The sequence below is a fragment of the Onychomys torridus genome, chromosome 2 (genome assembly GCF_903995425.1).
Source record: "Onychomys torridus chromosome 2, mOncTor1.1, whole genome shotgun sequence".
Taxonomy (NCBI): Eukaryota; Metazoa; Chordata; class Mammalia; order Rodentia; family Cricetidae; genus Onychomys; species Onychomys torridus.
Window position 1 is genome coordinate 142,180,517 of NC_050444.1, and position 71,218 is coordinate 142,251,734.

The following is a 71,218-nucleotide window of genomic DNA, read 5'->3' on the forward strand; positions in this document are numbered from 1 at the left end:
CCTGCCACCATGCTTCTCCCACCACCATGAACCGTATGCCTTCAAACTGTAAGCCAAAAGAAACCCTTCCCCATGAAGTTGCTCCTGTAGGGTAGTTGGTCACAACAAAAAGAAAAATAACCAATCCAGTGCCCTTGAACTAAGAAATCATAAGCAATCAGGGCCACTGAGTCCCTCCCTCCACTAGAGTCACCCCTTATGGCTGGGCTAGATCTGTACACTTCCATTACCATGGACAGAATAGAGCATCCATAAATCTTCCTAGTTTCCAAAAGAGTAAGACAGTTAGTGAGATGTGCCATGAGTAAAGGCACTTCTTGCTCAAACCTGACAACCTGAGTCTGACCCCTGGAGTCCAGTCCATGTGGAAAAGCCAGACTCAGCATGCTTCTGTGATCCCAGCCCTCCTACAGCAAGATGGGAGAAGGAACAGGAGACTCGCCTGGCATCTCAAAGGCCAGCTGATCTGGAGTGCACGGGACAGTAGCGACCACAAAGAAGACACCTCCTCAAGAGGGTGGAAAGAGAGAACTGACTCCAGAAAGCTGTCCTCTGCCCTCTACACCTGTGCACGGCATGGACACATGCACACTTGAACACACACGTGCAATCAATAATAATGCAGAAAATGGTAGTGCAGCATAGCAACTAATCAAAATACTCCTCTAGAAACATATAAGGGGAGAATGTGTTTTGGAATCATCTTAACATTCATTCACTAAAATTAAGTACAAATATTCAAATACAGTACAGGGGCTTAGAGAGCCACTCAGCAGTGAAGAGCATTGACTGCCTTTGCACAGAACCCCAGTTCAGTTCCCAGCACCCACATGCCTGCTCACACCATATGTAACGCCGGTCCCTGGGGATCCAGTGTCTCTTCTGGCTGCTGACACTGTATGCACATGGCACACAGACACACAGGCAGACAAAACACACACACGGGAAATAATTCTTTTAATGCAGCACAAGTCGGAAATTCAAAAATTCTGATTAGAAATAGACCTAGACTTTAAAGGGACAGACATAGCTCAAAAATGAAAAGCACACTAATGAGGGATGATAGATACAGGACAAAAGGTCGCATGGGAGGAATCAGAACATCCACAAACAGAAAGCAGTAAAAATAGGAAGAGAGTGAGAGAAAACAGCAAGCTAATGCATGTGAGATGGGAGTCCTGAAAGGAGAAACCTAAATAAATCAAGCAGAATTAATATTTAAAGTTACATTAAAAAATGCTAGAACTAGAACAATTGACCTATATGTTAAGAGAGTCACCAAGTTTCTGAGAAAAATTCATCCAGCATGCTCAGCTCTGAGTCATCCCAGGGATGACTGTGGGGTTTTAAACAAAAAGAAAACATTCAGGCTGGGAGTGTGGTTTGTTTTTTAGAGTGCTTGCCCATGGTGTGCAAGGTCCTGGACTGCATCTCCAGCACTGCAAAGAGAAAAGGAATACACTCTGAGTCTCATTTAAAAATAAGGCCGCTGGAAAGGGAGAGGCGGTTTGTAGAGATGGGTGCTGGGAAGCCGCAGGAACCCTGCTCCTGTAAGGAACAAATGCGAAGAGCAGAACAGAACAGTGGAGCCACAGAAGCAGTTATGAGGTGGAGATGTGCTGTGAGAACAAGGAAGGCGGTCAGTGCAGAGACACCTGCACACGGGTACCAGATCTCAGTATAAGTGTGGAAATCTCTACCAGAACCAAGCCTCGTGGGTACAGTGCATATGAACAAGTTCTTACTTGTCACTCATCCTTTAAGAGACATGCACAACGAAGCAATAGAATTGTCCTCCTCTGAGAAGGATGCAAAGAAACATGGGAATCTACACTGTGGATGGTATGGGCTATGTTTAAGATCCAAATAAAGAGGGGGGAAGAGGAGAAAGGGGAAGAAGGGAAAGGGAGGAGGAAGAGGAGGAGATAACAGCTAATGCTAAGAGAGATTTTTTTCCTTATAGAAATTTCTAGTTAGTAAATGAAGAATAGAATTCTAGAGTTGCCATTTGTAAACCTCATTAAAATAACTCCTGGCCAAGAGCCAGAGTGACAGCCAGCGCCGCTCCTCAGAAGGAAAGGCATAACCTGGTACAGTGAATCCAGCCAGGCCACAGAGGTGAACCTACAACTATTAGTCTGCTAAACAGACCTAGTGTCAAGCTGCCCTCTAAATCCACATGCCCCTACCTGGATACTGGTGCAGTCCTCAGACCTCATCAGAGGAGTTTGCACAGTGGATGGTTAATGAAGAAACTCACAACTGGTCGAGAATGTCAGTGGAGTGTTTAGCCACCAAGGGGACATCTGTATCACATACTCCCTCCAAGGCTCAGGGACCGTTGCAGAAGAGGGGGCAGAAAGAGGGTGAGAGCCAGAGGCTGGAGAGGACCAGAGTGAAGCCGTATCCTGTGCACTCATGAACTCACTGCAGGTGTGCTTGCCTGCGCAAGGCTAACCCAGTCAACATCCTAGTATAGAGCAGGGGAGAGGTTCATGAGCCTCCACTTTGTCCTGTGGCCATGTCCCTGGGGCATTGTCATTACTGTTGATTGATGTGGGGTAGCCAGCCCACTGTGGGCTATGCTACCCTTGGACAGGTGGTCCTGGGATCTTGAGTGTAAGCCAGAAGGAGCAAGACTGTAAGCAACCTTCCTTCATGGTCTCTGCTCCAGTTCCTGTCCCTAGGTCCTGCCTTGAGTTCCTGCCCTGACTTCCTCTAGTGGTAGACTGTTACCTGGAAGTATAAGCTGAAACAAGTTCTTTTTCTTTACCCATGGTATTTATCATAGCAACAGAGAGCAAACTTCCCTAACTGAGATGTGTTGATGGTTTCTGGAGAGAGGAATGTGTTTAAGGGTGTGGTCCTTGGTAGGTCAACAGGCCCAAATGGACAGACAGACACACAGACAGACAGACAGACACACACACACACACACACACACACAGAGGAATATATGGATAGCACAAATTGGACTCGGTGGGTTATTTTTTTTTTAAACAGAGGACACAATGTTGGGGGATTGAAGAGGTGGGGGAATTGATCTGGAAGGACATAGGGAAAGGAGACAGAGTGAATATGATCAAAATACATTGCATGAAATTTTGAAATAATTAATAAATATATTACATTTTTTAAAACATGTGATTTTAAATTTGAGTTATAAATATTTAAATTCACTATATATATATATATATATATATATATATATATATATATATATATATATATATCCTATTTCTATCCATGGGAAGGTTCCAGAAATGATATGTCTCAGTAGCAATGGGCACAGCTGGCCTCCATCTCTTGATGTTTGCTGGCTTGCTTGTTTGTTTGCTTGTTTGTTTGTTTTCATGGTGCACTTGTGGAGGTCAGAGGACAACTTGCTGGACTCAGCTCTCTTCTTCCACCATATGAGTCCTGGGGATGGAACTCGGGGAAGCAAGCACCTTTACCTCTGAGCCTTCTCACCAGGCCCCCGACTCTTGGTTTCTTGAGACCATCCACTTAAAGAATGGGAAAATGGCTGATTCCTCAGGCAGCGCTGGGTACAGCTTGTGACAGGAATCAAGGGAACAAAGGCAAAGACTGTGTATTCAAGGTCATCATCATCCTCCCAAATGAACAGTTTGGACCTAAAATGAAGAGTTGGGTGGAGAAATCAAGCCTGCAATACTGTTTGCTTGTTTGTTTGTTTATTTTGTTTTTCAAAACAGGGTTTCTCTGTGTTTCCCTGGCTGTCCTGAAACTCACTCTGTAGACCAGGCTAACCTTGAATTCTCAGAGACCCACCTGCCTCTGCCTGCCTAGTGCTGGGATTAAAGGTGTGTGCCACCACCAGCTGGCTGCCTCCAATATTTTTTAAAATATGCTTGAGGGTATTTAATTTGGATGTGAGCACTAGAATTCTACTTTTCCAGCAATTCCTTCTTTATTTATTTCTGGTGAGTGGATAACACTTGCATTTACTTCCAGAGTACACAATAAACTCAGAGGAACATATACTCTCTGCAGAGTGGCTGTGCTGAGCCAGGCGTGTGCATTACCTTATACACTTAGTTGTGGGAGAACACAAAGCCTCCTCAGCCATGCTCAAGCACACGAAGAATGTGTTTTAACTGAGATCTTCTCAACTGCCTCCTCCATCTAACTGAAACTTTGTGCCCTCTGATTGGCATCTCCCCATGCACCCCATTCTCTGGCCTCTGGTGAGCATCACTCTGTGTCCCCCCTACACAACTTTTTAAAATTCCACATGTAAATTGTCTCTGCCTGACTTCACTTACCAGGAATTACAAGATCTTCCTATTTTTTGAAGGCTGAGTAATATTCCATTTTCTATATGTACCACATTGTCTTTAGCCCTTCACCTGTGGATGGACAGGTGATTGTCTACTGGCTATTTTGAGTAATGCTATAATAAACATGCTAATGCAGTTGTTTCTGTGACACTTGAATTTTCTTTCCTTTGGAAATAACAGCCTGTAGTCAGGTGGCCAGGTCTTATGGTAGTTGTATTTGTAATGTTTTGAGGAACCTCCATACTGATTTCCATAATGGCTATACTCCTTTATGTATAACTGTGTGGAGGTCTCTCTTTTCTCCACATCCTAATCAGTCACTCCCGTCTTCTCTGTAGCAGATGTCCTGACAGATGTGAGGGTAGAAACCTCACTGTGGTTTAACATAAGTCTGCTCCTCATGATTAGAGGGCTTTCACATGTACACATCAGGGTTAAACTACTTATAGAGCAATTTCTACAAAGAATATAGGGTCCATCCCCCATATAAATCATTTTAGGGGTGGAAGGAAAGAAAATTCCCCACAAATATGAAACAATAAACCAACCCCCAAGATTACACACAAGCATAACAAGTGAACCTAACACGATACATAATTTGTAACTAATATCCCGAATCAATTCTTCTCACACAATACCCAGTCCATGCACTTCTGCTGGAGTGTACTGTAAGAACAGAAAGAGAGGCTGTGAAATTTAGAACCCTGAGAAATTTCCAACCCTTGCATTCATTCTATAAAGAAATAAATAACCTCACTTTAGAGAAGATTAATTTTGGCCATTACATTTTAAAAAATAATCTCAAAAGAATAAATATCTGTAACTCTGAGATAATCACATTAGCTTTGTGTTATAAATCCAGCATGTGATCATGCCACATGCACATTTAAGTTACACTTCTTGGCTAACTATTTATTGTGGATTATTTATTTCATAAGTATTTACTTTATATGGTTGTTTTTACATTCAGTCACGTTAATACATCTTATTTCCACATTTTAAGTGGCTACTTATTTCCCATGCCTGCCGGTGCTGTAATTTGTATCCAAGCCTCTCTTATTGAACATTTCCATGATAAAAGTTTGCCATCATATTATTGCCATAAACAACCTCGTGGGGTGATTGCTGGGCATTGTTTAGGACCTAATTGGCTGTGAATGTATTTTGGTGACAATCTTTCTGATTGTGCTTTTTTTTCTCTCCAGCCTCAATCAATAGCATGAATATGGGCAACAGAGAGCTTGCGATTTGGGGATCCTTTATGATAGACTGTGCCAGGCACCCATGACAACATGGAAGAATGTGAGGTTTTGTTCTGCTGGTAGCAAGCTCTGAATTACGATGCCTGAGCTAGAGACAGAGTGAAGGAGAGGAGAGAGAGGCCCTGATGCATGCTTCTTTCTACAGCAAAGAAGAGAAAATTCAACTCAGACTAATCTGAGGAGACAGTGTACTGGCTTAGGAAAGCCAGACGCCACCTTTGTTTTTTGTCTGTTTGTTTTTTATATTTGTGTTTTAATTTTACATATCAGCCATGGGTTCCCCTGTCCTCCCCCCTCCTGCCCCCACCCCCACTTTCCCCCCAGCCCCTCCCTTCCATTCCCATCTCCTTCAGGACCAAGACTCCCCTGGGGATTCACCTCAACCTGATGGATTCAGTACAGGCAGGTCCAGTCCCCTCCTTCCAGGCTGAGCAAAGTGTCCCTGTGTAAGCCCAAGGTTCCAAACAGCCAGCTCATGCACTAAGGACAGGTCCGGGGCCCAATGCCTGGGTGCCTCCCAAACAGTTCAAGCTATTCAATTGTCTCACTTATCCAGGGGGCCTGCTCCAGCTGGGGCTCCACAGCTTTTGGTTCATAATTATGTGTTTCCATTAGTTTGGCTATTTGTCCCTGTGCTTTTCCAATCTTGGTCTCAACAATTCACACTCTTACAGTTCCTCCTCTTTCTCAACAATTGGACTAATATACCCAGCAAAACTTTCAATCATCATAGATGGAGTGAACAAGACATTCCAAGACAAAGCCAGATTTAAACAATACTTATCCACAAACCCAGCCCTACAGATGCCACCTTTGATTGAGATCAGCCCAGCTAGGACCTCCAACTTTGTCTCTCTGCTATGTTGTGTGTGACACCAGCTCTGAGAGAGGAGCAGGTCCCCTAAACAAATCCACCGTGTTCTCAGAGAGACCAGTCTGGTCCAGTACAGGCACTAAGAAACACACGTGTGCTGACATACTATAATGAGCCTTACAAGGAGAGCAATGGGGGGGGGGTGACCCAAGTTGGGATGGGAGTTAGGGCCTGACTTTCTGTGACTTAAACTGAGACCTGGAAGGCCAGTGGGAGATAGCCAGATGATTTGCTTACCTAGGGTCCTGAGACGCCCAGGTTAATGACTTGCTTTAGGTAATAGCCAGCTGCTTTAACCAGGAAAGAACATTCCAGTAGCAGGAATGACAGACAGGTAGAAAGCCTGGCAAGGGCCCAGACAGTTGGAGGAACTGAAAGAGACCAACACAGACAAAGCACGATGAAGTAGGGAGAAGAGTGTGTGACAGAAGGCAAAGGCAAAATCATACATCCAGGACAGGAAGTGAGTGGCAGTGCCTTGCTTTACAAAGTCAGAGAATGTAGAAGGCAGCTTTTGGAGCCTGAGTTGAAGAGAACCCAGAATGTATCAATTCAGCAACTGGGTATGGGTGGAAAGGCAATGGGTATGGATGGGGAGGCAATGGGTATGGATGGGGAGGCAATGGGTATGGGTGGGGAGGCAATGGGTATGGGTGGGGAGGCAATGGGTATGGGTGGGAGGCAACTGGGTTTGCTTCGGGATAGGTAAACACAGCTAGGGTAGGAGCAGTAGTGGTGAGAACAGAGATGGACAAAGTGGAGATAACTTGGGGAAATTGATCTCACAGTACACACAGACTGGATGTAGAGACAATGGGAGAGGAGACTCAAACATGACTGCCAGATGTCTGACTGGGATGTCTGGCTGGATGATATTCTTCATTGAATAAAACCAAGAAGAGTGGAGGATTAGAAAGCAGGCTTAAATCCACATGGACATGCTGAGACCCAGGGGAGATGCCGAATAGCCAGCTGAGAAAATCTGGAGCTGGAGAGAGGCAAGAGTCCAGATCACACTAATGGTAAATGTTGAAGGTAGAGGGTTTGAGACCCAGGCTGTGAGTGAGCAGCTGTGATGTCAGAGATAGCAGTCCCAGCTGACCTCCTGTGAGTGTGAGTCATCCAAGGTGACAGCAAGAATCAGATGCTGAGGAGGACCACCAGCCAGGGGAGGTCCTGGTGGGCTGCAGGAGAATGCTCAGCTGGTGGGAGCTGACCACAGGGGAAGGATACTGGGAGATGAGGTCTTCCAAGGGAAGAGGCAGAGTGCTGGTTAAGAGTGTAGCCCCAGAGCCAAAATCTTGCATCTGACTTGTGTTTTAGGCTTTCCTGCATAGCAGCTGGCTGTTACCTAACCTGGGCCTCTTAGGGCCCCTTGGAAAGTGGAGCAGTAACACCACCTCACTGGGGCTGAACTTACAGTCTTGCACATCGGTCGTCCTTTGCAGGTAAGCACTCTGGATGACTGGCCAAATGAATGGGAAAGAAAAGAAGTCAGTGTGGAGCAGTGAACGGAGAACGGCAGACCTGTGTCCCTGCCAAGAGGCAGCTGGGCTCTGAGCAACTGAGCAGCTTCCATTCGAAACGGCTTCCAGAGAGGCAGGATCTCTCAGAAATCTGCTTCCAAAAGACCAGCTATGATGGTCAACCTCAACTGTCAACTTGCTGAGATCTAGTATTACTTGGGAGATGATCCTCTGGTCATTCTTGTGGGGAACTGTCTTGATTAGGTTGAGAGGTGGAAAGATTCACACACTGTGGGTAGCACCATCCTCTAGGAAGAGATCCTAGATTGTGTGCTGAGAGCTGCTGGCAGCAATGGCTTCACAAAGGCCATAGGATATACAGCAGGTGACAACTAGTGTTCTGCAGGTTGGTCCACTGAGTGAATGATTCCCTGATGGGGGGCCCCACCTGGCAAAGACTGTGGGGTCACTGACTATAAATGACCAGTTGCTTCTATCTGTAATTGCTCTCATGTACCACTAAATTTCTTCCCTAGTAACAGCTGTGGATAGTCTCCCCACTGCTTGTGTGTTTATCTCATGAAAATATTCCATCTTTGGGCATACATATGGATATGGATAGTCAGGAAGATGATTTCTGCTTAATCTGTATAATTCTGATGAATAGAAATAATACTAGAAAAGTTTTCATAACTGACACAGGAAAGTAACAATATCCTCAGTCACAAAGACAGTTAATTTTAGACTTTAGAACAAATTCAAAACAGAGCAGTTTCCCCTGCAGAGAATACACAAAGACAAATTCTCAGATGTTTATTGCTAAATCAAGGTCAGACTTGAAGCAACTTTGGTAGACATAATCCTCTGCAGTAATGGACTTTCTTCATATACTCCCAGACTCAGTTTATGTTACAGGGCTCAGCCAACTAATTGTTATTGTTAAATCCTGAATTTCAATGTCACGTTCTGTCTGGGAAAGAGCTACGTGCATGGCCAAGTTTTACTCACAGTGTGACCTACTTTGCCTGAGAAAAACTGTGTGATTTATTATACGTTATGAGAATGGGGTCAGACCCTGAAAATGTAACATATAATTGTCCATAGTTTGGCTGTTGAGGTGTATGTGTACGTATGCTGAAAGGGAGATGTAGCTGCGAGCAGAAGAGAGGTATATGTGGAGAATATATGGAGAATGTGTGGAGAATATGCGATATTTGTAACTATATGGAGACAGGAAGATGAAGCTGTACAGAAAACAGGTATGTATGTAGGGCAGAAATATATAGAGAAGAGAATGAATGAATGAATGAATGAATGAATGAATGAATGAATGAATGAATGAGGGAAAGAGAGAAAAAAATGAATATGAGAAATGTAAATGGGATATGGAAGTTATGAATGAAGAAATGTAGCAGTGTAGAGAGAAGAAATGTGCAGAGAAGAGAGTTATGGAGCCGTATAAAGAAGAGATGTAACTGTATACAGAAATATACAGCTGTGCAGGAGAGATGGAGGTGTGTAAAGAGAGATATACAGCTGTATGAATAGAATTTAGCTATATGGAGACAGAGAGGTTGTCAGAGAGGGGGTTTTTTAGGATGAAGTAAAAGAGAAAGTTACCACACGAAAGCCTGTGTGTTTCCTTATTTTTCCCCTCAGATAGAAAAGTCTATCCCTCAGATAGATAAGAATTTTTCCTTAACCCTCGCCACATTCAAGGATTTTTTTTTTTTTTTTTTTTTTTTTTTTTTTTTTTTTTTTTACTACCCAGGTGCTGACTGGAGGCTGGCCCTCCCATTAGCAACAATTGTATGAAAAGAAAATGAGGTGAACACAAGTAAGTACTCATCACTCTCTGCCTCCTGACTGCATATGCCACAGGCTCGGTTCTGTGACATCCCTGACATGAGATGGCTGTACCTTCAAACTGTGAGCCAAAAGAAACCCTCTGGGTCAGCTTCAGCTGTCAGCTTGACATGCCTGGGAAGAGGGAACCTCAACTGAGGAATTGCCTCCATTGGATTGACTAGTGGGTGTGGTGGTGTTGTGTTCCCCAATACACTGTGCACTCTAGTGAATTTATCTGGGGTCAGAGAACAGACAGCCACTAGATACAGAAGCTAGAATATGGTGGCACTCACGCCTTTAATCCTAGCATTCCAGAGACAGAAATCCCTCTGGATCTCTGTGAGATCAAGGCCACATTGGAAACAGCCAGGCATGGAGCACACACCTTTAATCCCAAGAAGTGAGCCTTTAATCCCAGGGACTGATGGCAAAAACAGAAAGATATATAAGGTGTGAAGACCAGAAACTAGAAGCATTCGGCTGGTTAAGCTTTCAGGCTTTGAGCAGCACAGTTCAGCTGAGATTCATTCTGGATGAGGACTGAGAGGCTTCCAGTCTGAGGAAACAGGATCAGCTGAGAAACTGGCAAGGTGAGGAAGCTGTGGCTTGTTCTGTCTCTCTGATCTTCCAGCGTTCACCCCAATTACTGGTCAAGGGTTTGATTTTATTAACAAGTACCGTTAAGATTCATGCTACATGTGGGCATGTCTGTGGGGACATTTTCTTAGTTGCTAATTAATGTAGAAAGGCCCAGGCTACTGCAGATGGTGCTGCTCCTGGACAGGTGGGCCTGGGCCGGATAAGAAAGGCAACTGAGTCAGTGGGAGGCAGCTAGGGAGCGGCATTCCTCCACGGTGGTCTCTGCCGTAGTTCCTACCCTGACTTCCCTCAGTGATGGGCTGGGAAGTGGAAGTGGAAGCCAAATAAACGCTCTCCTCCCCTGTTGGTTTTGGCCTGTGTTTCATCACAGCAACAGAGAAGCATGCTAATGCAAACCTTCCCTCCCTTAATTTGTATGTTAAGGCATTTTATCACAGCAACAGGAAAAACGTACCAGGCAAAATGAAGTGAGGATGGTCACTAGGGACGGAGACATCAAAAAGGCCAGGTTTGTGGCAGACAATGGGCATCTGAGAAAGCTAGTTCCAGGCAGAAACAGCAGTCCAGGACATTAGGAGACCAATAAAATCAGCCACATGAGGATGGGCTGGGAGTCGGCTATACCGGGCACCAGGCACGTTTCCCTCACAGAACTCATCTGCAGGTGCATCTTTGTGAAGATCAAGGAGACAAACAGGAGGGGGCTGTGGAGCAGGCCCTGCAGAAGCACACCAGCACTGGGCCAGGGAAAGAGGAGTTGTGTATACGAGGGTTGGTCCCAAGACTAATGAAAACAGCTATCCCCGGCAAACCTCTGTATCCTATCAAGAGTGTGTTACTATGACTACTCCAGACAAGAGTCCGACCATTAGTTCGGTTTTTCTCAAGGTAGTAAAAAGAGGGGGATTGTGAAGATGTAAAAAAATGTGCTGTCTATTCTATCAAAGGGCTAAATAAGACAAATTTCCATTTTCGGAAAACATGAAGAAGCCAATTGGCAGAAATTCAAATTCCTGCACAGCCAGCCCTTGAAGTGACACTTAAGTTACATTCCTCCCTGTTCGCTCTAGGTCAGCCAATGGTGTGAGACTGTGAAGCTGAGCTCCACCCACTCAGAGGGAGTCTCAAAACCCCTTGAGATAGGCATAAACCCCAGCAGGACCTGGCTGGATATGTTCCATTGATTCAGCAAGGCTACACACCCTCCTTAAAAAAATCCAAGTTTTGACCTTGCCAAACAAAATACTTTGGCTTGTATGGCCATTTTCTTGAGACCCCTGATTCTTATCTTTTTGAAGAGCTAGTATTTTTTAATCATGTGTCTGTGTGTGGGAATGTGCACTGAGTGTAGGGGCCTGGAGCATCCAGAGGCATCAGATCCCCCGGAGCTAGGAGTTACCAGCAGTCGTGAGCTGCCTGGTGTGGCGCACAGGTCATCTGGAAAAGTAGAGTCATCCCTCTAGCTGCCAGGTCTAGTTCTTACCACTGAAAACAGTTTAATCACCCAGAATCCCACCTATAGCAGCATGGATGACAGCCTCCCAAAAGCTCCCCCTTCAGTGGAGAAGGGGTGCGTAGGAGGAGTGCACAGTTAGTTTCAGGTAAAGGTCTAATGGCCCTCCCCAAAGCCCCTCCTATCAGGGAAGGCCAATAGGCCAGAACTGGTTGGGGTCTCCTGTGGGTAACTGTGCTGATTTTATCATCTTGACACAAGCTGAGTCACCTAAGAGGAAGCCTCAACTGAAGAACTGCCTCCATCGATTGTCCCGTGAGCGTGTCTGTGGGGCATTTTCTTCATTAACGATTGATTAATTATTAGGAGGACCCAGCCCACTCTAGGCACTACCATCCCTAGGCAGGTGGACCTGGGTCATATAAAAAAGTAAGCTGCGTGAACCATGAAGAGTAAGCTAGGAAGCACGTCTGAAAAACACGGAGAACAGGAGATGGAGTTGCCCCCCTCCCTGCCCCAAAAAGGGCCTAAAGATCTGAGCTCCGTCTCACTGAAGGCAGCACTGTGCCCTGCCTGTCCCCTTCGATCTTTACCATTTTTGTGTGTCAAAGAAGATGCTAGACACATCTGTTAGGTTGGAGACTCCAGGTCGCCCCTGCACGATCTGAAAAGCCCCACCCCTGCCTCAAACCCCACCTGCTCAGAGAGTCTCCAAACAAAGGAAAGGTGCCCAAAAGCCCAGTTCCACATTCTTGGCAGCCACACAGCTTCCTCCCCTGAAGTTTCCGGCCTAAGCACTCAGCTTTTGACCATACTTGGGCACAAACCCAGCTTGTGGTGGACACATCATCACCCCTGGCCTACAACCTATAAAATCTATCTGCTTTAGTTGGAGGGGGAAGGGATGCAACTTCTCTAGCTTCGATCTTAGGGTCCAGAGAATCCACCCAAGAGTTTCTCTCAATAAAGCTGTTGTTACACTTCAGTTTGGCTTATCTGGCTTACTGCATCAGCAAAGAAAGTTGGGGGGGGGGGCAGAGAAAAACCTATTAGACTCCAAATCTCTCTCCCCCCCCCACTTGGTAATTGTTTAATTTACTCACCGGGCCACCTCCCCCTAAAATTAGAGTTTTCCTAGAATAGAAAAGGAAGAGTCAAATATGAGAAAGCAAGATAAAGCCAGAATAATAAAATAAAATAAAGCCAGGTAACTTAACACAAACTGAAGGGCCTGTTTGCAGAGTCTCTTGCAGGCTAAGATTCAACCAATTCTAATTTCAGTAACCACAACAGAACCAAAAGTCAATCACAAATGTCTACTTTTCTAAAGAAACTAGCCTATCAGAAATCCCTGCAGACTGCACCTGCTCTGTGTCCCCAGAATGCACAGACAGGTTTGGCAGGGCTCCTGCCTGCCTAATCTCACTTCTTCCATCTACTTCTTAGGAACTTCAGGAACGGGCTTCTTAGATGTGCTCAGCCGCCATCCACAGAGATGCCCTCTCCTGCTCTGGTCCCATGCGTTTGAGAAAGCGTCTCACCACTGCCTCCAGGGGGCGCCTGTCTTTTGAGGCTGTAGAAACTTCCTATGGTCTATTAGTTCCCCTGAGGCCCTGAGGCCAAACCCAGGTTCTGTATTGAAAGAGAAGCCCCCTCCTTTCCTGAGTCACCAAGTGCCACCAAAGTAGGGCTTCCTAAGCCCCCAGGAACTCTTGAGACTTTTGTGACAATGGCTGTCAGTAGGAGCTGCAGCCCCTCTTCCACTGGGCCTCAGCTGAGTGCCTGAAGCTGCCCTCAGAGACTTGGTGCTTTGTTCTTTACCTCCCCTCCTGTGACCCTTGCCTTCTAGGTGGCATGATGATGGGGTTTCTTCCTGCAACACAAACGTTTAAAAAAAATGTGACTCGGAGTAAGCACTGAAGGACAGCAAACATGAATCTGCATGAAGAGAATTGCTAAGGACGTCCTAAGGAGACAGCCAATGGTCACATGAATTCCCAGGCCACATGTTCGGTGCCTTTGGAAAATAAATGAGTAAAAGGGATTCTGCTCCCCACTGACCTGAGGTTCCTGCCTTAACTAAGTGTTCAAACGAAGACACCATTAGCACTGAGAGGACATGGCCCCTCACTGAGAACTAGGCAGTCTAACACCCTCTGTTTCCTCCTCCACAGACAAGAACAGGGACTTGGTGGAAGGTGGGGCAGAGGCCAAGCAGGAACTATTAACTGGCTGAGATTAGTGATGGGGAAGGAGGGGGGAGGGGGTAGGGGAAGGGATAATGGGAAGGACACACTAGTTGTGGTGCAGGTGTTGGGAGTGGCAAGAGAGCCAGCAGAGAGGCCAAGCCAAATCGTCACTCCTTCCCAGTTGCAGGCTAGGTCTCCTTCAAATCCTGCCCTACCCTACCCTGTAGGCTGCATGGACCCCTTGGAGTGGACTGAGGCAGGGTATAAGAATGGTGTTTGCTCCAAACTGGAGGTAAGGGGCACCCAAAGCAAGGGAGAGTTCAAACCGAGGTAGAAAAGGCATTTTGTGTAATTCATTTTAACTTTGGGAACTTCCTATCCCAGCATCTGGGAAACCCAACCCAATCTGAAACACTCAGGGAGAAATCATGCATGTCTGAGGGACTGAGTCTAAAGCCAGGCTGGGCGTGCACATATATCAGTGCACAGTCGAAGAGCCTGAAGATGGTGCAGGTGGACAGGGCTTTGCCAGCCCAGGAGTCACGTGAGCAGGGCTGGATGGCAGGCAGCTGACTCCCAAGAGGCCTGGGAAGGATACCGCCAAATCATCAGCACCCACACAGTAGAAGAGAAAGGAAAATGGGAGTCGTCTGGGACAGTAGACTGACAGCACCCTGGAGCACCAAGGACACCTGCCATACCAATTCCCACTCCAACCACCACTGCAGCCACTGCTTCAAAAGCTCTGGCTCCTGGGCCGGGGAAATGACTCAGCAGGTAAAGGTACTTGCCACCAAGCCCCTGTCCCAAGTTGGAGCCTTGAAATCCATATGGTGGAGGGAGAGAACAGATTCTTGTGGCTGTGTGGATATTTCTGTCTCTCGCTCCCTCACCCCACGCCCCACCCCCAATCAAGGTAAATTGTGTTTAGACTTGCTCCCTGACCTCAGAGTCAGCGCACACCAGCTCGCTCTCTGCAGCCTCTACAGAGCTAGTCCCACTGGGGCAGGCCTCATCGGCTTCCCTCTGCTTTGGAAAGGGGTTAGAAAAGGCAGTCGTGAGTTCAGTGCTGGACTAGACCTCAGAGAAACTGCTTCAGGCTTCAAAGCAGCCCTACACACATTTCCCCTCCCTTCCCTTTGGACCTATGCTGAGTCTGTGGAAGCGGGGGATGGTTTAGAACCCACAATCCTACCTTCAGCAGCCAAATACAGAAGTCCTCCTGGTGCGACAAGCCCCGTTGTGGTTTTCCAGTCAGGGCTGAGGAACCACCCACCACCGTGCAGAGTGAACCTGCTGCCCGAGAGGAGGACAGTAAGACCCAGACACCAGTTTACTCAAGCAGAAAAGTCATCTGGGGGATGCCATGGGATACAGGAGAGGTGATGGGTCCAGAACAGACATTACCTGAGTGGTTCCCAAAGACAGAGGGTGGGGCCACTTGGGCCCAGGGTTCTCCTGGCCCCTGCTACCACCCTTGCTTTTGTGGCTGAACTGAGAAGACTTGTGAAGAGGGACAAAAGAGAATGAGAGAAACAAAGGCAGCAGAAGCCAGTACTGAAAATGGGACACTAGCACAGTCCCAACAGCAAAGGGAACAATGGCACCGGACGAAGGCTGGGCGGCCATGTCACTTCCTCGGGGAGCTCAGTCCTCCAAGTGAGGCTCCCAGCAAGCTCAAGGCTATGCTAAAAAGCCAGGGGTCAGCAGCAGGGGAGGCAGTGTCCAGAAGATGACAAGGGTGAGGTGGGGAGTGGCCACACTGGATGAGGGGTGCTTTCCTTCACGTTTGGGTGCTTCTTGAGTTCTGTCTTAAGAACAATGCTTCTTTGACTTTGAGCATAACCCCTTCCTGGTGAGTTTGCCTACCATGCCCCCAACACAACCCTCTCAGACTAACCTCTCCCCCAACTTCAGGCTCAAACATACAAATGAACTGTTACTCAAAGGTCCATTAGGGGTCCCAAGTTTAAAATGTCACAAACCAACAAACCAAGCTTACATTTCCTGCTCACCTGTGTCTGTCTACATCTCTTCCCCATGTCCCAATTTGCATGCATGCTCCATCCAGTCACCAAAGACACTTCGCTTTCTGCTGCTGTCCTTGAGTCTGCTTCTGAAACCCTGGGAAGGCGTCTCTTCCCCTCCACAGGGCCACTGACACAGTTCCAACCCCTTCTTTGAACTGGAACACTGCCATACAACCCAACCAGAGACCTGACAGCAACTCACGCAAGATCCCGTTGGCTGTTGGATTTTGACAATGCACATATGAACACATCACCCTGAATCTGTCATCTAAGATCTACGTACACGGGACTGTGGTGGTTTTAATGACAAATGTTCCCATAGGCTCAGGTGTTTGACTACTCAGCCCTTAGAAGGAGGTGCTATTGGGGAGGTTATGGGACTTTCAGGAAACAGAGACTTGCTGGAGGAAGTATGTCACTGGGGGTGAGCTTTGATTGCTTTATAGCCTCGCTCAATTCCAGTTTGTTCTCTCTGCTCTGGAGTTGAATGCTACAAGCAAAGCTTTGTGAGCCATTATACTAAGAGCCGGACAATAGTAGTGCTGGAAATAATGCAGACTGTGGGGGACCAGCTCAAGAGGGTTCAGAAGAAAACAAGGTCTCTATTAGCAACTGGGCTATAAGATCATTTGTAGGAAATTTTGGCAAGGAATCTGTCTCCCTTCTGCCCATGCTCTCAGAACTTGCCCGAGGCTAAATTTAAAAGTAACAAGCTGATTTCTTTAGGAGCGTTTCAAGATAGCACAGCATTGTGCCAGGCATAGTTAATGCCAGTAACTCTTATGCAGATCTACAACGGAAAAGAGCAAATGAGACAGGAAGAAACACAAAATGTGCAGTTTGGAGAGAAAAAGGCAGTAGGCAATTTAATGTTATAGCTAAGGCATGTACTGAAAGAGGGGCTGGAATTGATAGAGAAATTAGCACCGTGAAGGGCCCACCCAGCTAAGCTTCCAACCTGTGAAAGGAAAACACCTGAGGGGTGGCTGCACCTAGCAAGGCCTTGCCCCAGCACCTGTACACTACTGGATGCCACCACCCCACCATCCCCAATCTCTCACCCTATGCTACAAACCTTCTGGGCCTGTACCTCCACCAAGCTATTGCATACCTTGGTATCTTTCTCTAGAATGTTCTCTCCTTTGGGACCCTTCCTATCAAACCCAGACTATGTACATATCTGTTTTTATTGTAGTTACTGACATTTGCTGGTTTTCAGCCAGGGCTCACCCATGACCTCTGCTCCTCAGAGATAAGCCAGGAAAGGTAAGCTGAAAGCTGATAGAAGGTAGCCTCAGGTGGACTGGTTCCTAGGATGGGGATTCTGGAACAATGAAAAAGGCTAGGGAGTGACCTCTTTAGAGGGAATGGCAAGACCTTCCATCCACTTTTTCACATGCAAATAAAAAGCTCCACTCTTCAAAGTCCTTCACAGCTATTATCCGATCAACACTTTCCATAAAATAACTGGGTATGAATGGGATATGAAAGTCATCTTCCTTTAAAAATCCACGAAAGACAAAGTCCTTGGTCAACACTTTCAAACCCTTCTAAGGAAAAATTCTGGAAGCCAAAGTGCTACAGACAAGAAAACCATTGTGCATGAGCCTCTCTGACTTGGCCTGTCTGGGTGAGTGGCTGGTCTGAGTGAGCACGCTCGGCAGTGGGGACAAGTGGGCTCAAGCTGAAATGGTGCCATGGACCTAGAATACGGAACCTTTCCAAGCCTCTCTATAGAGGACAATGCATCAGCACCTTCCACCAGTCTTGACATCGGGGTTGGAATGAAGAAAATGAGCCAGAGACCAAAGGGCAGGAGTGACTGAGCACTGGAGGGAAGGCCACTCGGTAATTAACCTGTGATGGGCCACGGGTAATGGGAAGCAAGACTGACCTGAAAAAAGAACTCTCGGACCCACTCCTTCGCCAAAGCACTCTCCCACTCAAGACACAAGCCTGAGCCGACCTCCCTCTCTCAGCCACACGATCTAAAGACGGGGACTCCCACCCATCACTTGGGTAACAACTCAGCCTTTAACAAAGCACTTCACCAATTCTGAACCTCCCAAATCCTTTCATCTGCAGGAACTCTCAGCCTCTGTATTCATTAAAGGGATGTTCATATTAGTGATTATACTTCATGAGTCTAGTACTAGTTACCTATCTCCATGTAAGAGGGCTCAGGAGAGCACACAGCCAGCCTCTCAGCCGCTGGGGACGCCTGAGTCTTGATGAATTCTGCCTGTCCCATTTTCAGAACAATGCAGGTCACCCAGCTTTCCCAGTCCTCAGTTTTCTACTCTGGGAAATAGGACTCCTTTGAGGGCTAAATGAGATGATACATAAGGTGGCTTGGCACACAGGCTGCTCAAGAGCAAATGTTCAATGCCCAGCTATTTCTGCCATTGTTAATGATTCTGCAATGACGTCACTGCTGCCCCATTTGCTGCCGACCTTGCACCCTAGGCACTGCTTCTCGGGTGACGCCTCCTCTCACCATGAAGTTACGTTTCACCGTGAGGATGTGTGTGTGTGGGAGGAGTGGGGGGAACAAATTACACTTGAGAAGTACCTCCAAATCTTAATCCTTGTAGGTGTAATTCACATCCAAATTACCCGAATTTACAAGATACCATCTCTTAAGTATACACCAAGCTTAGACGTTGGAAGGTTTCTTTCTAGCATGTTTTCGAAACGACAATGAGATATAAACACACATTATTGCTCTTCTGCTGGGAGGAGGCGCTGCCTACAAGGCTCTCCTCCCTGCGTGGGTTTTGCGGTGGGCACTGAAGTGGGAGCTGTTGTTGAAGTCTTTGCCGCATTCCGCGCACTTGTAGGGCTTCTCCCCGGTGTGGGTTCTCTGGTGAATGACGAGGCTGGAGCTCTGGTTAAAGCACTTCCCACACTCTCTGCACTTGTACGGCTTCTCCCCCGTGTGGATTCTCTGGTGAGTGATGAGGTTGGAGCGGTCCCGGAAGAACTTGCCACACTCCAGGCATCTGTAGGGCTTCTCTCCCGTGTGGATTCTCTGGTGGGTGGTGAGCTTGGAGCGCTCGCTGAAGCCCTTTCCACAGTCCGCACACGTATACGGCTTCTCGCCGGTGTGCGTCCGCTGGTGGTTGGCCAGGGTGGAGCCCTTGCTGAAGCTCTTCCCACACTGGGCACATTCGTATGGCTTCTCACCTGTGTGGATTCTTTGGTGACTGATGAGGGCAGAGCTCTTAGAGAAACACCTTCCACATTCAAGACACGGATACAGCTTCTCCCCTGAGCTGGAGCGACGGGGTCCGGGGGAGTCCGTGCTCATGCTCACATTCTGAGGTCGTGTAGATATCTCCCGCGTAGAATTTCTCCAGCGAGCACTAAAAGATGGACTTTGGCCAACGTTCTCCCCAGGCTCATCACACTGGTCAGGAGCTCCTCCCGAGTGGACCCTCTGATGTTTCAGCAGGTTTGAGCTCTGCCTGAAGCTTTTCCAACACTTCCCACATGTATAGGGCTTCTCCCCTGTGTGGGTTCTCTGGTGGGCACTGAGGTTGGAGTGGTCACTGAAGCTTTTTCCACAGTCAAGACGTCTGTAGGGCTTCTCCCCTGTGTGGATTTGTTGGAGGGCCTCGGAGTGGAAGTTCCTGCTGAAGCTTCTCCTACATGTGTCATATTTGTAGGGTTTCTTTGTAAGGTACAGGCCTCGATGGTCAATGAGTTTTTCCAAGTCCTCTTCAGAGGAGCACTCTTCCCACGGGAGAGCATTCCTCCACGCCCCTTCCTCTTCGATCTCATTCTCCTCCCCCCAGTCATGAGACCGACAAACTGCGTCTGTGGTATAGTTTGATAATGTTCCAGGCAAATCCCCAAAAACATCCTGCTCTGATATCTGGTCTTCATCCTCATGCTTCAACTCAAAACCTGAAAGAATAGACAGAAATGGGAGCTTTTTGTCCATTCATTGGTTAGCAATAATGTACCTGTATCATGTATTTTGTAAATTTGACTAGCACAGATTTGTAACTTATGTCCCACAGCTTATAAATGTGAGTAGCATGAAAGTTATCAAGTTTTGTGTGCTTCTAACCCTGAAAAGCTGAGAAGCAGTCTGGAATACAGTAATCCCACCCCAGCAACCATGCAGCCAGGCCTCTGAAGTCTGTATTCAATAACAAACAGCTATGTCATCCTCCATTACGCTGACTAGATCATGTGTCAGATAAGGCTGAACCAGTTCCATAATTACCCAGATGTGTCCTGGTAAAAGCGAGACTGGCCACCTCGTGTGCAGGACAACACTAAGTAAGAGATTATAGGATCTATGCAATGCACAAAATCTTTTCCTACTTATCTCCTTCATTCTTTTGGCTCAGAGACAACGATAATACATGTGGTTCCTGAAGGACTCTGGCAGGCCCTGCCCTTCTCCCCATCCCCTCTGCCTTGCTAAACCATTAGATTACATTCCTAAAGCTAGCCACCAAAGTCCATTCCCTTATTGGCCACTTCCTCCTCCTGGGGATGACCATCAAGGTCCAGCTATCAAAGTATTAAATCCAGCAATCAGAAGCCCCCTTTCAGCTCACCTAATTAACATGCCCAATTAAAATAAACCAACTCATCCTAACATGGGGGTACCCTTTTTCCCTTTATAAACTGCCCTTTACCTGAGGGCCACGTCTGTCTCCTCTCTATCCAGAGGAAAGTATCTCCCCACACCAAGCTTGGGCCTTGTTCCCTCCCCCTTCTCCCTCATTTCTGTCTCCTGTCCCTGTCTCTTATTCCCTGTCCTTTGTCCCTTTGGCAAATGAATCTCCTCTGTGCTGAGCAGTTGGTCTTGGGGTACACTGCACAGACTCCAGTCCTTTCAGAGCCCCTCTTTGTACAGGCTGCAGATTCTGCCGACACCCAGTGACTCCGGGCTCACCTGGATCTAGAGTTTGGGGATCTGGAGTCAGAAGTTTAATGGCATCTTCATCTTCTATCTCACCCCAGACCTCTTGGTCATCAGCCTCAGCACCGCTCTGCCCAGACCCTGGAAGACCTCTGGCTTCTCCTACCACCTCCATGGCCTTGATCACAGTCCGAGCCCTCATCAGCGAGTCCAGTTCCTTGTAGAAGGGGCAGGTTCCTGGTGAATGGCTGCTCTTGGCTTTCCGGTAGCTTCGAAGAAGGTTTTTGAATCTGTAGCGACACTGCTCCAGCGTCCGCAGGAAGCCCAGTGCACACAGCCGCTCTGCGATGGCCCGGTATACCTGGCGGTTCTGGTGGCAAGTCCGGAGCTTTTCAGAGAATGGGGACTCACTGAGAATTGCCAGGAAGGCCTTGGTCTCCTCAAAGCTCCAGTGCACACCTGCTGTCAGAGTGAAGAGTTCAGAGGTATGAGAATTAAGGAGTTTTACCTGGTCATTAGAACTAAGGTCACCTGACTTCTAAATATCTAGAACACAAGTCTCAGAAACTGTCCAAGCACCTGGGAACACAAACTTGCTCCTCAGGGATAAGCTGGGAAGGTCAGCCAAGGCATCCTCTCTCACCCTTTTAAGGGAGAAATAAGTGGCCATGTTTTAGCAATCGCATCAAGTGACCCACTCCCTTGCTTCAGCCAATGAGTCCCTGAGATTCAAGAGATTCTTCCTGTAGTCATTCAGAATGCATCCCATCGCCTTTGTGAATTCTCCTTTCAACAGTACATGGACTCTGAGAATCCCCAAGGACCAGGGACAGAAAAGGACCTTGAATAACAAGGTGACAGACTATAGCTGAGGATACTCTTTTCTCTCTGGTCAGAGAGTGAAGGGGCATAGTCCAGTCTCCACTCCAGAGCAGGTAAGTGAGGTAACCCAAGGAGGCAGCATGGGAGCTGGGGGACCCCATGCACATGAGGCAGGAGCCCAGGCTCTGCTCCTACCTTGGGGCTCTAGATGCTTCAGTTCACGGATGTCAGTGACTCTCCCTTTGCAAGATTAGGTGCTTGCCACACAATAACTCGCAAGTCTACACTGTGAGCGTCTCCTCTACCTTTTACCAGTTCACTTACTTTCTTAACCCAAACTTGCTATCTGTGAATTATAGGCTATTGTCACACACACTAAGAGAAACACACCTACGGAAATGAAAAGATGACTCAGATGCCACCTAGGAGAGTCACCAGTGACACACTGTGGGAAGCAACTGGGGTCTCTCCAGGTCTAGCAAGGCTTTAGAATTATTTCTCCTATAACCAAGAGAGGTGGCCACTAGAGAAGAGAGTGTGAGCCTGAGGATAGTCCAGGGACTGGGACTAAGGTCCAGGGACTGGGCACCTTACTCTGGTGTCCCTGACGACTTACAGTCTGAGCTCCAACCTCGGCAGCAGTAGCCTGGCCGATATTCATCCAGTTAAAGGCTACGTGCTTACCAATGCGGTTCTGGAGCAGAGCTGGGCCCCCTGCAATCCTGGGGCCCCGAACAGACTCCTCGGTGGCCAGGCCAGAACCCCTGCAGTCTTCTGGTGCCTCCCTGGGCTCCCAGCTGGCTTCCTCTTGGTCATCCATCTCAGCGTCACTGTCACCCAGCCTGGGCAGTGCCACAGCCTCTCCTGGGCCATTTGTGGTTCTTCTGATGGTTGTCCGAGCCTTCACCAGAGCCTCCAGCTCCTCATAGAAGGGGCAGGTTCCTGGTGGGTGACTGCTCTTGGCTTTCCGGTAATTCCGTAGAAGGTTTTTGACCCTGTAGCGACACTGCTCCAGCGTCCGCAGGAAGCCCCGTGCCCGCAGCCGCTCTGCAATAGCCCCGTATACCTGGCGGTTCTGGTGGCAAGTCCGGAGCTTTTCAGAGAAAGGAGACTCACTTAAGATTGCCAGGAAGGTCTTGGTCTCCTCGTAGCTCCAGTGCACACCTGACACCTTCACATCCTCCCCATCACATTGGCATTGTTCTTCCTGGGCCCCAGAGTCCTCCTGGGCTGGTGTCTGGGCTGGTTGGTTTGGCTCACTGTCCAGGCTAGAATCTGCCGTGTTCCCATTCCTAGAATTTATAAGGCTCAGACCCGAAATTCCTGGTCCTCGCTCGTGCTGGGACGTGACACCTGGCTTAGAAACTGGAACTCCTACACAAAAGGAAGAACAGACGTGACTGAGCAGAAACGACCTGTGGGACTGTGTTTCTCTAAACTGTCCCCGAAACTCTCACCCTTCTCCTGAAAGGCCAATGAGAAATCCCATGCTCATCTACCTGGAGAGAGGTGCCTACCAGCACCTCATGGAAAATGAAAGGGACCTGCAGGCTCCTCGTTTGCTGCACCATTGTTATGAAATACACCATACAACAGGGTGGCTAGTATGGAGCCACAAATGACAAACAGGACCTCAAGCAACCCAGTCAGACTCAACTCCACTGTTGGAGGGAAGGAGCATGTGTGTGTGTGTATGTGTGTGTGTGTGTGTGTGTGTGTGTGTGTGTGTGTGTGTGTGTGTTTCTCTCTTGCTGGGAAACTTCTGACCTCCTTTGCCACTGTTATTTATAAAACAAAATAACACTAAACATGAAGCAAACCTTGATAGTGGGAGGGGAGGAGAGAAGGAGGGAGGGGAGTGAGGACTATCGAGTCCTTAGGACATTGCTGAGCTAATCTGTGCTGTGCTTGGAACACTTTGTCCTCTGGGCTCCTAACAACATGATGAGATGAGTGTCCTGATTTTTCAGACTGTAGCTGTCTCAAGGATGGCTCCCCAACAGCACCTGGTCCTAACAAAGCACACAGCCTTCTGTTACAGTAAATGTTTGAGGAGAGCCAGATAAAGAGTTTGGAGGAAAAGTACTTTCAGAGTACCCTAATTCAGCATTTCTCAAAGTCGGTTCCTGTAAGCACTATTGAGGTCCTACTGTCTGGTGATGTGCTGATATACTGTGTACCCTAATAAAATCTGCTTGAAGAGAGACAAAGGAACAAGCCACTGTCGTGTCTCACCTCCCCAATTCCACGAATCCTCTGGCTGGACACCTGTGAGTCCTCAGCCGAAAGCTCTCCAGCTGAAAGGGCCTCAGTTCCTGCCTCCTTACTTCTTATATACCTCTCTCTGCTCAGCCATCACTTCCTGTCCCAACCTCTCTAGTGCTGGGATTAAAGGCACATGTGATTCCCAAGTACTGGGATTAAAGGTGTGTGTCACCACTGCCTGGTTCTGTTTCTCTCCTAGTCTGAGTCAATCTCACGTAGTCCAGGGTAGCTTTGAACTCACAGAGATCCAGACAGATTTCTGCCTCCTAAGTGCTAGGATTAAAGCTGTGTACCACTACTGCCTGGCATCTATGTTTAATCTAGTGGTTAGTTTTGTTCTCTGATCTTTAGGCAAATTTTATTAGGGTGTACAATATATCACCACATTTCCTCTTTTTTGTCTAAAATAATAAATGAAGGTTGTAACTAATATAAGAAAAACTATATGCAATAAGTATATATAATATATACAGTCAAGAATTACATTAATGGCCAGGTGGTGGTGCATGCCTTTAATCCCAGCAATAGGTAAGCAGAGCCAGGTGGGATCTCTATGAGTTTGAGGCCAGCCTGGTCTACAGAGCGAGATCCAGGACAGGCTCCAAAACTACAGAGAAACCCTGTCTCAGGAAAAAAAAAAAAAAAAAGAATTACATTAACAATGTCTAGTCCATTAACATTTGACAAATTCAGAGAAAATACGCCATTATTTCTCCTATTTTGGTGAGTCCAAAATGTTGTGTCTAATTCACTTTCTATCCTAACTTGTATTACCAATCAAAAACTATCTTTTGATGTCTTTTGAACTTACATACTTTACACCTCTTTAGGGAGATGAGCAGCCCTCAAGCTTCTAGTCTGTTTCACCCAGTTTATGTGTCTGTCTTCCCTGAGGAAGGGCCCATTAGTGTCAGCTTTCCACATGGGTGGCCTTCAGAAAAAGGTGTGCCGGCCGGTCACATGAGCTTGGAGCATTTTGAAGGCTCTGCTACTCACTTTTCTCATAGCTTCATACATTAATTTCACCAGCTCAGCTCATAGGAGTCTGCCCCCAAAAGTCATCTCTCAAGGGGTGCTGAAGGGGCAGATTTTTGAGACAGAGGTCTAGGTCCAGTTCCAAGGTGACTGCACCTGGTCATGAGCCCCAGCAGGGCCAGCTCCGGGAAGCAGCATACAGCCCAGATCCCGACCCAGCAGACTATGTGAGGGTGGTTACAAGGAGCCAGTCATCTTCCTCCCTTGAAAGTGCAGAGAATGCAGAGCTCTGGCTCTCAGGAAGTGGAAAACCCCTCCTGGGAATGAGTGTACCAGAAATGGGCCCTGGAGGGGAGCACACTCTCCTTACCCAGGCATGCATGGTTCCCACAGTCATCTCCTGCGGGGTCCTGGCAGAGCTCCTCCTTGGCTTGTCTACTGGGGCTCAGGGCTTCCTGTGACACACACACAAAGGACCTTAAATACCACTGACACTTTAAAAAGCATCTGGGAACCTGACCAGACCTAAGAAAGATCAGGACACTTGAGCGATGCCATGTGTGGGGCCACCATCACAGGCAGTGAGTGCCAGCAGGCCCAGTGGAAAAAGGCTAACACCCCATGCACTCTACCCCTCTGCTGAGGGAGCTCCTGGGGGGAGGGGCGTGGCAAGAGGATGACAGGAAAAGAAAACAGCAGTTTACCTGGGACTGGGCTGCCGCCTCCCAACCTCTAGTGCTCCCCATCTTTGGAACAGTTGGGGCTTGGGGTGTGAGGATAGCTGAAGAAGAGACATAAGCTTCAGTTCTCTAAACCACTTCCTGCCAAAAGGGCACACTGGGGTCAAGCCGGTGCACATTCCTCCTTTGACTTCCCCCTGAGATGCTAGGGCTCCCTAAGCTATCTTCGGCGGTGTGCCATGTGTGAGGTGCCTCCCCATCCCATGAGCAGCACACACCCCGTGCCACACCCGCACCTTCTGTATAACTCCAGCTACCAAGGTGTTTGCAGGCATCCTCCTTCACAGAGCCTTTTAACTTTACAGCTAAGTAACAGAATCCATCAGACATGTGTCCTCTGGTGTACCCTGAATTCTGCACATCCTTTCTCCTCACCTCCCAGGCCTGTCCCTCATTCTCTTGTGTCCTCATATCCGTGGTACTTACCACTCGCTTTCAAGGGCTGAGGTGGCATCTTGGAAAGGTTGGGATGTGTATTCAACTGTCTCTGGGGCTGTATCGCAGTGCAGTGAGCCACTGGCTGCAGCTGGAAGCTCTGAAACTCTTGAACTGCTTCGAAGGACCCGGACTCTTCAGCACACAGCTCCAGTCCCTACATACGAAGTCAGAAAACTTCCAGTCATCAGTTCAATAAGGTCCCTTCAGTGAGACAGGAATGCTGTTTTGTTATGAGTGAGTTGTGTCCCGGGTTAACAGACTCTTAAGATCCAGAGAGAAGCCATCAGACTGACTTTAGTAAAGAATCGGCATTTCTACTACCAAATGAGTTCTGTCCCGTTGGATTCTGGGAGACTGTACAAGTATTTCAAGCAGCTGATCACTATTCAAAGTGTTCTTGATTCAGAGACAAATTACATAAAATTACATTTGGGGGCATTAAAATATAATTTATAAGCCTTTCATAAGCCTGATTGCCTCTTTAGTAGTTACAGTCTACAGAAAAACTGCATGTCTAGTCTCAATGGCAGTCCTTACTCTCCACCCAGCTCCTCCAACCATCACCATACCACAGCAAAGATTCTAACCCCCGGGATCGGCACTGTCATGTGGTGATATATTGTGTGCCCTGATAAAATTTGCCTGAAGATCAGAGAACTGAACAAGCCACTAGATTAAACATAGATACCAGGCAGTGGTGGGTGGCACACACCTTTAATCCTAGCATTCGGGAAGCAGAGATCCAGCCGGATCTCTGTGAGTTCAAAGCCACTCTGGACTACATGAGATTGACTCAGTCTAGGAGCGGAAACAGAGCCAGGCAGTGGTGGCACACACCTTTAACCCTAGTGCTTGGGAGTCACACGCCTTTAATTCCAGCACTTGAGATCTCATGCCTCTGCTACCAGTATTTGGGAAGCACACAGGTCATTAATCCTGGCACTAGGAATGAAGTGATATGGCTGGGCGGAGAAAGGCATATAAGGTATGAGGAGACAGAAACTAGAGCCCTTTCAGCTGAGGACTCAGAGACTTTCAGTCAGAGGATTTGTGGGGCTGGCGAGCTAAGTAGCTATGGCTTGTTCCTTTGTCTCTCTGATCTTTCAGCATTTACCCCAATATCTGGCTCCAGGTTTTTTATTATAAGACCATTTAGAATTCAAGCAACACGGTCAACACAGAAAACAGGCAGATTTAAGTGACAACCCTGAGGGCAGATCTCGTGTTTTCAGTCCAGTAAGTAAGGAGCTCGGACGTCACCACTCCATCTCAGCAAGAAACAAGCCGAACAAACTAAAACATCAAAGCTCTTAGATCCAGCAGGGAAGTGAGGCCACACCACACATGCCTGTCCTCAGAGCTGGAGAAGTAAGAGAGGAACTTCACCCGAGCAGAAACCTCTGCAGGGTCCAGTGCTGGGCAGGAAAGCCATTCGCCATAGCTGACAAGGTGCTGAAGGCACGATGCAGGCCACCTCAGAGTCAAGCTCGGGGACCCAGGCACGGAGACAGGGGCATGTGTGCTTTCATGAGTTTAACTTCCAAGATTTTTACCCTTCCTCACAGTGAGTAACACAGAAAAGTCCCTTCATGCTTCTGCGGGGGCAGAGGGAGGCGGGGACAGGAAACAATGTGAAACACACGAGGGTACTCTGTGAACAGTGCCTGCCTCAGGAGAAACCATTTTACCAGAGCATAACCTGCTCTACAAAAAGGAGCTGCCCAGCTCCAGTTCTCACTGTTCTGCATGGGCAATGGGAAGCACACGCCTGAAGCCCTTTCTAGCAGCCCGGCCCATCCAACAGAGGAGGACACCTGAGAAATACTGATGAAGGTCAGAGTCCAGGGCACAGGCTAATCACAGAGCCACAGACTGCCCCTAGACATACTTTGTCACTATGTTATGAAAGACTTATTTACATCCTTCCACCCAAGACATCATATACCACCTTTTTTTTTTTTCCTTGAGACAGGGTTTCTCTGTGTAGCTTTGTGCCTTTCCTGGAACTCACTTGGTAGCCCAGGCTGGCCTCGAACTCACAGAGATCCACCTGGCTCTGCCTCCTGAGTGCTGGGATTAAAGGCGTGCACCACCACTGCCCAGCCCATATAGCACCTTTTAACCAAAACTTGTAAAGTGCACTAAAAGGCAAGCAATAGTTTGAAGAGAATAAGCATGAAAACTAGTGTCAGATGGCAGAAAGCTAGGATTATCAAAGTATGAAACTTAAAAAATAGTAGGCCAAGTGAAGAATTAATCACCTTAAATGCCAATGGTCTGAACACACTAACTAGCTGGCATGGTGACATTCATCTGCAATCCCAGCAATTGAGAAGCTGAGGCAGGGGGATTGTAAGTTTGGGGCCAGGCTAGGTTATACAGGAAGACCCTGTCTCAAAGATAAATAAATAAACAAACAAACAAAAAGGCCAAGACTATACAAAATAAGACCCAACTATATGCTGTACACAAGAAATCCACTTTAAATATAGAAACACTTTATAGATAAAAAGTAAAGGAGGGAGGAGAAGACACCAATTTAACCCCAAGCAAAAGTGGGCTGGGGAGATGCCTCAGAGGTTAAAGTTCCTGACACACAAGCAGGGATCAGAGTCCAGGTCCCAGAACCCATGTAAATGCAGGGTATCCATGGTGGCCTACCTGTAATTCCAGCTTCAGAGGGCAGAGACTGGAGAGCCCAAGAGCAAACTGGCTAGCAAAACTAGCTATATCAGTGGTCTCTGGGTCTGACTGAAAGAGTCTGCCTCAACGAATAAGGTAGAAGTCTGATTAAAGATGATTTCTGGCATTAACCTCAAGCCTCCAAATGCACACACACGTATATGCACACCCCCACATACATGTATGCACACCACACATATGCACATAAAAATGGAAAGGCAGGGAGAGAAAGTAAGAGAAGCTGTATTAATTTCAGAACAGTGGACTTCAGAGTAAGAGAAGTCACCAGGGATAAAGAGTGGCTTTATAAATGGTACCGGGTCAATACTCTACAAAGGCACAATAATCCTCCATCCATGTAAGGATACGCACACCTTAATCCTCCATGCTTCTAATAACACAGCCCAAAGCTGACAGAACCATAGGAGAAAAGGGTGTCTGAGTTGGAGATGTCAGCAGTACTCCTGAACAGACAAAACTAACGACAGTTGAACTGAAGAGGCTATCTGTGGTGTTAGATTCATTAGTGGGGCAAAACAGGAGAAGTGAAACTGAATGCTGCAAGGCAGAGCTTCTAACAACAGGATATAAGATCCATCTTCAAGCTTCCAGGCATCATCCACTGCCAAGATGGACCGCATTCCAGGACACAAAACACACACGAAGCAAATTTGAAAGGCCAGAATCATGACATGTGTGCTCTCAGATTACATGGAAGTAAACCCAGAAATTATAACAGAAAACAACTGGAAAATCCCAGCATACTTTGAGTTACATAAAAATACAACTAAAAAACAAAACAAAAGCCATGGGCCGCAGTGAGAGCGGAGGAGCTTTGAGGTGAATTCTCAGCACTGAATCGAGAACCCGGGGCAGGAGCAATGGCTCAGCAGCCGAGAGCACCTGCTGCTCCTCCAGAGGACCAGGTCCAGCTCCCAGCACCAAGTTCACGTGTGAAACAGTCATGTCACGTCCTGCAAAGACTCCTTTACTGCAGATGGCCACTCCCTGCATTGCTCACAAATTTCCTGTCTCCTGTTCTGTGGTGAGCTCCGAGCTGTGTATGGTATGGAGGGTGTGTGGTATAGATGTCCCAGTTGAGAGCTGAGTACTCCAGTCTTTCATTCTCTGCATGGTAACAAGTTGTGAGTCTCTGCATTAATAATCATCTACCACAAAAGAAGTTTCTCTAATGAGTGGTAGAAGATGCAGTAATCTACAAAAGGATAAGAATTTAGGGGGCAGTTTAATATTATGTCCGTTTAGCAGAATAATATTTGGCTCTCCCCTGCCCATGACCTAGCCAGTTTTTAGCCCAGTTAACAGTACCAGGCTTGAGTTCCATCTTGTGGAGCAGGCCTTAAATATCATCAGGAAGTCATTGGTTATTCCTGTAACACTCACACCAACACTGCACCACTGGGCAGATCTTGCCGGGTCAGTTGTCATGACAGGACTCACAGTCAGGCAGAACTGATGAGAACTTTACTCAAGTAGTGCGCATCAAACCTTCCACCGCTGTGAACACTAGCTGGCGGGGATAAGGCTTCCGAGTTGGTACCAATTTGATTTCTCTCTGGTCTACAACTCAAGTTATAGTACGTGGTGTCTTCAGCAACAGGGTCTTACCATTAAGTTCTGGAGGGCAGCAAAGAGGAATGGCGGCAGCCTGGAGTGGTGTTCAGGGTCCCACTACCAACCACTTGGAATCAGGTAACCCATATCTAGCACTAGGCTTTTTATGTGACAGCCTGGTATCTGGGAGAAGCATTATCTGTTATAGGGTAATTCCATCCCACACACACATGCATGTGGGTGCAAAAGGACACGTGTGCATGTGTGCGTGCATGTGTGCATGCGTGTGTGTGTGTGTGTGTGTGTGTGTGTGTGTGTGTGTGTGTGTGGTGTGTGTGTGTGTGTACATATTTTAGAAAGCTTCTACAGTGGCAGTTTTCCAAAGGTCCTTAATGTTAGTTATCCCTCCCCCATACTACCTGCTCTACCTTGCCCTTCCCCAACTCTTTTAACCCTTCTCTTTCCATTATTCCGTTGGCCTCTTCAAACCACCTATATCCTAGCCCTTCCCTTGAGATCCTCCATGCCCTAGTTACCTCCATCTGTCAACCAGACACAGCCCAGAGATAACTGGAGGAGTTATCCAGCTGGGGGAGTACCTTGACTAGATTAGCCCATGCAGACAGGGCATTTATTTCCCTTGCTAACTGATGTGGAGGGGCCTAGCCCACTCTGGGCAGTGCCATCACTAGGTAGGTCGGCTTGGGCTGTCGAAAGCTAGCTGAGAAAGCCAGAGAAGACAAGCAGGTAAGCAGCTCTCCTCTGTGGGTTCTGCTTCAGCTCCTGCTTGAGTTCCTGCTCTGACTTCCTTCGATAACGGATTGTGAGCTGAAGGTAAGTCAATCAAACCCTTTCCTCCCCAAATTGCTTTGGTCATGGTATTCTGTCACAGTACCAGAAGGTTACTAATACCCCATGGCCCCTTATTAGCTTCCAGAGTTCTATGGGCACTCCAACTTAAACATGCACCTAAAGCATCCACATACAGGAGGGAACATGTGTCATTTGTCTTTCTGGGTCTGGGTTACAACACTCAAAATTATTTCCAGCTCCATCCAATACCTGTGAATTCCATAATTCATTTTCCTTCACAGCTAAATAATATCCCACTGTATATATGCACATTTTCATTATCCACTATTGTCAGAAGGATATCTAGGCTGTTTCCATTACCTGGTTATTGTGAATAACGCAGAATGAACATGGGTGAGAAAGTATCTCTGTGGCAGAATATCGTCCTTCAGGAACATGCTAAGGAGTGGTAGATGTGGATCACATGGCAGATCTATTTCTAGCTTTGGGGAAACCTCCACACTGATCTGCACAGTGGCTGCACCAGTTTGCACTTCCACTAATAGTCAGTAAGTATTCCCCTTACCACATATCCACGCCACCATTTGCTGTCAGCTGTTTCCTGTTATTTTAATCTTAGCCATTCTGACCAGGCTAAGATGAAATCTCAAAGTAGTTCTAATTTGCATTTATCTGATAGCTAGAGAACAATTCTGAACATTTAAACAAATATTTCTCAGTCATTTGTATTTCTGCTTCTGAGAATTCTCTGTATAGTTCCATGCTCCAAATTTTAATTTTTTTTTTTCTGGTTTGTTTGTTGCTTAAGGTTTTGTGTTTTTATCTTATTTTTGTTTATTTTTTGAGGTTGGCTGTTTGGTTTGGCTTATCTATTCTAGATACTAACCCTCCGTCAGATATATAGATGGAAAAGTTTTCCCCCCAATTCTGTAGGCTATCTCTTTACTCAAATGATGCCCTTTTGCTGTACAAAGCTGTTTAGTTTCATGAGGACCCATTTGTCAAATGTTAACCTTAATACCTGTGCCCTGCTTAGAAAATCCTTTTTCGTGTAGGTAAACTGAAGCATAGTCCCTACTTTCTCCTATATCCCACTCAAGCAATCAGGTCATATATTAAGGTCTTCGGTCCTTTTGGAGTTGAGTTTTGTACAGAGAGATGGGGATCTAATTCATTCTTCTACATGCAAGCTTTCCTCCAGTTTGAGCAGCATCACTTGTTAAAGATGCTGCTGTGGTGTTCCTAATGAGAATCCCCCAGGCTCAAATGTCTGCATGTTGCTTCCCAGTTGGTAGACTGTTGAAGAAAGATTAGGAGGTGTGACCTTGGAGTAGGTGTATCACCAGGGGTGGGCTTTAAGGTTTCAGGTCCACACCAGGCCCAATCTCTGTCACTATCTCTCTCTCCCCCTCTCCTTCTCCCTCTATTTTGCTAATCAGGATGTAAACTTTTTTTTTTTTTTTTTTTTTTTTTGGTTTTTCGAGACAGGGTTTCTCTGTGTAGCTTTGGAGCCTGTCCTGGATCTCACTCTGTAGACCAGGCTGGCCTCGAACTCACAGAGATCCACCTGCCTCTGCCTCCCGAGTGCTAGGATTAAAGGCGTGTGCCACCACCGCTCAAGGATGCAAACTTTTAGCTACTGCTCTTTAGCACCATGCCTGCCCACCAGCACACTTCCCACCATGATCACAGACTAGCCCTCTGAAACTGTAGCTTCCTTTGAAGTTGCCTTGGTCATAGTATCCCTTCACAGCAACAGAAGAGTTACTGAGATTGCTGACGTTTCTCTGAAGTATACTTTCTTGCTTCTCTGTCAAAATCAGGTGGCTGTGGGAGTGTAGGCTTTTATCTAGGCCCTCGTTCTATCTCATTTATCAAATGTGTTTGTTTCAATGCCAGAACCATGCTGATTTTATTACTATTGCTCTGAAGTATAACTTGAAATCAGAGATGGTGAGCCTTCAGCAGGGTTTTTATTGTTCAGGATGGTTTTGGCTACCCTGGGTCATATGAACCTTAAGATTTTTTTTTTTCAATTTCTATGAAGAACTACTGTGTTGGGATTTTGATGGGGATTATATTCAATCTATAGATTGCTTTCAGAACAATGACCATTTTCACAATATCAATCCATAATTCATGAGCATGGAAGATGTTTCCATCTTCTGGTATTTCTTCAGTGTCTTAAAGTTTTCACTGTATGAGTCTTTCAGTTTCTTGGTTAGATTGATTTCAAGGTTTTTGTGGATTTTTTTTGGGGGGGGGATATTGTGAATAATCATGTGTCCCTGATTTCTTTCTCGGTGTTTGTTGTTGGCATATAGGAAGCTACTGATGTTTTTGTATTAATTCTATATCCTGATACTTTTTTGAATGTGTTTATCAGCTATGAATAAGGATTTTTACATTTTCTTTTCCTGTTTCCTTCTCCCTTTTATCTCTTCCTTTCTTACTGCTCTTGCTATGAACATAAGCACTATATTGAACAGGAGAGGAGAGAGAGAACATTCTTGTCTTGTTCCTAATTTTAGGGGAAATATTCCATTTAGGTTGATGTTGGCTGTGGGCTTTTATCATACCCTTTATTATGTTGCGATATGTCCCCTGTATTCCCAGATACTCTAGAATTCTTACTATGAAAAGATATTGGAGTTTGCCTTTTTTCATGCAATGAGACGATCATGTGGTTTCTGTACTTGAATCAATTTATGCACAAGATAATATTTATTAATTACTGTTGAGCCATCCCTGTATCTCTGGGATGAAGTTGACTTGATTGTGGTAGATGGTATTTTTGATGTGTTCTTGAATTTGGTTTGTAAGTATTTTATTGAGAATTTTTATGTCTATATTCATTAAGGAGAATGGCCTATAATTCTTTTTTTGCTAGATCTTTGTCTAGTATTGATTCTAAGTTTATATGGAGAGGAGAAAAACCCAGAATAACACAGACTCCTCACCAAAGACTTACAGACACCAAGTATGCCCATGAAAAAGTATTTATACTCTTAAGAAACTGCAAGCTGGGGGATGGGAAGAAGGTTCAGTCAGTCAAGTGCTTGTCACAGCAGTATAGGGACCTGAGTTCAGATCCCCAGCACCTGCATTAAAAACAGTGTACACCTGCCATCCCAGCACTAGGAAGATGGAGGCAGGAGGATTTCTGGAGCTCAATGGTCAGCCACTCTGGCCAATCGGTGAATTACAGGCTCAGTAAGTGACCCTGACTCAAAACTAAGGTAGAGAAACTATTGAGGAAGATTCCTGACATCAAGCCCTGGCCTCTACATACATGTGCATACAAACTCACTCATAGGTGCACCCATCCACATGTATAAGAAATGACAAGTTAAAATGTGATATCATTTCACAACTATCAGAATGCCTGGCATCCAAACACAAAACCAAAGATAGGCAACGACAGAGACCCAGGCTCACTGCTCGCAAAATGCAGAATAGTACGGCCACTTTCCAAAATAGTTTGGCAATTTCTTATAAGACTATAAACATCCCTTTGCCATAAGATCCAACAATGCACTTCAGTTTTACCCAATGGCATGAAAACTTATGTGCACATAAAAACCTACATGTGACATTTACAGTGCTTTCATGCCTAACTTCCAAACAACCAAGATGTCCTTCAGTCTTGACTGAAGGAATTGGTACATACAGACAACAGGACAGAATTCCATGCTAAAAAGAAAAGCAATAGCAAGCCATGAAAAGACATGGGGGAGCACTAAGCATGCATTACTAAGTAAAAGAAGCTAATGCAAAAAGGCCACAGATCATGTAACTCTACCTCTGTGGCATTCAGGGAGAAGCCATACCAGGTGATGGCAGAAAGATCAGTGGTTGCCAGGGGTTGGAAGGAGAAGGAGTTAGTAAGCAGAACCCACAGGATTGTTGAGGCAGTGAAACTATTATGTACGACACCATAATAGTGGACACATGTCACTATGTGCCTGCCAAAACCCATATAATGCATACCACCAACAGCAAGACTCAGTGTGTAGTACATGATTTGGGAGATGATGTCAGCAGGCTCGCTGGGGTAATAAATGTTCTACCTTGCTGGGGGATGATGACTACCAGGGGGTCAGGGCGTCTCTGAGAACACTGTACTCTCTACTCAGTTCTGAACCCAAAATTACCTTAAAAACAATGGTATGCCTTATCAGAGCACCTGATGAAGAGCTGAGTTCCACATGAGTGACACCACATGAAAACACAGTGGCACTCAAAGACCCCTTTCAGGGGATCATCTTAGGGCCACTCAGCCCTGAATGAAGTGGTGGCTCACCCTGAGGAACAGAAACTTCATCCTCCTATGGAGAGTTAGATGTGGCCTCCAGAGAGGGTAACAAGTCAGGGCTCGCAGCGTGAGACCACAAGCTGCAGCACACACGCTGAAGAGAGCTCTTCCCTGTGCACCCACTGCCGTGAAGTTTGTGAGCACCCAGGGGCAGGCAGAGAAGCTGGAGGGGGACCCAGGGAAGATGCCGCTGCTTTCTCTTCTCCATTTTAGAAGCAGATCAACCTTTGGTCAGCTCTCAGTGGTGACTAGTCTCACTTCTCATTTTACAGATGAAGGATCAAAGACCTTGATTTAAGGCAATCCTCATCTCTAGGTCTCATGTTTGTATCTTCCAGCTCCCAAGTCCTAAGCCTTCCATTGTTTCCTCTCTGTAACTTACGACAAACAGCTAACATCTTGATAGAAATGTCACAGGGGCAGAGCGTACTTTCAAAAGGCATGTGCTCATACTCTGTCCTGACTTGAAATGGTAGCTCACCCAAGCCTCACACTCGGAGTTGTTTTGATTCCATGTTTGCAGATGAAACATCAGCTGACCTTGAAGCCCAGGGATCAGAGTTTAGGCTCTGGTTCACTGCCCAAGTGACCTCTGGGAATCATCTGAGTTTTGGAGCCCTAATCTACAAAATGGGGATAGGAATACTACTTCTGTCTATGTGCTTGCTACTGTGAGCATGCAAAGAGATCCAAGTATGTATCATGACTGTTAAACATAAAACATAATACAGACTGGGCACACTGTATGGTACCAGGAGACAGTTTCGATGGTAGTTAGGCATACACACTCTAGTTAGACTTTTCTAAGTGTAGGCTCGACAATCCAGTAGCTAGTGATTTTGAACCAACTACCTATTTTTTCTTTGCCTCCATATCCTCACTAGTAAAATTAGCCTAACGGTATTGAGCCACCTTATAAACTGTGGCAGGATTAAATGAGTTATTACAAGTTAAGCAGTTAGAATACTACCTGCTACACAGCAGTGCTCAGTACACAGCAGTCGCTCAATGATTACTAATACTGCAATTTGGGGGCAATTATGAACCCAGTCTCAACTGCCCTACCTTGCCTAACCAGCTGCTTGGAGCACAGACTATGAGCCTCACCTGCTGTCCGGCAGCCCAGGTCTCTCGGTGCCAATCCTCCACCAAGGCCACAGCCTCCTCCCCGCTCTCGGGGTGTCGTGCCTGCACCCAGGTCTGTACCTCCCTGGGTAAGATGGACAGGAACTGTTCTAGAACCAGCAATTCCAGGATCTGCTCTTTGAGGCGGATCTCAGGCCTCAGCCAACGACAGCAGAGAGCCCAGAGCTGGCTGAAAGCCTCATGGGGCCCAGCTGCGTCCTGGTATTGGAACTGCCTGAAACACCGGCGGGAAACCTCAGGGCCAGGGACGTGGCCATGGACTTCCTTCTGGGGTTTGGAGACTGGTCCCCAAGAGCCCTCCTCTAGTTTCACAATCAGGTCTTCAGGCTCTGGTGGAGGCGAGGCCACAGCCATCACGGGCCTGCAGGCGTCACTTTGGCGGGGCTGTCCTCATCTAGGGACTTCCTGCATTGGCAATGTGTGCTTCCAGGGACTGTTCCCCAAGACTGTGAAGACAAAAAGACAAAGGGCCGAGTGAGCGAGAGGACCCGGGAGCATCACTTTCCTCACTTCTCTCAACCCCTCACAGCCTGCGAAAGGCACAGAAAGACTCAGGTACTCCACTGCAAAGGGCGGGAAGTGAGCCCCTGATCAGGCACCGAAGCCAGCACCTAGCTCACTTTACAGGCAGACAGCACCATGTTACACCCTTCGGGGCCACACCTAAATGTGAGGCGAGAACTCTGGGCCTCTAGGCCTTCCTCCCTTCTACTCCATGTCCAAAAGCGAGCCTTCCCTCAAGCTGGTTCTGAGGGCCACCTCCTCCATGAGACCTGCCTTCTGAGACTTCTTGAGACTCAGTGTTCCTCTGTGGATGGTCATCTCGCAAAAAATCCCTCTCACTCTCCAGTCTTCCCACGCATCTGACATTATTCATCATCACCAAAGTCAAGTTTTTCAAAATGCCAGCCCTCATGACTCCATTTCTACTTGGCTATCCCCTAAATACCTCGTGCTCAATGGGTCAGAACTGAATACCTCATTAGGTATGATACCTATAATCCTAGCAATCAGGAGGCCGAGGGAGGAAGATCCTAAGTTCAAAACCAACCTGAGCTACAATAGCAAAACTCCGAGTCAAAAACCAAAACTAAGTAAATAAATAATAAAATCCCGAGTTTGTCATCTTTTATGGCAAGCCCCTCTGTCTTCTGGAGCTCTCCATTCACTGCAAGGCATCACTTTCCACCATCCTTTCTTCCAGATGCCACACCTGGTTCACCATGAAGACCTGGCACTTACATCCTCAGTGCCACTACATCCTCAGTACCACCAATACCACCACAGAACCATCTCAGCCTGTCCTGCACTTGCCCTCCAATGCATGACCAGGCCATCTCCCTCCCCAGCCCCCAGCCTGAAGTCCAGTCCACTCTGCGGAACACCTGACTGCCTGGCCTGCAGGTCCTCCCCACTGCTCCCTGAGCTCTCCACAGAGCCACCACCAGTCCTTCCTCACCTACCCAGTTCTCTCCTGAACCTGCACGTTTCCCATGGGGTCTTCCTGTTCCCTGCAACAGGACTTGTCCTCAGTCACAAGCCTCCATGGCATCTTGGGCGCTCCCTTGCAACCATGATCACCCTATTGTAAATACCATACCGGCCAGATCTCAGCTTCCCATGGCTCTAGCACAGTGCTCAGCACACGGAGAAAGCACCAGGGACAGGAAGTTGTGGATGGTGAACTCGTGAGGCCAGGATCACACTAGACAGGGAACAATTGGTTTCCTGCCCATGTCAAAAGGGTTCTTTTTTTTTTTAGCTGAGGACTGAACCCAGGGCCGTCTACCACTGAGCTAAATCCCCAACCCCAGAAGGGTTCTTTTCTCCCCGACTTCCACCTTTCCATGACACCATCTGCTGTAACACACTGTGCGGACATGTGCATGTTGGCATCTAAGATGAGGATAGCCTCCCTGATGGCACCCACACTGGCTTCCCTCAGAAAACAAGCTCTTCATGGCAAGTCTAATGACATGAAACACGCCCAACCCAAGGAGGCCATTGTCTGCATCTAAGCTGGAATGGCACAGCAGAACCCAGAGGTTCTGGACGATGGCATCTGGTATTCTGGGTCATCTGACGGGGCTGTATGGACACAAGGCAAAGGCAACAACAACAAAAATAGAGGCTGGTCATAAAGACATCCGCGAACTTAGGAAGATGCTTGGAGAAAAATGCATGGCCACTAGGCTACCGCTGGCTCATCCCTCTGCTGCCAAACCACCTGTCACTTCCTTCAGGAAGAGTTCCTTGGTGTACCCTTGTCATACCCTACCCGCATCCCTGATCCTGTTCCCAAGGCAGCTGGCACACACCTCTGACAGAAATGTTCACCCATGCTTTGTCGTCACCTGTTCCTACACTGGCCAATGCCACCAGACTGCATCACTAAGGCCAGAACAGTACCTCATATGTGATAAACAGCAGAGCCATGAAAAACTTTAATGCCTTGTATTAAATATATGAATCTGTTATATCAAAAGTCTAGAATGTCCATGAGTTAAAGAATTGATATTTTGTAACTTTTTTGTATAAACACATCTTGCTGATAAACTAATCCAAGCACGAATCTGTCACTATCACACACAAGGACTAACCTGTCAGGCATTCACAGAGTACCCATTATGTGCTCTGCATTGTCCTGGGAGATACAGACCCAACAATAACAGTAAGTCAGCAAGCAAAGACTCCTATGCTCCTACATAAAGGGGACATTCATCAGGCAATGAGCAGCCAGCCACCAGTCCCAAAGCCAGAGCCGAGAATATTTTTTTTTGGTGGGGAGAAAGATCCTAAAAACCTCTAAGGTTCATTTCAAACAGATGTCAGAAACCCCTGGGGGATCATTTATCAATCTTCTCCATATGGACTAGGGACTCCTGTGGGGGAAGGGAGGTCAACACAGCAAAGAGCTGGGCAGGGGCAGACTCTAGGCCTGAGGCTGTGAGGTGCCTTTTATCTTTTATCGGCACTAAGTACATGCTAAGCATTCTCCATCCATATTTGCAAGGAATCCTCCAGGCAAGCTAGTAGAAGGCTGTTAGTGCTGAGCTGAACGTCACTGACCTGTAACTCCCGGGACACACAAAGCCCAGAGAGAGAGAAGGGACACTGTTTAGTTTCAGGGTCGGTTCCATCCGTGTCTGTTCCAGAGTGGGCACATGGCGCTGACCCCTCTGTCTCTGCCACTCTCTGCCTGCTTTTAGTTTCCTGAGCCTTTCTTGTCACTGAATGGAAGTGGGTTGTCTTTCCGACAAGTTTATACCAGACCAAAGTTGACTCTTCTGTCTCCTGCTCACTAGAAAACCTGGCGTGTAAGTGCACTTTTGACAGTGTGCTGACTGAAATGGCTTCTTACCGAAGGCTGCCCAAGCTGGGATGCACAGAGGAAACTGAGCTTCTGAGAGAGAAGCGGGTAGGGGAAGAGAGAAAACTAGCAAATGGCCGTTAGGACCTGGGCCCAGGTCAGTCTTCTCCCATCATTTTCCTCAATCACATCCCATAGCCTCATACCGGCTAGAATCACGCTATGGGAGACAGAAAAGACATCCAGGGAACAGTGAGAAGACGGACTCTAGACCCCCTTCTGCCCCTTCCATGCTGTGTGACACTGGACAGGTCAGACAGCCTCCTGGGGTCTCCCAGCTGAGCTCTTGCCCCAGGCTAACTTGTACACAAGGCAGGCAGTGGAAGTGAAATGGAACAGCTGAGTAAATACGTGGAATGGGTAGGGACTGTGACCAACCATGACGCCCTGAGGGGATGTAGGCTCAGGATGTCCCCAGTCCTTCTGCCTTTTCCAAGAGAAACTAGACCTCTAGAGTTTCAGATGCTGGCAACACTCAGAACTGTTTCAGACACCATGCGGATTAAAAAAGCACAAAAGTTTCTTCACCCCACACGGGCTGCCACTGTGCCTCCTCTTAGCTAAATAAACCACCACAAAAGGTATCTTCCAAAACCCAGAAGGACTCAGAAGGGCACAGACTCCCCAAAAGAGTGAGAGGTGCTTAATCAAAATCAGGGCCACCAGAATTCATAGTAAGAAATTCCCAGATTTAATTTTTTAAATTGTTTTTAACTGGGACTACTTAAGCATGGGAAAGCTGAACCAGGGCTTGGCTCCTGGGGCACTGACTATGAGTGTAGACATAAGTTCTCTCCTCCACTGGATCTGCAACCATAGGAGGGGGAGAGAAGATTCTCCCTGGGACCTGAAAAAAAAGAGTGGTTGGGGACCTCCAAACAGTAAGAAACTGCGAGTCCCCAAAGCTTGTCAGTTCCACTTGGCTGAGAGTCACAGGCTATGGCTTAAAGCAGGCGGGAGTCACACCCAAGGACTCAAACTGGAAACAGCAGAGAGACTTCACTCAGCACACCAACTTCAGTCCCTGGAGATAACCACCCAGAGTAGTCTGCTGAGAAACCAGTTCTGTGTGCAGAGATGTTGTGATGAATTAGCAATGGCTACATGTATCCCTACGTGTTAGCCAAGCCTGGCCTTAAACCCCCATCAGCCACTGCTTCGGCCTCAGTGACATCAACGGCAGGAAGACTGAAACTCAGAGGCTTGGAAGTCCGTAGCCATCTCCCAGCCTGGGGTAACAAAGACCACCCTGATAATCGCTAGCCCACACTCGCCAAGCATTTACTCATTTGCTTGATCTACATTAGGTGTTTACTGTTCTAAGCTGGACAAAGGGAAATGGAGATGACCCGACACTTCCTGTCCTGATGATGCTGTCTACACGGAGAGACCAAAAAAAAAAAAAAAAAAAGTGGTAAATGCAGTATGATTTGGGAGCTGGAAAGTTGGAGGTGACAGTCTGCTTAAAGGAATTCAATGGGAATTACCTGTTGAGTAGGTTCTTGAGGAGTTCTCTTCAGAGAATGGGGGATAGGGTCAGCAGAGAGCTAGGACATAGAACAGTGGAGACCCAAATGGCCCACCCAGGAAATGGGAAAAACTTTGGTAGCCTCAGAGTGCGGGGTGTGTGCAAAGTGGGCTGCAAAGGGAGTTATAAAGACACTCCCAGATTTCACTCCACCTGTGCTGCACGCCAGTGGTGGATTCCAAGCTGGAGAACCGAAGGTGCAATCAGACTTGAGTGCTAAACAGATAGCCCTGGCTGCAATGTTTGTCGGAGCTGGAGAAATGAAAATGTGGACACTTCTGCAGAGACCTTCAGAAGACAGAGGTCATTTTAAGAGATACTAAAGAAAGCGCATCGCTGGGCGGGGGTGGCGCACGCCTTTAATCCCAGCACTCGGGAGGCAGAGGCAGGAGGATCTCTGTGAGTTCGAGGCCAGCCTGGTCTCCAAAGCGGGTTCTAGGAAAGGCGCAAAGCTACACAGAAAAACCCTGTCTCGTAAAAGAAAAACAAAAACAAAAACAAAAATGCAAACAAACAAACACACACACACACACACAAAAAAAAAAAAAAGGAAAGAAAGCACAAGACGCGAAATGGCATAGATGGGGAAGAATGCAGGAGAAATCTGCTGGTAAAACAAGTAGGCCGGAGGGTGGTCAGTAGAGGGTGGGTGGGTCATTAGATGAAGTCGCCTTTCGCTGCCATCAGGAATGAGGAAAGAAGTACAGGTTTGGGGCCAGAGACAAAAGCGAGTCCCATTACAGATGGCATGAATTTGGGTGTGGGGAATGAAGCACGATTTTAAGGTCAGACTTCCAGATCGGGGCCTCTTCACTTCTTTGCCAGGGCCCTTGGAATCCTCTCTCCCTGTGCTCTCCAGACCCTAAGGTGACTTCCCTACACGGCAAAAACCCATCCCATCCCTTCCACCTCACCTGCAGACCTTTGTAAGACCCGCCTCACCGTCCCGACCCCTCGGTGACCCTGACCATCTCCAGACGCTGCATCCTCTGCCCGCCCTCTACACGCGGGCACACACACACACACACACAAACACACACACACACACACACACACACACACACACACACACACACACACACGCACGCACGAACTCAAGCACGCTACTTTCCCCTCTCACCTTCCCAGGCCCCCAGGGTAGTACCACCACCTCCTAAGCCTCCAGCCCAGCGCCTGAGTCTCAGCTGCACCCCATTCGCCACCCGGACTCACCCACGGAGACACCCACTTCACAACAGGGCGGAAGTGCTTAGAGGCTCGTGCGGGGGACGCTGGGACCAGGAATCCTGAAGCCGCCAGCCCAGGAACTGCGCCTCCGAGACTACAACTCCCAAAAAGCATCGCCAGAGCATCGGTGGACCACTCCCCCTGTCGGCCGCCTCTCTGATGACGTCAGCCAATGAGTGCGTCATCTTCTCATAGGCTCTGGCACCGGAACAAATCTAGCAGGGTCAACGCCTGGGGGCGTGGCCCGGGACGATCCTGACTCTTTCCATTGGTTCTACGGTGGCGGTACCGCTTAGTGGGCGGAACCTAGATTAGAAGAGAGGTGGGGGTCTGAAGAATAGAGGATCGCTAATTTGAGCTGGAGAAAGTAGAGAAAAATAATAGTAAAAAAGGGAAGAACGTGACTACTGTTAGGCTTCAAACCTGGGACAAATGGCTGAGGTGCCCGTAGGGACTGAAGGATGCAGGGAGAACCTGGCGGCCAAGTTCGCTTTGATTTTTTAAGTAGGCACCTCACCCATTTGTCCCAGGTTTGAAGCCTAACAACTACAGTGACCGTTCTGTTGGGCAGAAAAGAGTTGGAACTATGGTTTCCAGGTCACAACTTAGTTGAGTGGTTTGGAAGAGTTCTGTACCTCACCTCTTCACTTGTAAAGTAAGAACAGTAACAGCACCCATGTCAGGTTTACGTGAGGCGCTAGTAAAACAATAAACCTAGAACTCAGAGCCAGGATCCATAATGGATAACAGATATTGGCCATTATTATGTAAATTGTGTACAGAGCTTGAATCCTCGAGGGGGCTGGAAACATGTTAATCCTTGTTGTTGAATAATCTTAGTATAATTTGTGGTTGCTCTGTACCACTGTCCTGGCTAGTTTTACTCCAACTTGACACAAGCTAGTCATCAGAGAGGAGGGGAGCCTCAGTTGAGAAAATGCCTCCATAAGATGGGCTGTGGAAAGCCTGTGGGAGATTTTCTTAATGCTTGATGGGGGAGGGCTCAACCAATTGAGAGTGGGGTCACCCCTGAGCTAGTGGTTCTGGGTTCTATAAGAAAGCAGGCTGAGCAAGCCAGTAAGCAGTTTTCCTCCATAGTTTCTGCATCAGCTCTTGCCTCCAGGGTCCTGCCCTGTTTGAGTTCCTGTCCTAGCTTCCTTCAATGATAGGCTACAATGTGGAAGTGTTAACCAAATAAACCCTTTCCTCCCCAAGTTGCTTTGGTCCCTGTGTTTTGTCATAGCAATAGAAACCCTAACTAAGACAACCACTGTAAATACTCAGAGATATGAGCAATCTAATAGGAAGCTGGAAATGTGGGTATTGTAGTCAGGCAGAGTTCCAAATCCCAACTCGGCTACTTCCTAGCTGTGTGCCCTTGAAAAAAGCACTGCATCACATTTGTCTTTGATTTTATTTTTTCAGCTGTAAAATTCAGGTGACAGAACAGAACCTACATCTCATGGCATTTCGAAGATTAAAGATAACATGTAGGTAAAGCATGGACTCTGGAGTCAAGTCACTTACCTTTCAATGCAGGGTGCATGCCTTGACATTCATTAGTGGCAAAACCTTGGGCACAGTGCTAATGCCTCTCATGTACATGTGTGTTTGTGTGGGTAGGTGCAGTGTGCATGCAGGTGCACATGCTTGTGGAGGCATGAGGTCAATGTGAGTGTCCTTCACAGAGCATTCTCCACCCTGTCAATTAGAGGTAGGGTCTTTCACTGAACCTAGAGCTTCGAGATTCAGCTGGGTTAGCTAGCCCATGAGCTCTGAGAATCTGTCTGTCTTTGCCTCCCCATCCATTCCCCAGTACTGGTGTTACATAGGGTCCTGACACTCCTGGTTTTTATATGGGTGCTGGGGACCTGACTGTGGTGGTATTGTGTTCCCAGAAATATTGTACAGGCTAATAAACTTATCTGGGGTCAGAGAACAGGACAGCCATGATATTAAACATGAGGATAGGCAGTGGTAGCACACACCTTTAATCCTAGCATTCCAGAGACAGAAATACCTCTGGATCTCTGAGTTCAAGGCCACATTAGAAATAGCCAGGCATGGTGACACATGCCTTTAATCCCAGAAATCCAGCATTTAATCCCAGGGAGTGATGGTAGAAAGTAGAAAGATATATAAGGTATGAAGACCAGAAACTAGCAGCAGTTGGCTAGTTAAGCATTTGGCTGGTTAAGCTTTTAGGCTTCTAGCAGCAGCAGTTCAGCTGAGACCCATTTGGACGAGGATTCAGAAGCTTCCAGTCTGAGGAAACAAGATCACGTGAGGAACTGGTGAGGTGAGGTGGCTGTGGCTTGTTCTGCTTCTCTGATCTTCCAGCAATCACCCCAATAACTGGCCTCAGGTTTGATTTTATTAATAAGGCTCTTTAAGATTCCTGCTACACCTGACCTCAAACCCTTATTGATCATGTGGCCAGCACGTTATCAAGTGAACAGTTCCCCTACAAGCCTAACATTCCAGTTTCATTGTCTGGGGGGTGGGAATGATAATAGTGAAATCTTCCTTTGAGGACTGTTGAGAAAAAAAGTAGGCAAAGAATGTGAAGAGCTTGTCATATTCCTGGCACTCAAAAAGTTGAATGACTACTGGCTGTTACTTTCATTGAGAGCTATGACACTTGAGCAAATTGACAGTAGCTAGCATTTGGAAAGGGCTCAGTACATTAGCTAGGATTACATTTAAGGAAAATTCTACATCTTAGTTGTAATAAGCCATTTCAAATTCCTTAGCTAGAAACTATATTCTGACTTACTTCTTAATAGATCACATGATTTACTTGGTGCATGTAATGTATTGGTATTAATAGAATACTATTGCCTATTGGTTATTATTGAATACCCTATTCAATTGTCCCTGCAGCCCTATGAGGTTGGGATTGTTACCCCAAGTTACAAAAGTGGTGGGGGCCTAGAGATATAATAGCCTGCTTAATATCACACAGACAATAAGTCCTGAGGCTGGAATTTGAAGTTCTAAAATTCCAGACATTTCCTTGCTCTCTGCCTGACCTTTCATGAGGAAGACACCGTAGGTAGAAGAAGACGAGGAATTGGAGTAAACTCTGACACAGTAAGAAGGACTGAGTGGGCTGAGACATCAAAGAGAGTGTTGGTGTCCCAAGGTGGAAAGACAGCTTTGCAGGGCCAGGTGAGACCTTCCCATCCACCAAGCCTGTCCTGAAGAGCAGAAACAGAGGTACACAGAAAGAGAGAAACACCAATAGGCCACAAGAGGGCACCCCTCACCCTAAATCCAGCCTGGAATTGTATGGTGTCTCCTAGCCTTTGTCTAATTAAAACCTGTCATTCTATTACAGATGTGGGAAAACTTTAAAAAAAAAAAAAAAAAATCCCTGAGAAGCCAAATCCCAGCCAGAACTAGCCTTGGGTTCTGTCCGGTTTGGCAGCATTCTACATTTGCCTATCTGAATCTTTTCAACTGGGTTAGAAGTAGGATCCAGGGGTTGGGGATTTAGCTCAGTGGTAGAGTGCTTGCCTAGCAAGTGCAAGGCCCTGGGTTCAGTCCTCAGCTCTGGGAAAAAAAAAAAAAAAGTAGGATCCAAGGATGAAGACGGCGATCTTCATCTTTGCTACAGGACCTGATCTCCCAACCTTCTGGATCAAGAATTCCTGGGAGTAAACCACACTTCTGAAGCACATGCTTCCAACATATGCATATCTGTTATAAATGGTACACTTGTATTGTACAGTAATATAAAACATTGTTTTAATTTTTTGTTTTTAAAAGATTTTTTGTTTTAGTTTTATAAACCAGGCTGCCCTCGAACTACTCACAGAGATCCACTTGCCTCTGTTTCCCAAGTGCTGGGATTAAAGGCATGCACCACCACCGCCTGGCTATTTTTTTTAAATTACATGTATGTGTTTGGGTGGGTATGTATATATGAGTTGCCGTACCCTCAAAGGCCAGAGGAGAATGTCAGATCCCCTGGAGCTAGAGTTAGAGGTCATTGTGAGCACCTGCCCCAAAGTGGGTGCTAGACTATAAACTCAGGTCCTTTTCAAGAATAGTATAGATTATTAATCACTGAGTATGGATTATTAATCCAGTCCTGCAATATGAAACTTCTATTGAACACATGTGTAATTAATCCGAGTTTTTCTTGTTCCTTCAGTCATATAATGCATTTAATCATCACAAAATACTGAGGAGTGTGTGTGATGCTATCCCATTTTACAGAACAGGAATCCAAGGTGCAAAGAGTAAGTGACATGCCAAAGCCACATAGTTAAAAAGCAGACAGTCTAGCTTCAGAAAAGGTGAGATTTTTAAAAAGAAAAAGAGAAATATAGCTGGGCCATATAATACACACACCCATAATCCTGGCACTTGAGATGCGGAGGCAAGAAGATTGGGAGTTCATCCTCAGTCACTTAGATTCAAGGCCAGGCTGGGCTGGGGTATTGGTCAAAGTGAAGGAGGAGTAGTAATATAATATTTTCTTCCAAAACCCTGCCCAAGGCTTGGAGCTCAGCACAGGCCTCTGGAGAAAGTAATGGTTGAGCTGAATTTTAAAGGATGTTTAGCAGGTCCCCAGAGTGTGCAAAGGCCCAGAGGCAAGGGTTCATGATACTCTGGGAGCTAGAGTATCCAGGGTGATAGTGCCGTTCTGAGGCTCCAGAAGATGATCTGCATGAGCATATCTTCATGTTTTCACTGAAGGAGAAATGATCTGTCTGCTCCTGGGTGGCATCCCAGCTTTGTGGCCCTCAGCTGTCAACCCTTCTGTCCCGGTTAGCGTTATCTGTCAACTTGACACAGCCTAAAGTCATCTGAGAAGAAAGCCTCAATGAGAAATTGCCCAGAACAGATCGGCCTGGGGCATGACTGTGGGGGGGACCGTCCTGATTGTCAGATGGAGAACCAAGTCCTCTATGGGTGGAACCAAACCTAGGCAGTGGTCCTGAAGCCTGTAAGAAAGCTATCTGAGCATAAGCCAGCAAGCAGCACCCTCCATGGTTCTTATGTACTTCTTGGCTTGTGAAGTGAGTTCCCTGGTTGGAGGTGAGGCTGTGTGAAATAACAAGCAGGCCTGCCTTGACTTCCCTCAACAGCGGAGTGTGACCTGAATGTGTAAGCCAAAAAAAAAGCAAAACAAAACCTTTCCTCCCTTAACTTGATTTCAATTTTGACCCAGGTGTTTCATCACAGCAACAGAAGAAAAACATCTTCTATGACCCTGGATACAAAAGGACCAGTTGGCCTCTTGATGATCCAGTTGAACCTGACTTGGTCCCAAGTCCTAAAGCTCAAAGATAAGCTTAAAGGCCTTATCTTCTTCCCAACATGCCCCACCTTTATTTCCCCTTTGACCCTCTGCCTCTTGCATTTCCGCTAAATAAAATAAATCAACCAAGTCATCATTTCTCAGATTTAGCCTGTTTACTGGGGATCTGGAGATCTTGGGAATGTCACATACCCCATGGGCCCCTGCCATCTCTCCGCTTTCCTCCTCCTTCACCCTCCAGCCCCTGCCCCAAACCTGTGTCTCCAGCATGTGGATTCCCGCACCTGCAAAAGCTGACTCCAGGCTCTCAGCCCCACTGTGCCCCCTTCCCCACAAACACACTGACTCCCTGCCAGCATGGCTTGCTTCTCCTATCCCCGCCCTAAAATTCACATGTGCCACCCTACTCCGACCCCGCCTGCCCTAGCCTGCTCTTTAGCCAAGCCCAGAAGCCACCCTTTCTTTCTTCTTCCTTGGGCCACAAGCAGTAGTCTCCTCGCCGAAGCAATCGGGCCAGTCTGTGGTAGCCGGGGAGCTGGTGTCGGGAAATGGGTTCCAGGAAGGCTAGCAGCAACACTGGAGGGAAGGGGGCAGCCAGGAAGAGAGAGGTGGCCAGGCGGAGCTCCAGGCGGCAGCGAGGGCTACACAGGGCCTGGCCACTCAGCACACAGAGAATGACGCGGCTGTTCACCATGCTGTCTACCACATTATCAACTACATCCTTACCAGGCTCAAAGTCTCGATCAGGGAGACAGAGGCGGAGGCCCAGGCCCGCTGGAAGGAAGCCCTCCAGAGCAGGCAGAAGTTCCTCTATTACCCAGCCCTGGTCTTGCCTGCAGTGAGACACAAATACATCAAAAAGGAACCTCTTTCCTTCACCCCCATGACCCCGCCGCCGACCCTGGAGCCAAAGCCTGAACAAGGCCTGCAGGAAGGGGATCCATAAGTTCCTGGCTTCTTGGAGGAGTGGCAAGACAATCAGCAGAAACACCAAGGAGGAGCTAGCTAAGAAGAGCTTTAGCTCCAAAGTCTGGGGGCAGTGATCCCACAGAAAGGAGAAAAGGGGGTGCTTGGCAGGGACCCCCTCTTCTGTTAGACACAACTGGCGATCTAGTATTTGGATGTATGTTTTAGTGGACTGCTTCACCCATGGCTCCATCCATGCGTTGGCACACTGGCAGGCCAAGTTTGACTGCAGAATGTATATATACTGGGGCAGCTGAGGGCTGTACTCCCTCAGACTGTCGTGCAGAACCAAGTCTTTCTCGGTGTATAACACTAAGACCCGGAGACTGCCCAGGCGCTGGAAAGCCGCAGCCGACAGTGACTTGAGCCCTGTGCTGGAGAGTTGCAGTACCCGGAGCTGTGGGAGCTCGCCCACCAGTTCCTCCAGCTGCACTGAACGGGGCTGGGCTATGGACTGAAGGGACTCCAGCTTCAGCTCCTGGAGGCTGGGCAGCCCAGTGATAAGGCAGGGTCTGGAGTTGCTTCCAGCACCCCAGATCTTCAAGGACTGAAGTTTGGGGAGCTGCCAGAGAAAAATGTTGGAGGTGTCCTGGGAGCAGAAGGCCTCCAGGCTATTCTGGAGCAGGAAAAGCTGATGAAGAGTGGGGAAGACCTCAGAGGCATTCTGGACCTCCAGCTTCAGCCCCCTGCCTCTTATAGTCAAGGTCTCCAAGAAAGGAAAGACATTTGGGGAAAGCCTCCAGGGCTTCGTGCCTGTTGATGCATGAAGCTCCAAGCTGGTCAGATACATAGGCAGGGACAATACTGACGGAGCGGGGTGAGAGGGGAGCTTCAGTCTCAAGGTATGCAGACTCTGTGCTCCCCAGAAGCCAGGGTCTGGGCTCAGAGATATTTGGGTATCTAACAGGCTAAGGGTGGTCAGTGCAGGCAGAGCAGCCAACCAGTTCTTACCCAGGTTAAGTAGGGGGTTTTTATCCAAGTTCAAGGTCTCTAGCTGCTGTAGACCCCGGAACAGCTGCCCCTCCAGGGAAAGCAGCTGGTTGTCTTGAAGCAGCAGCTCTCGCAAGTGTGGTAAACAGGAGAAGGTGGCTGGAGGCAGGATGCGCAGCCCGTTGCTTGCCAGATTCAGAGACCTCAATCCTGACACATCTCCAGTCTCGTTCATGCACAGCGTTGCACTCTGCAGTTGGTTTCCAGCCAGGTTCAGTGTCTCAAGCCTAGGCATCGCAGCCAGGAACCCTGGTGGCAGCTGAGTCAGGCCAGTGCTTTGGAGACCCAAGCTCTTTAGACTATTGCAGGAAGCCAGGGCCTCCCGAGATATATATCCTATCTTGTTTCTCCCCACTTTCAGCTCCTGCAGCTTAAAGTGGGCAACAGCCTCAGCAGGTAGTTCAGCCACGGCAGTCGACTGTGCAGACAAGACATGGAGTTTCTGAAGTCCCAGGTCCCTCACTCTCGCTGCCTCAAGGGGTGTTTGATCCAGGATCAGAGTCTCCAGCTGGAGACCCTGGAGGGACCCAGGACTAGCCATCTTCAGGCCCAGGTTGAATTTCAGATCCAACATATGCAGGGTCCACGGATCCCTGGAAGAAGGGCCTTGCACCAGGTCTGGAAACATGCCAGCTAGCTCCCCCACATCCTGGAGGCAACTGAATGTGACAGACAGCCGTTGCAGACTGCGAGGCAGTTGGACACCTGCCTTCTTGTCCAGGCAGGGGCCAAAAATATGGAGGCTCTGGAGGGCAATCAGGTCACGAAAGGCATCGGGTGGCAGAAAGAGGGATCTCTTCCCAAAAGGATAGCCTCCAAAAGAGAGTTTCTGCAACTGTCCCAAGCCTCGGAGAGCTCCTGGCAGGAGTTGGGTGAGATGCAGATTCAGGGCCAGAATCTTGAGTCCGGGAAAAGCAGAGAAAGCATCCGGAGGCAGAGAAGACACAGAACCGCCGAGGCAGAGCCCTTCCACAGTCCGAGGCACAGCTGCCAAGGTCTGTGTCAGGTTGCTCACTGAAATGCATGCAGCAAGGAAGGACAGCTGGGAGACTGGGCAGAGTGAGAAGTAGCGAGAGACCAGAGGCAGTTGGGAGCCTTCAGTCAGCAGGCACTTGGAAGTGGTCCACCCTGTTACCAGAGGCAGGGAAAGGAGCAGGCCAGGCAGTAGCAGGTGCCAGCCCATCTCAACACCAGCAGAATCCAAAACAAAATAAACAAAAGCCGGGCGGTGGTGGCACACACTTTTAATCCCAGCACTCGGGAGGCAGAGGCAGGCGGATCTCTGTGAGTTCGAGGCCAGCCTGGTCTCCAAAGTAAAACCCTGTCTCACAAAACCAAACCAAAACAAAACACCAGCAGAATCAAAGCAGGGAGGAACTCAGAGTCCCGCCCCGTCAAAAGTGAACATTGCCAGTACTCACAGCATGGGCAGGATACTCATCCACTTTGGAGAACCTGTAAGGCCTGAGAGCATAGACGAAGGGCCACAGGACCTTCTGCTGTGGACGCTGGGATGCTGGGAGAAGTGAGGAACCAGACTCGGAGACACAGTGCAGAGGGTGCAGGGTCAGGGAAAGGAAGTCCTAGGGTGATGAGTTGGGACCTGGTCTCACTTCTCTGTTAGGAGAAAACAAGTGGAGTTTCTTTTCTTCTTCTTGTTTTCCTTTTTATGTATGGTCTCATGTAGTCCAGTCTATTGAGTCCTTTGAACTTCTGAACTTCTTACCTCCACCTCCCCATTGCTGGGATTACAAGTGTGCACCACTATACGCAGTTTATGCAGTGCTGGGGTTAGAACCCAGGCTTCAGTGGTGCGTGCTAGACAAGCACTCTGCCAACTGAGAGACACCACATCCCCTACAGGTAGTTTGTAAGCGCAAGATCTGGGTCCTGACAGGCTTTCACACCGTCGTCCTGAGCAAGGCATCTCACTTCTGAGACTGTTCTCGCCTCCGTCCGGTAAGTGGACTAAGCCTTGCTTTGTAGGATTTCTGCAAATGTAGTTTCGGAGCAGCCCCAGCCCTTCTCCTCATCACTTCCATTATGACTTCTGTTTTACTGACGCCCTGGAGTTCTTGGATAAACTCTGTTGTTAGTTTGTTAACTCTTTGGCTCTTTTGGGGGGTCTGCCACCCAACGCCCAAATAAATCACACACAGAGACTCTATTACTTACAAATGCCCAGCATTAGCTTGGCTTATTTCTAGCCAGCTTTCCTTAACAAATCACCCCATCTACCTTTTGCCTTCGTGCTTTTTCCCTTTCTTACTTCTGTATATCTTACTTTCACTCTGACTCAGTGGCTGGCTGTGTGGCTGAGTGGCTGGCCCCTGGTGTCCTCCTCTCCTCATTCTCTTACTCCTTGATCTTTTTCTCCTTCTATTTACCCTCTCTGCCTGCCAGCCTCACCTGTCCTTTCTCCTACCTTGCTATTGGCCGTTCAGCTCTTTATTAGACCATCAAGTGTGTTAGGCAGGCACCGGAACACAGCTTCACAGAGTTAAACAAATGCAACATAAAAGAATGCAACACAGCTTTGCTCATGAAACAAATGTTCCACAGCATCAATGAGTATAACACATCTTAAAATAGTATTCCACAACCCAACACAAAAGGGGGTGTTTTATAAGCAAAATAATACACCAACATGAGGCTGTCAAGGACATCTTGTAGGCTCCACGTGGAAAAATCCCAAAAGGCACCAGTTTCACCTGAGAGGACAGGGAGTGGGGAGGGGCTCCACTCTGCTCTCTGAGATGGGGCAAGGAAGGAAAGTCCCCCAGCCTTGACCTTGACATGCACTGCCAGAACAGGGCTGGGAGCCACCGGAGAACAGAAAGAGAAAGAGAGGAGCTCTGTGGTTACTTCAAACCATGAAGGAAGGCATTCAGCCTAAGTCAACATCTGCTCGTGATTTGAAAAACTAACAAACTCAGAGAGAAGAGAATCTGCTTGGCTTCAAATGGTGTAGCTCTCTCAGGTCTACCAAAGAGTACCGTTCTCAGTGCCTTGGGCTTAAAGCCGGGACTGAGACAACTGCATTTCTGCTCAGGATTAGAACGGAGGCCGGAGAATGGCAGGACAGAGATGAAAACGATAAATTAAAGAAGAAAGACATCACCAAGTGCAGGATGCTGGGGTGCCTGCCTGGGAAACCCAAGAGTTTCTAAAGCCAAACTCATAAACTGAAGGCTATTTAGCAACGAGGTTCAGTATTAGGTCCAGTTTCTTAAAATTCTTCTAATAGGTCTGTGTGTTAGCCAGCACAGCTATGAAGAACAGACAACACATTCAAATTAAGATGTCTCTAAGAGCCAGGTGATGGTGGTGCACACCTTTAGTCCCAGCACTTGGGAGGCAGAGGCAGGCGGATCTCTGTGAGTTGAGACCAGCCTGGGCTACAGAGTAAGTTCTAGGACAGGTGCAAAGCTACACAGAGAAACCCTGTCTCAAAAAAAAGAAAAAGAAAAAGAAAGAAAGAAAGAAAGAAAGAAAGAAAGAAAGAAAGAAAGAAAGAAAAGAAAAGAAAAGAAAAGAAAAGAAAAGAAAAGAAAAGAAAAGAAAAGAAAAGAAAAGAAAAGAAAAGAAAAGAAAAAGATATCTCATAGTGTCTCATAGCAGGGCGGTGGTGGTGCATGCCTTTAGTCTCAGAACTCGGGAGGCAGAGCCAGGTGGATCTCCATGACTTCAAGGCCAGCCTGTTCTACAAGAGTGAGATCCAGGACAGGCACCAAACTACACAGAGAAACCCTGTCTCGAAACACAAAAACAACAACAAAAATTTAATACGCAAAAAGACTGACCACAAGGGGTAGGAGGCAGGCTTAGGGGGCACCGATGGATGATCAGGAGCCCAGGCATAAACTGCAATTGTAAGAGCTGCCACCTCTCCTAGAAAGGAAGGGCCCATGAATGACAGAACCCTGGAGGAGTGTGGAAGGGCTAGCGGCCTCCAGAAGAGCAATGTCACTCGCCTGGGGAGACACAGAAGAACAGGTGTCTAACTATCTGAATCTCTCTCAACTTCACAGCTCAGATCTTGTCCTTGGATGCTCCATAGGTCCCCAAACCAGAGGGAGGAACCCCGTAAGTAACTCCATTCTGGTAACTTCCCTGAGCACCAGGCAAGATGGAGGATAGTAGAGATGCTGACAACAGACTTTGCCCAGGAGACTGAGGCAAGAGGATCACTAACGTGAGACCACCCTGTACTACATAGTGAGCTCCAGGTTAGCCTGAGCTAAATACAAAGACCCTGACTGAAATGGTCAGGGAGAGAGGAAGGAGAAAAGGACAGGAGCTGAAATTGAGTAAGTGAGGCCACAAAGTTAGAAAAGGAACAATCCCAAAACCAAAACAAAACCCTCCCCCGTCTTCCGTTCATGCAGCGACTCACACAAAACTAGACCCCCAGCATGAACACCTGTCAAACTGGACTAAACACATGGAACAAACGCTTTCGGAGATGAAGACTCTGTCTTTGCACATCTGTGTTGCCACAACAAAGGATACCACAAACCTAGAGAAAATGTACTTTAAAAATAAAGAGGAAGCCAGGCAGTGGTGGCGCACGCCTTTAATCCCAGCACTCGGGAGGCAGAGCCAGGTGGATCTCTGTGAGTTCGAGGCCAGCCTGGTCTACAGAGCGAGATCTAGGACAAGCACCAAAACTACACAGAGAAACCCTGTCTCGGAAAAAAAAAAATTTTTTTTTAAGGTGAAGAGCCAGTCAGATGGTTCAGTGGGTGAAGGTGCTTGCTGTCGATCTGATGACCTGAGTTCGAGCCCCAGGACCCACCTGGCAGCAAAAGAGAATTGGCTTCATAAAGTTGTCCTCTGATTGGCACATGCACCCACCCCTTCCTCCACATACAAAATAAACAAATGAAAATTCAGAATAAAATAATGTTAAAGCTGGGCCTAGTGGCTCAGTCTTAACTGAGCTGTTCAGGAGACTGAAGCAGGGAATTGAAATATCAGCCTCCCTCTGGGCTACAGAACGAGTTCAAGGCCAGCCTGGGAAGCTTAGTGAGGCCTTGTCCCCAAACAAACAACAAGAAAGAAGTCTGAGGACACAGTGCAGTGGAAGAGGGGCTGGACACAGGGAGCCGTAAGTTCAGTCAACCCCCAGCACTGAAGAGAGAGGGGGGGTGGGGGGGAGCAATGACTAAGAAGACACAAACATCTATAGGAGGGGCTTTAGGAATGGGTCAGCTAAGAGTACTGGCTACTCTTCCAGAGGATCAAGGTTTGATTCCCACAACCCATGTGGTGGCTCACAACTCTCTGGAAATCCAGTCCCAGGGATCTGACACCCTCTTCTGCATTCCACCAGCACTAGTCACACGCATGGTGCACAGACATGCATGCAGGCAAAACACCTATACACATGAAATAAATTTATAGATAAATAGGGCAGAATATAGTTCTTAACCAGTTCTAATTATATCTAGTCACCTATTTCAAGAAAACCTTGCTTAATCCTACTTCTCTCCATCTAGGATAACTCAAGATATATCATAAGTCAATAATTCTCAACCTGTGCGTTAAGATCCTTTTGGGGGGGTCAAATGACCTTTTCACGGGGGCCTCATATCAGATATCCTGCACATCAGATATTAACATTACAATTCATAACAATAGTAAAATTACAGTAAAAATTTATGGTTGGGGTCAACACAACACAAGGAATTGTATTAAAGGGTCGCAGTATTCGGAAGGTTGAGGACCACTGCATCATAAGTCCAACTGTGGAAACAGAATATTGTCAAGGTCCTGGAAGAAACATAAATTTCTTAAATAGGCTACAAAAAAATGCCAGACATAAATTGACTTTTTCATAATTTGACCTCACGAAAATCAAAAAGTTGTACATTAAAGGGTAGGACCAAGAAACTGAAAGAAAAGCTACCCACAAAAGGAGGTACTCGCAACATGCATGCGTGCGTGCGTGCGTGCGTGCGTGCGTGCGTGCGTGCGTGTGTGTGTGTGTGTAAGGACTCATGCTTGCAGAATATTATAACTTCAAATAACCCATACACCAAAGAGAACCATACTGAAAAATCAGAATCGACTGAATAATAGTGAAAACACTACGTAGTGAAATCTATTGGCTAAAGCTAAAGTGGTATCCCCAGAGAAACACCCACCCTTAAATGTGTGTGTTTGAAAACCCACACCAAGTCTACAGCCACACCACCCAGGCAGGCCCAGTGTCATCTGGGAACCAGCATCAGAAGTTGAGAAGTCATGATCAAGGCAACAACCTCAGAAGTTAGAAAAGGAACAGTTACAAGGAAAGAAGATTCCTCCTTGTGCAGTCACACACCCTCACCGTGAACACCTGTCAGACTGCAGGCATGAAACAGCTTCTTCCAGATAATGGGCCCTGTCTCAAGGGTGTCTGTGTTGCTACAGCAGAATACCCAGACCGGGGACTTTAAAATGAATAGGAATTTGGGACCAGCAGGATGTGGGAGGAAGGAAGAAAAGTCAAGAGAGGATGTCAGCAAAGTACAGTGACATATATGTGTGCATACATATAAACTCACTATTCTGTATGCTAACAAAACAGTAAAAACACTATTCTTCAAGATTACGGTGATTACTAATCTTTGTTATTGACTTGAAAAGCCTAAGAAGAAGGAGCCTCAATTGAGATTGCTTCCATCCGATTGGCCTGTGGGCATGTCTGTGAGGCATTTTCTTGGTTGCTAATTGACACAGGAGGGCCAGGCCCACTGTGGTCGGGACCATCCCTAGACAGATGGTCCTGAGTTGTATAAAAAAGGTAGCCAAACACGAGCCAGGGAGCAAGCCAGCAAGCAGCCTTCCTCCATGGTTTCTGCCTCTGCTCCTGCTTGAGTTCCTGTCCCCGACTTCTCGCAAGGAGGGATTGTGACCTGGAAGTGTAAGATGAAGTAAACACTCTTCTCGCCAAGTTGTTTTAGTCACGGTGTTTATTACAGAAACAGAGAGACAAACTGGAACAATTACAGTGTCAAACAAAGAAAAAGAAAGAAAAGAGTATCTAGTAATTATCTAGAATGGTTATTTAAAATAGTTTTCTGTATTGAAAAAACAAAAGCAATTTCTTTCATACAGTCCAGAGGCTGGGGAGCCCTGGACAAGACAGCAGCAGACTTGGCTGTCTGATGAGGGCTACTTTCTCCTTTCAAAATGGTACCTGTGTCTGCATTCTACCCCAAAGCAGGCACATGACAGCAGGTAGAAGGGAAAGCTGGCTGGACCATAAAAACCTTTGTTTATATAAAAGTCTTAATCCCATGCACAAAGGTGGAGCCTTTAGGGTTCTAATCACCTTTAAAACCCTACCTAATAACACGTTGTCAACATCTGAATTCTGAAGGGGACATGTGGAAACCATGGTGATGACAGTCAAGGATGATCATTCCCCCAGAGATGGAAACAAGAGAAGCAAGCTCTACAGTTACCAGGACTGTTGGCAAATACCTGTTGCCATTTACTGAATGTCAACACAGGCAGCAAGAGAGAAGCCAGGCTGACCACACCTGTCTTACTGAACCAAGAAATGAATCACCAGCCAGGACAACCGCTACCCGTGGTTTGATAAGAGCCATTTTAATATAGGCTTAAGTATGAGGGGTAAAGAGAAAAGACACACCAGAAAGACAGACAGACAAGTGTGCATTGCTTCCCGAGAGAGAGTGGGAAAAGTAAGACACTCACAGTGTAGATGAGGGCTCCTCAAGAGAGAATCACAGAGCATAAAACATACTCGAGAGTAGCCAGGGATCCTCAAGGAAGGGCTGCAATTAATTGTCTTAGCATTGGCCATATCTACCACTTTTTGTAACTATCAAAGTTCTATTTCTACAGGCTACCAAGGTACCTTATTCTTTCTCTTCCTCCTCTGTCCTTTTTGATGACAGAGATAAGTGAAGTGGCTCCAGCGATGCCTTGGATGTCAGAGAAGGTAAAAATCAGGAGTCACTAAGTTTCTACAAAGGGTTTTTAGTCCATGTCCACTTCCTGTAAGTGAGTTTCTGGTGAAATTCCTAGAAGACTGCAGCAGGGCAGGGAGGAAGGCCTTGAGCAGTTGGAAATGTTGCTTCTATTCTTGCTGTCCTGCTGGCAAAGGGTTCTACTGGATCCTAGTGTGAGGGGCTCCTCTCCTTCCTCAAGTGCCCCAAATTTCCCGTTTCTCCATCCTGCCTCAGGTCCATTGTGGGAATACAGGGAGGGGGGGGGACACACATCACACATAGAAACATGCTCAGTTTTCCAACCTCTCCTCCATCTTAAACCAGGAATTGATGGCATCATGTCACTTTGTTTTGTAGATCACTATTTCAGCCAAGATTCAGTCAACCAACCAAGCAAACAGAACCTTCTGGCTGCTCAAAATTGCCTACCAAAATAAGGATCTTGATCTTTACAATAATAAGTTCAGTCCAATCCAAAATTACATGATCACATCCTTGCTCTGGCACTCTCAGAGTCTATTTCCATCAGTGTCTACATTTTGCCAATAAATCACTATATTTATTTTTATCCCGTTGCCTCTCTTCCTGGGTTTGACTTTGTAGTAACTGCTTTCTGAGAACCGAATGATGTATCTCTAATTCTGTATCTCTGGTCTCCAAAAATGTTTTCTCCCCTGCCTTCCCTCCCTCTCCACTCCCTGTCCCTTCCTCCATCTCATCTTCTCAGATCCTTCCTCCTCCTCCTCTCCCTTTCCCTCTCGCTCCTCCTCTTCCTCCTCCTCCTCCTCTTCCTCTGCCTCTGATCCCTCCCTCTCCTCCACATCCCAAGCCCCTGGAGTGTGTCCCCCCTCCTGCTCTGCTTTGGTGGAATAGAAACTCTTATAGCTATATCTGAGACTCTTCATGGCTCTAAATCCCACAGGACAGATCTGCCTTAGAGCCAGCTTCCCCTAGCTCTGAACTTTGAACTACAGCCATGCTAGCACTTCCGCTGGTCCTTGTCTCTGCATGCAATAGAAGAGTCTTCAATCACAGACATTGAAGGTGGACACTTGAACTCACGAATTCGAATATGACTTTGTACGGGGTGATTAGAAGTATCCGTGCTTCCTCCTGTTCCTCAGGTCTCCACGTCGCTCACGCTGCTATGTAGCTACATAGACTCTTAGAGCCTTGCTGGCAATGGGCACTTCATTCTGAGTGACTAGAGGTTCTAATGAGAGGTCTTCACCAAAATATTCTTAATCCGCTATAGCACACAGCCGAAAGCTGGGTTTTCACTGTCTTTGGTCCCATCGGGTCCTGAGAGTCAGTTCTCAGACTCACCCCCATTTCCTGGGCTGTTGTCAATAACAGCCATTCCGTGTACAGTCTCATTTCTTCATTGTTGTGCTTGTGTGCTGCAGACTCTGGCTCTAGCTGATTAAAGCAGAAAAGAAACTTGGGGGAAAAATGGATTCTGGTTAACTTGTGGGATCTTTGGGGACAACGAGGATCAGATTCAGTGGCCACACACCAGAACCAATCCCCTGGGGATACCACTTCTGCTGCTGCTGCTGCTGTGGTTAGTGGCTTTCCCAGTCTCCCAGACATTAGACATGGTGGGGGTGGCGGGGCTGCTGCCAGAAGAGAAGCCAGACAGAGCTGCCTTTTGCCCCTCAAACCAATTACTAAAGTCAGAGTCTGCTGTTGAGAGTCTTGTCTTACAGTTCAGAGTGCAAGGCACCCCTGGTTGCCAAATACTAGTCCATGGCACTCACTACAGCTAAAGGGGAGGAGGGTAAAAATGGCAGGATCCTGTCACTTCCCTCTATTCTAGAAATGACCTAACCCTACCTCCCCACCTCCCTAGAAGGTGGGGGAGTCCTTCCCTCTAAAAGGAAGCCGAGAGAAAACTGGGATGTTGGAGTGCCAAAGGGATGGATGGTTGATATCTACTAGCCTGTGTGAACTATACTGAATTCAGGGTCCTTGCCTGGAGAACATGGTTAGAGAGAATGTTCTTCCACACTTGATGTTTCCTTCCCTGAATAAGAGAACCGCCCTCAGTATGACCCTCGGGGCTTGCCTTCTCCTTCCTTTCTCAGGGAGGAAGTGGCACTGATGTTACTGATGAGTTTGGGACAACAGTGGGTGTACCTCTCTGCCTTCCTCTTTCCTTCCTTTTGGGAGTATACACCTTAACCTGCTACTCTGTGTTCTGGATTTGTTAAAAAATGAATTGCAAATGGAAAAACCAACAAATCCCCTTCACTCTCTTCAGCCAATGGATAAAACTAGTTCTGGGCTTCACTAGCGGGAAGTGGCTGTGGCTCAAGTCATCACGTCCAGTGTCGGCATCTGATGCGTAGCCCAACCAGTTGTGGGTGGGAGAGGAGCCGCCTCAACCCTCTAACTTTCTAGCATCACACAGCTAGATGCCCTTGTGCAGACCACAGCCTAGTGGGAGAGAGAGGTGTAAGAGATTATTATACTGTAGGTCCAATGTTTGAGTACCCCTCCTGATGATAGAATGCAGAGCATTGACATAAAGAATTCAAAACTGAGGCTGGAGAGATGGCGCGGCGGCCAAGAGCACATGCTATTCTTGCAGAGGCCCTGTGTGTTCAGTTCCCAGCACCTGTGTTCCTGGCTCACAACCATCAGGAAACTGCAGTTCCACGGTATCCAACACCCTCTTCTGACCTCTGAGGGCACCAGGCACACGTGTGGTGCATGTAGGTACTTGCTAGCCAAACACTCATACACATAAAATAAAATAAAATAAATCTTAAAAAAAATTAAAGAACTCAAAACCATAACTGTAGCCCTTTACCTTTCTGGTGATAGTTTAAAAAAAAAAGAACTGAGATGAGAATCTAGTCAGTGGATAGGTTGGACAGGGACAGTCCATTGGTGACAACAAGCAGTCTTTTGCCTCTAACTGCAGAAAATTAGACTCTTGGAGCCCAGGAGCCCCCTCCCTCACCTCTCCTGCCTACTTATTAAAAGTGAAAAGACTGGACTTTGCAGCCACGTAGAAAGGAAGGAAATACAAAATGAGATTGCCTAAGTTGCCCTCTGTTGTGGGAGGTGGAAGATTAACTTTGTTTATCCTATTTCCCAAGTGCAGGGAGAACTGGGTCAGGGGAAGACCCTGTTTGACGGGAAATTCTCTGTGACTCCTGATGCTGACTCTTTCTTTCCCCCAGAGATCTCTTCAAAGATCTTAGAGACTAAGCTTGTAGTGTGGCACACACCTTTAATCCCAGCCCAGAAGCAGGCAGATCTCTGTTAGTTTGAGGTCAGCCTGGTCTACTGAGTGGGTTCCAGGACAGCCATAGCTATACAGTAAGGTCCTGTCTTGGGAGGAAGAAAGAGAGAGAGAGAGAGAGAGAGAGAGAGAGAGAGAGAGAAAGGAAGGAAGGAAGGAAGGAAGGAAGGAAGGAAGGAAGAAAGAAAGAAGCCCCAGAGACATATAGACTGGCTGTTATCAAACATCTTAATAAGCCTTTTGAATAACACAGCCAGAAGTGTTTATATTCCAGAATCCCCCCTTTTAACTAGCCAGAGTTCCTATCATTCATAGACATAACTAGCGTTTGTTGAGAATATTTTGAGTGCCCTCCCTCCCTCCCTAGCCCACCCACCTACAGTGTTGGGGATCAAAATGAGGACTTTGTGCCAGGCAAGTGCTGCACCACTGAGCTACAGTTCTGTTCTCCTAATCCTCAAGATCTAGTTGCTGTAAGCTCTTGCCCCTCCCAGCCTTCAGATGAAGACCTGCTGCCTAAGGAAGTTCAGTGATCTCCACAGTCCCCAAGACAATTTCTTTCTCTGCAGAAGGCCAGAAAGCCTTGGTTATCACTTCCCCTGTTCTCGATCTCAGGAGATGGGAATTGGACAATGGGTCCCTTCTTGTTTCCGACTTTGTGCTCAGGTGTCCTCACTAGCAAATTCTTAAACATCCCAGAGAAAGAGGCATTCTTGCTTCCTGATAGTTTAGACATCACCAGGATAGACAGAGGAGTCCAGACAAGTGTCATTGAGCAGGAAGAGGTATTTCCACTGATCTGCAGAACTCACAAAATGCCCTCCAGGGACTAGAACTCCAGAGCAGAGATCTCGGCAGAGAAGTGGAAGGCAGGAGCATCTGCTGGCATTATGAGGAAGCAAACGAGCCCCAGCTAAGCATTTCTGAATAGAGTTTTTTGTTTTTGTTTGTTTTGTCTAGAAACAAATAAATTATGATTGCCCTAGCAGTATTCACTATTTCATGGAAGTTTAAATCAGCTGGGGAGGAGTACCTGGAGGAGTGGCGAACCAGATATGGAACCATGGGCTGGACAGCAGAGTAACTGACTTGGTAGGAAAAGGTCTCTCTAGAGGCACTTGTACACTCCTTCAGCTTTAGACTGTTGACACAAGGGACCCACCCCACAGGGGACTGAAATTTCCACTGGGATCGCAAGCTGGGAGAGTGGAAAGACTGAAGATCATCCCTCAGTGTGGGAGCCCGTTTTCAGGTTCCCTGTGGCTTTACCCAGCAGGTCTGCATAGAGAGGATGATCAGGACCGGGGCCTGAGTGCAGGTGTCTGAGATGCTCTGCACTTGGCTGTGCTGGGGGGAGGAGGTCTTTTGCTCCACTCCTTGGTGTCTCTATAAATACCTCGGGGGCAGAGACAGCCGGGGCTCATTGGAATAGGTTCCAGGCCCTCTCGAGGCTATTGTTTATTTTCTGTTTATCTCCACAATCTAAATCCTTCTATCTAATATTTCCTGCTCCTGGACTCAAGAAAACTCTGGGAAACTGTGGAGTTGGTGGGTAAATGCCTGGCACCTCACGAAGAGATTTCACATAGTTGTGGGAACTTGGCAGACCATCCTTGAAAGGCAGAGTAAAACTGAAATAATGCTGAGTTTAATGATGGACGGGGCCACACTTTGGCCGGGTCTGCTTAGTTATACCTATCTCTTGCCCTCTCTTTAAACCTAAGCCTCATGTTGGGACCTTAAAGCTGAACTTGTGGGGCTGTTGGACCTCTTTATTTGTCCCTTTTCTCAATGTGGCCACATTTCAGGCTGAAGAGATGACTCAGCAGTTAAGAACAGATATGGCACTTGCAGAAGACCTGAGTTTGATTCTCAGACCCCATATCAGGAGATTCACTCCTGCCTGTAACTCCAGCCCCGGGGTTTATGATGCCCTCTTCTGTCCTCTGTGAGCACATTCACTCATGTGCACAAACACACACATACACACAATTAAAAATAAAATAAAATGTGGTATACCGAATAAATCTCACTTTTCTACATTTCACTGGTGCTTTATTTAATTGACCTATTAAGGACAAACAGACCAGACTTTGACCCTAACAACTCCAATAGCATCAATAGCTGCTCCCAGTCTCTTTCCGTCTGTACCTCATATTTCAGCTTCAACTTTGCTTTCCTGACCAACCATCTCTGCTTCTTTTCCTCATGGTTGCCAGGGGTCACCAGTCCCCAGAGGACAGCAGGCTGAACTCAACCCCAAGGTTGGATATGGAGGGTGTAAAAGCCCTGCCCCTCACCATTCTGGTCCCACTTAGAGCCCATCTATCTATCCCCACCCAGAGCACCTGCTTGAGATTTCGCCTCTTCTAGAAGCAGGTTCTGCTACCCTTCTCCCAGTCCATGCCACTCCAGATCCACTGTAGATGCGCGGATGAAGAGAGAGGACCACTGCCGTCCTCCTTTCTTAGAACCTTCTGGAAAATCCCTCTCTACCTGTTCTCTGTTTATATGAGCTTACTGGGATGTTCTTCCTGGGGGTAATGGGGTTCTACATAGTTTTAGGGGGAGAAGCAAACACCAGTCTTTCATTGTCCTAAAGGCCAGCAAACAGAGTTCTCTGGAGTTACTTGGTGCAGATTCCTCAGAGTCCCCTTTCCTCTGGTCTTGTAGGTTTCCTTATAGAGCTGGTCTCCTTTGGGGCAGTCCACAAAGTCTGTAGGCATTTGCTCCAAGCCCTCATTCAGATTGCACCTATCCTGTGCAACACAGTGGGCACAGAGGCAAAGGAGGAGGAAAGAATCCTCAGGAAGCTTGTGATATAGGTGGGGCAAACATGGGAGTGGAAGAAGGGGTGTGATCCAGAGCCCCCTTGGTTTTCCTGTGAGCTGACCACACTTCCCTGTAATGTGTTAGCAGCATTACAGCCCTTCCAGCCCCGCTCCTGCAAGATCCTGGGAAACCAGGCCTCTCTCGATTGCCTTTCACAGGGCCTTCTGAGGTTCCTACAAGGCCCATCAGCTCTCTGATGTTGCTTTCTCACTTCTGTCTTCTCCACTGGTCCCTGGTCGAAGTGGGTCTGCCCTCGAGAACCCCCTCTCCTCAGACTGCTCCTTGTTGATTTTCCCGCCATGAGCAAATTCCCAGCAAGTCCCGATGTGCCAGCTAATTTTGACAATGTGATACAAATGTAGATATATCTTGAAAGAGGAACTCTTATTTGATAAAAATGTCTCCATAATATTAGCCTTTAAGCAAGTCTGTGAGGCATTTTATTTATTTGTTTGTTTGTTTGTTTGTTTATATACGTGTGTGTGTGTGTGTGTGTGTGTGTGTGTGTGTGTGCGCGCGCGCGCGCGCGCGTGCCAGAGCTGAGGACCAAACCCAGGGCCTTGCGCTTGCTAGGCAAGTGCTCTACCACTGAGCTAAATCCCCAACCCCGGCATTTTCTTAATTATTGATGTGAGTGGTGTCACCCTGGACAGATGGTCCTGAGTTGTATGAGAAAGCAGACTGAGCAGGCCAAGGGGAGCAAGCCAGTAAGTAGCACTCCTCCATGGCCTTTGCTTCTGTTCCTGCCTCCAGGTTCCTGCCTTGAGCTCCCACCCAGACTTCTCTTCACGATGGACTGTAAGGTGTAAAATGGAATGAATCCTTTCCTCCCTGAGTTGGTTTTGGTCAGTGTTTGCTTACAGCAATATAAAGCAAACTAAGCTCCACCCCCAATGCCCTTCCCCTACATTTTCTTCCTAGGCCATCTTGTACATTCCTCGGCTCTTAGATAGCATCTATTTACCAATGGCTTCCTGCCCTCCCACTGAGCACCAGGTTCTTATGCAACTACCTATTAGCCATCTTCACTTTAGGGGCGGGGTACTAAACAAGCAATCTGGACACTTAGTTAGCTAAAAATAAACTAGTTTCCAGTCTGCTTCATTCTACTCCCTCTAAATGCCTCCACCCTGTCCTATTTATGGTGGTAATGGGGATCCAGACCCACAGCCTGGCACGTTAGGTGATTGCTCTTTCATTCATCCCCAAAATCCAGCCATGGTGAAGTCACATTGGAACCCTACCCTCTCCTCCTCATCCCCATCATCAGACTTCTAGATGATGTGGCTGTCACCTTCTATATGGACCACAGCTGTGTTCTCCTATCCCTCTCTGATCTCCTTTCTGCCTCCTTTCACCCACTTTTCATACAGGAGGGAGAGTAAGCTTTTAAAGATACGCACGGCATCACCCCCATTCTGCCTGCAATCAGAATGTGTCCACAGTTCCCCCACGCACTGAGAATAAAAATGTGATGCTTGCTATGGCCCAAGCTAGCCCTGCCTACCTCCTACGTCACCCTCCTCTCCCTCTCTCAAGCCACACTTGACCTTCTCCGGGTTCCTGTGTCTGATGAGCTCTGCCTATCTCTGTGGGGGTGGGGAGTGGGGGTGCTTCAGCTTTCAGGGACACTGGTTGTTTTGTAGGCATGTCTTCTTGTGTGCACAGGCTTGTGTGTGTACTTATTGTAAGTGACTGAGTCAACACTGCAAAATTCGTGACTATGTAGATGGACCACCACTTTCGAGCTGTTTGCCAGAGACAAAACATTTCTCCAGGGTCATCAGGAGGTTCTGTTCTTCCAGTCTATTTTCTTAGCAGATAACAGGACTTTGAACCTAAAACCAAACCAAACACTTGGAAGTCTTGCCAACAATAAAAAGACCGTAACTTTGTCATCATACTAATGTGAAAACAAAGGAGAATTTAATGCCAAATCACCGCATGAAATCAAAGAGGAGCGTGTTGAAGTAAGAGGAGCTAGCTGTTAAAGAAACAGTGCACACCACCAGCAGACACTTTCAGCTTTAAGACACAGAAGGAGAGGCAGGGGACACAGCTCAGCAGTCAAAGAAGAGGGTATGGAACTCTCTGGAGCTGGAGTTAAAGGTGGCTGGGAGCTGATCAGTGTGTTAGGAACCAAACTCAGGTTCTCTGCAAGAGCAATACATATTCTTAGCCACTGAGCATCTCTCCCATCCCCTACTTTCTATCTCTTGCAGTTCATGTTGTTCTGACATGTTACACACAGCTTCTAGAAATGTAGAGACAGTCAGTCAAACTTCTGAGGGCCGTAGTTTTAATTCGTGTCCACATTTTTTTTTTTTCATTCTGAAACCTGGCTTCTAGATCCTTCTCCTTTACAGATGGACAGACCCCAGTGAGCTGCTAACGAGTAGAATGCAGCCCACTGTGCATTAAGACTTCAAAGTCTACTAGCCAGATACCTACCTGGCTCTCACTCCGAGGACACCTACCCGTGACATCCAGTCATTACTCTATGAAAAAGCCCAGGCTACAATGAAAGGCCACCTCTAGAGTCTGACGCAGCCCCAGCTAAGGTACCGGCCTTCACCTCCAGACTTGTAAGTGCCAGGGCCTTCAGATGATCACACCTGTCCCCACAATACCAAATGGGGCTGACATGAACTGTTCCTGCCAAGCTCTCCCCAAACCACAGGTCGGGGAACAGCATGACATTTATCTGGGGTTATCCTGCTTTGCAGTCACAGAGAGCTGGAGCACTGGGAACTGATAGCCAAACCCTGGAAAGCCAACTATAGACATGATTCAGCAGTCAGCGGACACACACAGAACCTCATCCCATGATTCAGCTGAAAGCCTTCCTAAAGCAAGATCTGGTAGTTTATGCCTGTGACCACATAGCTGGGAAGACTGAGGCAGGAATTTTGCAAATTCAAGGCTAGCCTGTCTTTAAAAAAAAAAAAAAAAAAAGAAAAAAGAAAGAAAAAGATGGGGGGAGACTCAGAGATGGGTGTCATTTCAGGCTGGATTCGGAGCATGCCTTGTGGAAACCATTACCGCAAGGCCTCCTTCAGTCCCAGTGTTTTTTTTATTAAGCCTGTACACTTGCTGCCACCCACAGATATTCAAAGGTGCCCAGCAGAGTCTCTGCTCTTCCTTTTCTTCCTTCACAGCTTCTGTTCCTAATTCCAAGGCACCTCCTTCCCAACACACAGGAGCGTGTGTATTCCACTCTGTTTTAAATAGGATTCAAGAGCTTCCTGGGCGAAGAACACACTTTCTTAAAAGCTTGAAGTCTGAGGCCCCTCTACAGAAACAGATAGGGCACGGTGACTTTGAGCATTGACGTCTGAGAAAATGGAAGAGAGGCAAGGGATGCTACTGCCAGCTGCTTAGGTAACCTAAAAGGGGGCGAGGAGAAGGAATTAGGGCCATCTGTGAGTCTGTGGCTGTGACTCTGAGTCATCATGTTCGCTCCAGCCCCCTGCAAAGTGTTTCCACCAAGTTTTATAGGTCCCTGGGCTCTGTCTTCTAGCTCACTAATGCTAAGATAACAAATCTGTTCCCACAGCAGCCCCGCCATTTTGCTGACCCCGGGGGCCTTCAACATCCTGCAGCAGAGTTTGTCCTGCCTTCCAAGCCAGTTTCATACAGCTGTTGCAGCCAGGCACTGCTGTCATCTGTGGAGCTCTGCAGCCACACGGCCAGTCATGCAATGGATGTTCCTCTCCTCCAGCAGCTCTCGCAGCTCCGATCATGCCCAGCCTTTCCCACACCCCAAATCCTGAAGCCTCCTGACTGCCTGCATGATGTGCGGGAGGGGGAGGAGGCAGCGCCTGGGGCTGGTTCCTCCAGGGGGCTATGAGGGGAGGATTTGCTCCTGGGCTCTCTCCTTGGCTTATCTCTATCTTCCTGGGCCCTGTTTCTCCTCACCGTGTCCTCTGTGTTTAGATTTCTCCCGTTTGTAAGAAGAACACCGGTTGTCTTGAGAGAATGACTTTATTTTAATCCAATGACCTCTGAAAGACTATCTGTAAAGGTCACGTTCTGAGGTACTGGAGTTAAAACACTAACATACTTGTTTTGGGGGAGGGCACAACTCTGCCTCTAATGGGTTCCTTCTGTTTGTCACAGGAACCGCGACAGATCTGATTCATATGTGTGTATTACCTGGACACATTCTGCCCAACTCCGGTCCAAGTAGCCACAGGGCTCAGAACCCTCACAGGAGCTTTCCTTCTCTCCCCAACACTCAGCGTCATCACGGCTTGCTGTACCATCTGGACCAGTCGGGGCTGCTCATGCCATCTCCCACACTCAGCCTCGGGCACCTCTGCACCACGTGGGCAGGTGTCACGCTTTGTGTTCCTAGCCCACCTCTTGCTGGGACTGCTGTCTGCCACCCTCCTTGGGTCAACTCCTGACTCTGGGTCCTGCCCTGTATTCCCCTGAGGGGAGCCACAGCGACAAGCTTACTTCCCAAGATGTCGTCTAGAAAGGTGGCTTTTCCCTCCACATCCACAGAGACGCATAGGTACTGGACCTGGAGCTGACACCTGTTGTCCGTTCCTCAGTCTTGGTCTTCTTTCCTGCCTCCTTCAGTGAATCCCTAATGTGTTTAAAGGACTATGATAATAACTGTTCCCGAGTTCCTCACTGTTTCAAAGTACAGAGTTAGTGTCTTAGACAGCACAGTATACTACTGTAACTCACGCGTTGGTGGACCAGATGTGTTCAAACACTCTCCAGATGGGGTTAGAGTTCTGAGAAGTTGTGGACTTGTCAGGAGATGGAGTCTCACCAGAGGAAGATGGTCACCAAGAAACTTGATTCCACTTCCTGTCTATTGTCTACTTCCTGGTCCACCAAGTGTGAGCAAGCAACCTCCCCCTCCTGCCACCACACACAAGCTGTTCCTGCCTCCATGACTCCTTGCCATGATGGACAGTGCCCACAATCTATGAGCCACACATCTTTCTTTAAGTCACTTCATGGCAGGCGTTTGGTCACCGGGATGAGAAACATCACTAACACACCCCCACGGAACCACTATCACCATCCACTCTTCTCCAGGAACCAAGCAGCTGGCCTCCTGGCACCTTGTTGGTGAACACTTGTCCACAAGCTTCCGGCTGGCGTCAGCCAATATAGGCATTAAGTAAAGACCGGTAAGGGAAGGTGTGGAGTGGGGTAGGATATGCAGGATATGTATTCCTTGACTTATCCCTGCCAAGCTGCTGTAGGCTGCTGCTTGCTTCAGTTGAAGATTTCAGCTCTTTGTTGTTGTTGTTGTTGTTTCGAGACAGGGTTTCTCTGTGTAGCTTTGCGCCTTTTTCCTGGAACTCACTTGGTAGCCAGACTGGCCTCGAACTCACAGAGATCCACCTGCCTCTGCCTCCCAAGTGCTGGGATTAAAGGCGTGCGCCACCACCGCCCAGCAAGATTTCAGCTCTTGTTGGTGGCCTTTTCCAGGCCTATTCCCCTGAAGTGAGGAGGCAATTACTCTTTCCTCTCTGACCTTCAGCCTGGAGGGTGGCAGCAGCCTTACCCTCCCAGCCGCAAGCTCAGTGCTACATGTTGTTTCCCTAAACTCTACCCGCAGTTTTTTTTCAAAAAGACCCTTCCTTAAATGTTTCTCAGACTACCTAATGTGAGTGAGTGTGTTGGTTATGTTCTGACAGGATGCAGCAGAGTATTTACCTCCCCCCAAAGTAATCCAGACTTCCCTAAAATTCATGGCACTTTGGACTATTGCCCTAGTTAACATTAACTGTCAACTTGAGCAACCTAGAATCACCTGAAAGAGGAGTTTCCGTTGAGTAATTGCCTTTGTCTGGTTGGTCTGCATGCATGCATGTCTGTGAGGGACTGTTTTAACTGTTAACTGATGTGGGTGGGCCTAGCTCACCATGGGAGGCACCATTCCCCTGCCCTGACTTCCCTCACTGATGGACTGAGACCTGGAAGTATAATGTGAAGTAAGCCCTCCCCACTTACATCACCTTTGACAGAGTATTTTATCACATCAACAGAACAGCAGAAGGGCACCAGGAGAGCTACAGATGAAGTTGTCTGGTTTGGGTAGAGGTGTTATGATTTCAGCCCCATCCCTGAGACCTGTAGGAATTCAGATGTTCCCGAGTCCCCATCCCTTCATGCTTCCTGTACCCACACCATTTGCCAAGTCACCACTAAGGGGATAGAATTGCACAGTGGCTGAGAACCAGGCTATTCCTGAGGCCAAAAGACCCCCCTACACAAACCTTTAGATTTACAAAGCACACTATACTCTGTCTCTCAACTAGATTGGAAGACTCTGGATATAATTGTCAAACATGACCCTGAACTGGACCAAACCCCTACATGGGTTCCCTTTCCTCTTCTAAGTCAGAACAGAGCCCTTCCTTTGGGGATCATTCCTAGAAATGAGCTCTAAGGAAGGAAAAGCTTGGCATTTATCCCCACCTCACATCTAGAAATACCACCACCACCATGCTCACCGCCTCCCTCCCATCTTGGAGAAAGGTTCAGGGCCATCCCCCACATCTTTGCACAGAATGCCTGCACCAGCTGCTTTTCTCGTGGCTTTGATGAAACGTCTGACAAAGCAACTTTAGGAAGGAAGGTTTTCTGGGCTCACAGTTCAGGGGTCCAGCATGGGGAAGGTGTGGCAAAGAAGTGACTGATGGCTTTGCATCCACAGTGAGGAAGCAGAAAGAGAGAGGGAGGGGATGAAGACTGATGTTCCTCTTTTCCTTTTAGCTAGTCTGGGACCCCACCCTGTGGAATGGGGCTGCCCACATCCAGGGACCCCGCCCTGTGGAATGGTGCTGCCCACACCCAGGGACCCCACCCTGTGGAATGGTGCTGCCCACATCCAGGGACCCTGCCCTGTGGAATGTTGCTGCCCACATCTAGGGTAGGTCGTCCCACTTCAGTAAACTCAGTCTAGTAACTTCACATGCACCTCTGGATGTGTGTCTCCTAGGTGACTCTAAATACCGTCAAGCTGACAAAGTTAGCTATCCCCCTGCTTCCTGTCTGCTGGAGGTTGGCTTCACCTAGAAAAGATGAAGAAGGCTCTCTCTTTCCTCCATCTTCAAACTCTACTCCACCAAAACATTCCTGCTTGTAAATGTTCTCAGAGAGAAG

At 47.5% G+C, this 71,218-nt stretch overlaps 2 protein-coding genes across 7 annotated transcripts; both read right to left on the bottom strand.

Moving 5' to 3' along the window:
* Window positions 1-18,596: 18,596 nt before the first annotated feature.
* Zscan20 (zinc finger and SCAN domain containing 20) lies at window positions 18,597-42,901 on the bottom strand. Of its 6 annotated transcripts, none has more exons than XM_036179812.1 (8): window positions 42,787-42,901; window positions 36,638-37,122; window positions 26,134-26,299; window positions 25,672-25,748; window positions 25,338-25,422; window positions 22,412-23,101; window positions 20,939-21,367; window positions 18,597-19,932 (listed from the first exon to the last, which is right to left on the bottom strand). In XM_036179812.1, exons 2-8 carry the CDS (start codon window positions 37,028-37,030, stop codon window positions 18,773-18,775), a joined length of 3,000 nt encoding a protein of 999 aa, XP_036035705.1. In that variant the 5' UTR covers window positions 37,031-37,122; window positions 42,787-42,901; the 3' UTR covers window positions 18,597-18,772. The 6 variants fall into 6 exon arrangements, with proteins under 6 accessions (XP_036035705.1, XP_036035706.1, XP_036035707.1 ...); XM_036179813.1 differs by lacking the exon at window positions 42,787-42,901 and adding an exon at window positions 42,695-42,766; XM_036179814.1 differs by lacking the exon at window positions 42,787-42,901 and adding an exon at window positions 39,746-39,805.
* A 5,553-nt stretch (window positions 42,902-48,454) lies between these two features.
* Window positions 48,455-51,212, bottom strand: LOC118578683 (toll-like receptor 12). Its single transcript, XM_036179831.1, has one exon. The coding sequence runs from the start codon at window positions 51,210-51,212 to the stop codon at window positions 48,477-48,479; it is 2,736 nt and encodes a 911-aa protein (XP_036035724.1). The 3' UTR covers window positions 48,455-48,476.
* Window positions 51,213-71,218: the final 20,006 nt, after the last annotated feature.

Bases quoted from the DNA above. Each gene is read 5' to 3' on its own strand.
- Zscan20 (XM_036179812.1), bottom strand. From the start codon at position 37,030: ATGGCTGTGGCCTCGCCTCCACCAGAGCCTGAAGACCTGATTGTGAAA. The intron at 25,423-25,671 runs GTAAACTGCTGT...TGTGTGTCACAG, and splicing joins AGGCGGCAGCCCAGTCCCAG to GAAGCCCTGAGCCCCAGTAG. The intron at 21,368-22,411 runs GTAAGCACGTAG...TCACTCTGACAG, and splicing joins TCTGCTCCAGAACCGCATTG to CAGGTGTGCACTGGAGCTTT.
- LOC118578683 (XM_036179831.1), bottom strand. From the start codon at position 51,212: ATGGGCTGGCACCTGCTACTGCCTGGCCTGCTCCTTTCCCTGCCTCTG.